The sequence below is a fragment of the Panthera leo genome, chromosome D2 (genome assembly GCF_018350215.1).
Source record: "Panthera leo isolate Ple1 chromosome D2, P.leo_Ple1_pat1.1, whole genome shotgun sequence".
Lineage (NCBI taxonomy): Eukaryota > Metazoa > Chordata > Mammalia > Carnivora > Felidae > Panthera > Panthera leo.
Window position 1 is genome coordinate 75,336,595 of NC_056689.1, and position 60,948 is coordinate 75,397,542.

At 48.5% G+C, this 60,948-nt stretch overlaps 1 protein-coding gene across 2 annotated transcripts; it reads left to right on the forward strand.

The window, feature by feature from the left end:
- The first annotated feature begins 30,177 nt into the window (after positions 1–30,177).
- Positions 30,178–54,502, forward strand: BAG3 (BAG cochaperone 3). 2 transcript variants are annotated; one of them, XM_042908475.1, is made up of 4 exons: positions 30,178–30,717; positions 47,063–47,392; positions 48,736–49,140; positions 53,135–54,502. In XM_042908475.1, exons 1-4 carry the CDS (start codon positions 30,532–30,534, stop codon positions 53,948–53,950), a joined length of 1,737 nt encoding a protein of 578 aa, XP_042764409.1. In that variant the 5' UTR covers positions 30,178–30,531; the 3' UTR covers positions 53,951–54,502. The 2 variants fall into 2 exon arrangements, with proteins under 2 accessions (XP_042764409.1, XP_042764408.1); XM_042908474.1 differs by having other exon boundaries at positions 30,179–30,717; positions 53,132–54,502.
- Positions 54,503–60,948: the final 6,446 nt, after the last annotated feature.

Sequence of the window (60,948 nt, forward strand, 5' to 3'; positions counted from 1 at the left end):
TTGAAGTTGGTGTCACTGTTCAAACATCCGGAAGGCTCCAGCTGGTGAGCCAGCAGAGGGAGCTCTGTCCCTAAGGACCCAGCCAGCTGCCCACAGACCCAGCAGGGAAGATGGGGGACATCCCTGTCGCAGTCACAAGGTTTGAAGGAGCACCTCACCATAGGAGGCTATAGGCTCCTTGAGGGGAAGGGACGAGAAGCAATGTGTCAGTTATGAAGCCCCAAGAACTGTGTCGATGTAAATTCTACAGTATTAAACTGGGGCTGCCAGAGGACTGTCCTCCAGGAGAAGGAGTTCAGGGTCCTTCCTGTTCTCGCTCCTGTGCCTGATTCCACACCAGAGTTCAGGGGACTTTCTCTGGGGGTGGCTGCATTTGCCAGTGACAGAGTAACTGAGTGAAAGGGACTTCGTCCTGGTCCCCATGTGACTCTTTCTTAAGTCTCTTCCTGCAAAATAACAGGAGTAAACAAAGGACAGGACTGCTCCCTCCCGGGAGCCTCTGCCTGTCCAGTCTCTCCTCCCTGCTCCCTCCTCTCCAGACCTGCACCAGCTCTGTGCTTGACTCTGGGGGTCTCCTCGCTCTCGCTCTCTGGGAATGTTCTCCCTGATGGCGATGCGTCCTTTGAACAGGCCTTTCCTCCTATCACAGTGGCAAAATCTGTGACTCACGTCTGAGCTCTGGGGTAATAAATTCTAGACCCCAAAACCTGTAAGCAGGCCTCACAGCCCAACCAACCTGGGAAAAGGGGGCAGCACTGGGCCAGCCCAGCTTACCTCCTCTCCCCGCACCGAGGTCTGCAGTGAGCAATGACTGAGTCCTTGGCCTCCCAGCTACCTGTCATTGCCTCTTGTTTTGGAACCAGGTCTAGGTAGAACAGGGTATTCTTGGCTTCCCCTAGACAAAATGTCATTTAAAAACATGATGTCACATGTAACACCTAGTAAGGAAATTTATCTTCTCACAATGCTGGAAGCTAGAAGTCTGAGACCAAGGTATCAGCAGAATTGGTTTCTTCTGAACCTCACTCCTTGGCTTGCAGATAGCTTCTCCCTGTGTTTTCACATGGTCTTTCCCTGTGTGTACATGTGTCCTAATCTCCTCTCTCATAAGGATATCACAACCCACCCTAACGACCCCATTGAACTTAATCACTTCTTTAAAGGTCCTATCCCCAAATCCAGTCACATTCTAAGGCACTGGGGCTGAGGATTTCTTCAATACATGTGCTTTGTGGGAGGCATGCAATTCAGCTCTTAACAAGAGGAATAACAGGATCTACCAGGTATGACAAATAAAAAGAAGTCAACATCCCAACACAATATCGGGAAATTGCGGAATGTCAAAGACAAGGAGAAGGTCTCAAAAGCAACCAGAGAGAAAAGCCACACCTTGCTACACTGGAGGATGGCTCCCCATCGGGCATCCTCAGATCCAGCTTCCAAAAGCTGTTAAAGCTCAGCCACTGGCCTGTCTCTCAAGTGGTCTTGCCCTCCTGAGATTTGCCTTCTCTGAACTTCCGTAGCATTCCACGTCTGTAATAAGGCTGTCCTGTTCACCCACAGCAGAGGGGTGCTGGCAAGGCCACCTGCTAGAACGAAACCTTAAATCTGTCTCCCACACAGTCCAAAACATAAAAATCTATTTGGGTGGGGTACCTGGGTGGCTCAGTCGGTTAAGTGTTTGACGTCGGCTCAGGTCATGATCTCCCGGTCCGTGAATTTGAGCCCCGAGTTGGGCTCTGTGCTGACAGCTCAGAGCCTGGAGCCTGCTTCTGATTCTGTGTCTCCCTCTCTCTCTGCCCCTCCCCCACTCATGCTCTGCCTCTTTCAAAAATAAGTATATAAAAAGTAAAATAACAAAAATCCATTTGCGTCATAGGACTGCCTTAAAATCAGGTGGGTGTAGGAGTAGCTAGAGTTGGCACATGGGGTCTGGATAATTGTCAGTGTGGGGGATGGGGTCAGTTGGTATCCCTGGTTGGAAAAAAGGAAGGCGGGGGGGAGGGGGTGCCTGGGTGGCTCAGTTTGTTAAGTGTCGACTATGGCTCAGGTCACGATCTCAGGGTTCATGGATTCAAGCCCCGTGTAGGGCTCTGTGCTGACAGCTCAGAACCTGGAGCCTGCTTCGAATTCTGTGTCTCCTTCTCTCTCTGCCCCTCCCCTGCTCACTTGCGTGCGTGCACGCAAGCATGCACTCTTGCTCTCAAAAATAAACATTAAAACAATTTAAAAAAAAAATTAAAAAAAAAAAGAAAAAGAAAAGGAGGCATCATAGACAGTATATAGTTCACATTTTTGCCAAAGATCCCCCTATGGCACGGGCGAAATGTTCCCTGGTGCCCCTGACCCTAGTGCTCATGGTCACCAGTGTCTGAGGCCTGGCATCTTACGATGTAGTTTGTCTTGGGGGTTTTTGGTCTTCCCAGTGAGGCAGTGTCAGCCTTAACCCCTCTATTGCACCAATCATTTGTCTTCATGGTAGGCAAGTGCATCGGAGATGGTTGATGAGCTGGCTGATGGGAACCCCTGGAGAATCTTGGTCTCCCAGAGCCTACAGCGGACTCTGACCTACCGGAGGGGATTGAGAACGAAGCCATCCACCTACTGCTGTGGCCGCTGCCTCCGCCACTATCCCCTCTTGAGTGGCAAAAAGCCTCTGCCTTCTCCACTGGCCTCCTTGATTCTCCACATAGCAGGCAAACAATCTTTTTGAAAAGATAGAAATCAGACTACGTCACTGTTTTGCTTAAAATCTTCTGTGGCCTCTCATGGCACCAAGAATGAAATCTAAGCTCTTTGCTGTGGTCTATGTGATCCTGCAAGATAATGGGCCCCCGATGGTATAGTTTCTTCTCTTTCTCCTCTTATGATCCAGCCATCTGGACTTTCCTCAGTTCATCAAACATAGCCAACTCTTTCCCACCCCAGGGCCTTTGCCTTCTTTCTTCCTTTTGCTGCGAATGGTCTTTCTCAGCTCTTCCTGGTGCCATGCCCTTGTCATCTATCAAATCCTAGCTCATATATCCCCTCCCTCACCTCCTATGGGAAATGGATTCCCCCAGTTACTCTCTATTTCATCCCTGTTTCTTTCCTTCTTCGTGCCAGTAATAAGCTCTATTTATTTTGTTTGCTTCCTTATTTTTTTTTAATGTTCCTTTATTTTTGAGAGACAGAGCATGAGTAGGGGAGGGACAGACAGTGACAGAGACACAGAATCTGAAGTAGGCTCCAGGCTCTGAGTTGTCAGCACAGAGCCCGGCATGGGGCTTGAACCCACAAACTATGAGATCATGACCTGAACTGAAGTCGGACACTCAACCGACTGAGCCACCTAGCCGCCCCTGCTTCCTTATTTTTTTTTTTTAAGTGTGTTATTTTGGGAGAGAGAGCAAGAGCATGAAAGAGAAAGAGAGAGAGAGAGAGCACAAGCAAGGGAGGGACAGACAGAGAGAGAGAGAAAGTGAGAGAATCCCAAGCAGGTTCTGAGCCATCAGCACAGAGCCCAACACGGGCTCCATCTCACCAACCATGAGATCATGACCTCAGCCGAAATCAAGAGTTGGAAGCTCAACTGACTAAGCCACCCAGGCAGACCTGCTCGCTTATTTTATATCTGTCTCCTTATCTGGAATCTGATGGGACAAGGGCCATCTCACCAGCACAGGGCTGGTGCATTCAATAGACTTCACATGCTAGGTGCTGTCCAGCTGGGGTCCCTGGACCCTTGTAGCAGAATTCTTACACTCCAAGGTAACCCAAAGCCCAGCAGAATGCCCAGAGCTGCACCTTGGTCCGGTCCAGCTCTCTTCCCAACCATCAGGTCTACTCTTAAAATTTAGATCGGCCCCAGGAGCCAAAAGTAATTGAAACGCAGAGCCAGCAACAGTTTACCTCCATAAATTCGACTCCCTGTTGCTCATGGTATTAACTCTTGTTTCAGGCACTTCCACTTCAATTAAGACTTGGCACACTTCAAAATACCTCTGAACAGCAGGACACTGATTGAATTTGAGGTGCCAGGAAGCCAAATGAAAAAATAATAGTAAAACCACTGGTCCTTTCACATTGTAGTTTAAAGCTGGAACACACAACTATCACACCTCCCTTAATGTTCTGTTCTGTTCCAAATTGATCTGGAATAAGTACAGTAACTTGCACTGTTTTTAACCTGCCCCACCAGGCTTGACCACTCTGGTCCACGCTGCCCTCACTGTGGGGCTCCATTCTGTCGTTCGGCAACGCTGTTGGCATGCAATGTGGGTCAAGTTTCTAAGATGTGTAAATGTTGAAAAGAGCGTTTACTTATTCCAATGACTTTTTGCACGTATTGCCAAATAAAACTTCTAAACAGATATGTAATTATGTAATTTAAATGTTTCTCCTTTGGTCATATACATAATGGTACATCCATTCAATGACTTACTGCCCAGTTATTTAAAAAGAATGTGGGAAATCAGTAGGCATGAAAATGGAAGCATGCCCAAGATTATTAAGTGAAAACAGCAAGTTGCAGAGCAATAAACGTAACATCTCTCTGTGTGCATGAATATGTAAATATATTTTCTTGTAAGCATAGGATAATTCCAGAAAGAGACCCTAAGTCATCTCTGGAAGTAGAATGGGGATAGTGATAATCGTTAGCATATGACAGGTGCTTGCTCTACGCCCGACGTTGCACGAAGCATTTTCCAAATCCCTACATTAATCTCCTCTACAGTGACCCTAAGGGGAAGAAACTACTATTATCTCTCATTTACAGATGAAGAAGCTGGGCCAGAAGGAAAGTAACTTCAGCGTCCTATATTATTTGAGGTTGTGGTTTGTTTTTTTAACCTTCAATATGCATTATTACTTTTCCATCATAAAAAACAAACTCATTAATAATTTAAAATCTTTCCCTTTTGGATTCTGAAACTGGGGGGGACAGTGAAAACGCTCAGTTCTCCACGAGTTCTATAATGACAGCAAATGAAAACCCAGATCGCGTCATTCCTGGCCGGGTGCCCTTGTAGGGAGAAGGTGACGAGAAGCCGCTGGAGTCATAGGCAGGGCTCTGCAGAAGCAGGAGCGCAGAGATGAGGAAAGGCAGGCAGAGACCCTTTGGGAACAACCCACTCTGGTTTCCTAAGCGTGTGATTATGGAAGAGCTCATCTCACTGCTCACCATGGTGTCATTAAGGGAGGCCTCCAGACTGAAGGGTAGCACTGTCCCCCAAGTAGCCTAAACAATTCAAGATTAGCCACTAGCTGCAACCTTCTATCCAGCGGCACCTGGATAAAACCCATCATTGTTAAACACCCGTTGTGATGCCAGACCTCACACGAACACTTCATCTGACACCCACGACAACCCAGAGCTCTGTTATCCCCACTTTAACAGCAAAGAATCTGGCACTTTGTGAAACTCAAAATTTCAGTCCCACATTAAACCGCAAGGTCAAGACTTGAATGCGGGTCTGTCTGACTCCTTGTTAACTCCCGCACTGGGGTTCCCACGGGAGAGCTGATGGCGGGCAGGTCTCATACGTCCAGTCCTCCCTTACCAAGCATTTTCACCCAATCATGTAGGATACAAAGCAATAAAGAAGCGCAAGGCTCCTGCCTCGTGAGCCAGTCTGTCTGCTCCCAGGTCTCCCACACTGGAGGCCCGTGGATAAAACAGCATCTGCTCTCAGATTGTCCTGTTGCCACCTGCCTGACAACCTCCAAAACTTCCCTGTTCTGCCACCCACCAAACCCTAATTCCAATCAATACTCAGCCCCACCGCATTCTGAAGATGGTGTCCGAAACCTCCAGGGCTTGGTCTCTGCTGAGAGAAGACCCATCATGCTCTGCATCTCACGTTCTAGAAATCTGATGTCTTGAAGGCAAGATCGTGGGGCGGGTCTTAAAGGAGTCTCTAATGCTAAAAATCACGGTGACGGGCAAAGGTGCACCCGGCCGTCTCCTGCCACTCCCTCGCTTGCGCCTGAACGCTGGGCTGCCTGGAGTCACATGCACACGCACGCACGCACACGCACACACGCGCATGCACACACACTCACGCGCACGCACACGCACGCACGCGCGCACACGCCTTGTTTCAGACCTGCGGGTCTTGGCTCTTCGATCTGTCTGCAATGCCCTTACCACCTTCCTTCACACGACTGACTGGAGACTCAGGTTGGATATCGTAGCCTCAACCCCAAGCTGGGCTGATGCTCCCACACCACCAGGGTTTGCCGCCCGTCACAGGTTCCTAGCCTATTACACTGAACTGTGGCTCCCCCTTTGGACTGCAAGTCTAAAGACGGGGCCCCGATCACTCAGGGTCTTAGATGACATCTGGCATGAGACGGGCGCTCAGAGCAGGTATGTCGCTCTGTCCACTGGTTGCGCTCTCAGCCTCCAGGTGGCCTCTTTGTTGTGGCATGGCAAGGTTCCCATGGTGCCGCCTCCTTACATAACGCCAGGGCTTGTAAGTTTGCTGCTTATCTGAGGTTCATCTGCAAGAAGCTGTAATTGAAATAGCTTCCAGGATGGAAAAAAATCACTTCTAGAATTTAATTTCCAAGCTTGTGGCCTGGATCGTTCAAGCTGATTACAGGAGACGGTTGGAGCACTAAATGCTCCCTGTGCTGAATCCAGATGGGCGTGTTTCCTAGGCTGAGAAATGTTAATCCTGTCTTTGGCCCCAGAAATGTCTGGCATTCACTTTGGAGGAGAATAGGAAAATAGGGTAGTGCAGCCAGCTAGCCTCCATTATATTTCTCTGAAAGAATGTTTATCGAAAACAAAGTCGGGGGGTCGGGGATGGTCTGCCAGTTCGAACCCAGAGCTGCTGGGGACCTTTGCCATTCGGAAGATGGTGTGTAACTCTCGTTGATTTTAAAAGTTCAGAAGAAAGAGTTCTGAATAGTTGTTCTTGAGCTCCGTTGAAAGCCTGGCAGGTGTCAAGAGGGCTGAACGTTGACAGATGGAGCACACCAGGAGAAAGGGGCAGAGATGTGAATCTGCTGTCCACCGAGGGCTGTAGGTAAGACTGTGCATGTGGTCCGATGCCAAGATGAATACTAATCTACATTTACTGAACCCTTGGCTTTTTGCCAAGGATTATGCTAAAAACTTCATTCTTTTTTTTTAAAGTTTTAAAAAGTTTATTTATTTATTTTGAGAGAGAGAACACGCGCGCGCAATCACGAGTGGGGGAGGCTCAGAGAGAAGGAGAGAGAGAATCCCAAGCAGACTGTGTACCACTGGTGCAGAGCCCCATGCAGGGCTTGAACTCCTGAAGCTCCCGATCGTGACCTGAGCCGAGATCAAGAGTTGGACGCTTAACTGACTGCGCCACCCAGGCCCTCCTGAAATCTTCACATTTTTATGTCAGTTCATCCAATAACTCTTTGAGACAGACATCGATGTTATTATCCCCATCCACAGGTGGGGAAACTGAGTTTCAGAAGGTGACGGGTCCAAATGGTTCTTTGCAAACACTTTTACAACAATTGTTAAACTAGTTGCAGCGCAACTAGCCGTGCCTCTGGTGGCCGCCCCTGTCTTTTGTAGTGGCAATTCTGGTTCCTGCAGCTGGAGGCTCAGCAGGTGTTCCCCAGGCAGTGGAACAGCAGGTGCCCTGTTGCCCCTAGCCAACATTCTTCCACACAGCACTCAAGACGATGAAGAGGACAGATTCATTAACTAAATGAGTTACCGGCCACCTGCCTGCCCAGTCCAAGCCCTCTGCGAGTCTGTCTTGGGTTACAAGTGCAGAGAGCAACCAGGGAGAGGAGTAGAGCTTTGTGACGCCCTGTGGGTCACCCAGGCGTGGGGGCATTTCTGGGCCTCCCAAGCATCTTCCCATTAACGCTTAGGGAGACAGCAAGAGAGGGAGGAGTCCCTCTGTGTCAGTCAGCAATGCCTCCTGATGCTGGCGCCAGAGAGAGCACTGAACCCCCCCCTCCGGCCCCAGAGCTCAGCCCTGTGACTCATCCCCACGGCCCCTGCCTTGCATAGGCTGTTTGTGGAGTGCTGTAATTAGTTAATGAACTAACTGAATGATATTCCTCTAGTCATTCAACCGGCCCCATCCTCAGGGTGCTAATTGTATTTGAGGTTATTTAAAAACATTATTGTATCCAAATAGAGTTTACATCAGCCGACAGCGTGATTAGTAATCCTGCTATCCCTGGTGTATCTAAATTGTGCTATAAACTGCCTGGTGAGTCGTGCAAACACGGCTGCCCCAAGGAGTTCCTCTCTCCCATCCCGGTGGGGCTCCTGTGCCAGAAACAACCCACCGACTAAGAGGGGAAGTGTAGCAACCTGTGGCCAGAATCCAATCGCCCTTGGTGTAGAACAGACTATTTTCAGAGGCGGTTCTCCCCTAATATGATCCTTGTCTTTAGACGTGAACCAATTCTTCCTTATCTTTACAAGAAAATATTCTGACACTAATCTTGGTCTGCCTTCCTTTACCACCTTTTTGGGAAATATTTGAGGGATACAGTTAAAAGCATGGGCGTGGCTTGCTAAGCATCTCTAAGCCTCCATTTCTTTGTCTGTAAAATGGGGATCATCACAGTAATGAGAGGTGATGTTTTAGTGCTTATCTCCCAAATGTTTTGCCTGAATTATTTCATATGATCCTCAGGATAACTCTGTGAGACATTATTAGGCTCTGTAACTAGGTACTATTATTATCCTCACTTTTCATGGCAGGAAACTGAGTCACTGAGAGGGTCACTAACTTCGCCTAGATCACTTCAACTAATGGCGCCGGGATCCAAATGGCAGAAGACTTATTCTAGAACCTATGGTGTAACCACTCTGTGCCTCTGCTTTTTTTTTTTTTTTTTTTTTTTTTTAATAATATTGTGAGGATTCAGTGAGATTCGCTAAATAAATATTTACTGTGTGCCAAGTTCTAACTGTGGGAGTTGAGGACAAAGCCCTGCCCTCAGGGATGTCACATCCTAGCAGGGAAAGATTATCCATGTAAAGGTTTTAGTGCAACACTCAGGACAAAGCCAGTACTCAGTTCCAGCTATTAGGGCTTCACAAGTTTCTGCATATTTTAGTTATTTATGGACATGTTTTAATGCTCCTACTAGATAATAAATTCTCTGAAGGCAAATTAATTTCTGCTTCTTTTCTATGTCTTCCAACTCCTATTCCTCACACACAGTAGGAAGTCAGGAAACATTTGTTGAATAAGCAAACCTGATCTTCTACATACTTGAGAGAATTGCAAAAAAATGCTTTCTCCATGGATTAATGTGAAAGTTCCCAATATGAAGTCAATGTGGAGCTGTAAGTGTATCTGAGATGTAGAATTACCTATCCATGTCAATTGCTAAGAGGATCAAATGAGATGTGTACGAAAAGCTCTTTGAAAACTGTAACGCACCAAACATAGATAATGTGTTATTGGGATATATAATACAGAGAGGGAGAGAAGGAGAAGGAGAGAGGCAGACAGAGAGAGAGGGGAGAGAGAGAGAGAGAGAGTCTTCTATACTTCCCTTGGAGCAGATGTTCATCTCAGCAGAAATTGCCCCTCGTATGTGGATGGGAACCCACCAACCACACAAGGCAGCAGTGAGTAAATAGCCAGCGTTTACACACAAGCCAACGCAAGGGATTTTCATTGTAAAGAAACAAAAAGGTTTATTAGTTGGCTTTTGTTGCATAACTTATTACCCCCAAATTTAATGGCTCAAACCAACAGCAAATATTTATTATTTCACATGGTTTCTGTGGATTAAAAATTTGGGAACAATTTAGCTGGATGGTGTTGGCTCAGGGTTTCATGCAGTCATTGGAAGGCTTGGCTGGGGCGGATGGAGCCACTTCCCAGGTGACTCACAAGTCGGTGCGAGGTGTTGACGGGAGGCCTCAGCTGCTCCCCATATGGGCCTCTCTACAAGGCTGCTTGTCTTCAAACAATGTCTTCAAACATGGCAAGTGGTTTCCTCCAGAGAGAGTGATTCAAGAGACTAAGGCAGAATGTACAATCTCTTTTTTTTAATGTTTATTTATTTTTGAGAGAGAGGGAGAGGGAGAGGGAGAAAGGGAGAGGGAGAGGAAGAGAGAGATGGAGACGGGAGAATCCCAAGTAGGCTTTACGCTGTCAGCACAGAACCCAGTGCAGGGCTTGAATTCACAAACCGTGAGATCATGACCCAAGCCGAAATCAAGAGTCTGATGCTCAACCGACTGAGCCACCCCCAGGTGCCCCTACAATGTCTTTTACGTTCTATCTTGGGAGTCACACACCCTCTCTTCTGCAGTATCCTATTGGTCTCACAAGTCAGCCTCATGCAATGTGGAAGGGGACTGTGTATGGGAAGTACCAGGAGGTGCTGACCAGGGAGGGTCATCCTGGAGGCTGGCTACCAAAAGGGGATCTGGGGCTCAGGAATCCAGAATAGTGGCCACAGTTGGGCTTCTTAGAAACAGGAGCTGGAGGGTACCCCGGAGCCAAGGCAGTTCTGGGCACTTTAGTGGCAGACATCCCTGTCTTCTTGTTCTCTCCCCTTCATGTCACACCCCTCCTGTCATCCGTCAGTTATTTCCATGTTTCTGCTCTCCATTCCTAAAAGCAGAGCCTGATGGCTCAGTTTATCTTTGACCCAGGTCATCACAGGTTACATGGCAGCCTATGGGTTAAAGTCTGGGGATCTGCTTCTACCCCAGACATTTTGGTGAGGGGGTCAGGGTTCACATGGCCCAAAACATGGACACTTGAGCACAGTGGCCAGGACAGTCTCTCTAAGATGACATAGTGAGGTGGGGGCTGGAGACAGAGGAAGCCCAGTCTGCCCAGCATGACTATTGCCCCACAGACATGGTGCCAGACAGAGGGGCAACAGCTGGGGAGAAGGAAGAAAAACGAGGACAAATACGTTGATCCCTGGCCTCTCTGTTTAAAGAGGAAGATGCCCATAACCAGATTTATAATTTGTTTATGATAAGGCTGTACTAGAAGTACCTGGGGCAGGTGGGGAAGACTTTTTTTTTTTAATTTTTTAATGTTCATTTATTTTTGAGAGAGAGTGAGTGTGTGAGCAAGTGGGGGAGGGGCAGAGAGAGAGGGAGACACAGAGTCCGAAGCAGGCTCCAGGCTCTGAGCTGTCAGCATAGAGCCTGATGCAGGGCATGAACTCATGAAGCGTGATATCATGACCTGAGCCAAGGTCAGACGCTTAACCAATTGAGCCACCCAGTCATCCCAGCTGGGGAAGACTTCTTAAGAAGACTCCTGCCAGGGTCTTGAAGGATGAGATGGAGAGGATCCAGACGAAGAGAAGGGAGGATGGCATTTCCGGCAGGAAAGAACCGCAGAGGTGATTTGGAGGGAATGTGGGACTCTAGGGTGAAATTGGAAGGCAGGGTGGGGTGGGAGAAAAGCAGGCAAGGTGGATGACACCGAGACAGAGTGAGGACTGCAGGTGGCTCAGGGCCCACCCGGCAGCAACCTTAGGAGGAAAGCCAGGTCCAAGGCTTCCTTTGAAGATTTGTTGAAACATGCAAGCATCCTCCCCTTGAAGTTCTAGTTCACCAGGGGCTGTGTATGATTTGAGGAAGGTTGTAGTCTCCATTTAAAAAAGACCTCCATGTTTATGAAGAACTAATGACTTCTCCCCCTAATGACTGGTTCCCTTTAAAGTTTATTTGAGAGAAAAAAAAGAAAAGAAAAAACAAAAACAAAATGACAAGAAAAAAAGTTTATTTGAGAGAGAAAGGGAAGGGCAGAGAGAGAATCCCAAGCAAGTTCTATGCTGTCAGCACAAAACCTGATGTAGGGCTTGAACCCACGAACCATGGGATCATGACCTGAACCCAAACCAAGAGTCAGACACTTAACCAATGGAGCCACCCAGGCGCCCCTAACTGCTTCCCTTTAATAGCAACCCCTCCGAATATAATTCTGCAGGCATCCCAATTAAGCAAGGCTTTATTCAGCACCGAGAAGGCTACATCTGCATAACAAAAAGATTTCATCAGAAGTCCTAGAAAAGTCTCCCTGTAGGCTCCTCATCAAATAACTCCTCATCTTCCTACAAACAACCTCCTTAACAGATTCAGAAAATAATGTCTGGACAAGAAATCCCTTTTAGCAGTTCAGGCCCTGCCAATAAGCAGCTTACAGGGGACTCAAGATTCCTATACCAGTGAGCAAACTCCAGGCATACGAGTTGCAGGTTTTATCATTTAAATGGCCTAGGGTCAATTTTATGTCTCACGGACCACGTTCATAGTGTGACTTAAGAGGCAAAAGCAAGCTCCTGGGCTTTCACTCCGAGGAATGTGTTGCTTTGGTGAAGCCTGGCCTTGGGTCGGGGGACTGTTATGGTGCTGAAATTCCCGGAAGCTGCATGGCTCATGACTAAGAACCTGTCCCTCTGCAGCCAGTCCGCCTGGGCTTGTATCCCAGCTCTGACACTTTCTACTGTGTGACCTTGGCTACGTTGCTTGCACTCTCTGCACCTCTATTTCTCATTTGTGAAGTAAGGATTGTCTTAGTCTGTTCAAGCTGCTGTAACAAAATAACCACACGGGGTTGCTTATAATGAACAGAATTTTACTTCTCACAGTTCTGGAGCCTGCAAATCCAAGACCAAGGTGCCCACGCGGTCTCATTCTGGTAGAAGCCCTCTTTCTGGTTCACAACCAGAACCCTCCAGCCGTGTCCTCATGTCGTGGAAGAGGGCTAGGGAGCTCTCTGGAGTCTCTTATTGGGCAATTCATGAATTGATCACATCCCAAAGGCCCCATCTACTATTACCATCATCTCTGGGGGTTAAGATTTCAATATTATGAATTTTACGGGGACACAAACATTCAGCAGACCATAGCAGGGATGATGACGCTAACAGCTCCTTTTCAGGGTTCTTGTGAGGATTAAGCAAATTAATCCTTATAGAAGATTGTGAGCGCTTGGCACACAGAAAGCTCCACGTGCTTGCTGTTATTAGGATTATTTTAGCGCAAATCAGCTGATCTGCGACTTGTCTCCCATTAAGCTGCACCTATAACAAATTGTCATTTGCAGTCAGCTGTTCCAGCCATAATAAATGGCACCGATCACCCAGCTGTGGTCATGGAAGAAAGCCTCCAGTCACTGAGATCTGCTGCCTCGTACTCCTAAGTACGCTCTCGATCTATCTGCTTTTCTCCAGTATGGATGGTAATCAGCCACAGGCTCTGGACCCAGAGTGAGCAGGTTCAAATACTGGCTCTCAACTCCCCAACTGGGTGACCTCGGGCAAGTTTCTTAACCTCTTTGAGCCTTAGTGCTATCTATAAAATAGTAATAACAATATCTACTCCACAGGTGTTTGTGGGAATTGAATGAAATCACACAGGTGCCTGGTGCTTAGTGATAAATTCCATCAAATCTAATCTTCATTACTATTATGCTTGTTTTAGTCCCAGCTACACCATCTCTCACTTAAATGTCTATTAGCCTCTGAACTAGCCTCCTGGCCTCTAATCTTGCCTTTCTGCAAGGCATTCTCCAATGAGAATGGCGGCAACCAAATGATTTCCTAAAAACACACATCTGATGACCTCACTCCTTTCCTTAAAAAATTCTGCAAATGTGGGGCACCTGGGTGGCTCAGTCCATTGAGCGTCCACCTTCAGCTCAGGTCATGATCTCACAGTTCAGGACTTCAAGCCCCACATCAGGCTCTTTTCGGATCCTCTGTCCTTCTCTCTCTCTCTCTCTGTCTCTCTCTCTCTCTGCTCCTCCCCTGTCATGCCCCACCCCCTCTCAAAAATGAATAAACTTTTTTTTTTTTAATCTGGGGGCAGCTGGGTGGTTCAGTTGTTTAAGCATCTGACTCTTGATTTCGGCTCAGGTCATGCATGACTTTGCGGTTCAAGAGTTCAAGCCCCGAGTCGCGCTCCATGCTGACAGTGCAGAGGCTGCTTGGGATTCTCTCTCTCTCTCTGTCTCTCTCTCTCTGTCTCTCCCTGTCTTTCTGACCCTCACCTCTCTCTCTCTCTCAAAAATAAATGGATAAACTTAAAAAAAATTTTTTTAAATAAAAAAAACATTTGCAAACAATTCCCGTTGCTCTTGGAGTAAGATCCCACAGCCCTAGACAGGCCTCCCTGGCCCTTCATGATCTGGCCCAGCCTCCTCCATCAGCCAGAGCCCTGCTTCACCGTGTTGCTGCAAAACACTGGTCTTGTTTCACTTCCTCAACTTTCCCCAACACAGGCCTCCTCCTCACGCTCTTTCAGCTCAGAGAACTCCTACTCATCCACCCAGGGTCAGCTGGCATGTGACTTCCTCGGAGACGCCTTCGCCAACTTCTGGACCAGGAGGGCTGTTCCTTCTTGGTGTTAACTACTATGATTACAGTCTTACTTGTATATTTTTAATGCCCATGTAGGAACCTGGTCTGGAGTTGGGGCTGTCCACAAAACATCCCCAGAGCTTGATGTTGGGCCCAGCCTGCAGCAGCCACTCAATAAATATTTAAAGAATTGCGAATGAATGAGCGAACAAATGAACAAACGGATGTGGTGTTCCTTCCTCAGGACCTGACCCTCTTCTGCAAATGCTACTCTGCAGAGTCCCGCTTCCCTCTGCCCTCCCTTGCTCTGTGGGGGCAGGGTGGGGGTGATGGAGCATGCCAGTGAGACCCCAGCAGGCTGAGGACAGGCTGTCCTGTCCCCAAATCAGAGCAGGACGGCCCTTTGAGAGGCTGGCCATCTAGTCTCCCACTCTGTTAATACTGCCGGTGACTGGGAGCTTGCTCCTAATTGTTGGCAAGTTCTTCCCCGTTTCAACCTCAATTCTGTTTCCTTAAAAGTTCCCACCCGTTCGTGAGATTCTTGTTTTCTTCTATGACTTCTGTGTTTCCCGACTTTTATAGAGAGTATATAAAGTGCTTTTGTAATTGGAGAGAAAACGGTAAGTTTTTAAAATTCTGACCACAAAATCTAGTTCTGCCCTTTATATTAACAACAAAACTGGGGGCATCTGGGTGGCTCAGTCAGTTAAGCGTCTGACTTCAGCTCAGGTCATGATCTTGTGGTTCATGAGTTTGGGCCCCATGTCAGGCTCTCTGCTGTCAGCAAAGAGCCCACTTTGGATCCTCTGTCCTCTCTCTCTCTGCCCCTCCCATGTTTGTGCACATTCTCCATCTGTCTCTCTCAAAATAAATAAACTTAAAAAAAAAACAAAGAAGAAAACCTACTCGCTGGCCTCCTCTCCCACATTATTAGGTCGGTGACTGAACCCAGCACAAGCAAAGCTTGGCTTCTGTTGTCTTAGGACCCGCTTGCTGTTTGCACCACAGGCTGCCATTAATTAGCAAATGCTTTTCCCAACTTTCCAAGACACCTTTACCAGCCAAGAGCTGTGGGCTGCAATACCGTACAGACTCCCAGGGGGCCCCCCCCGTCCTAGAGGGCACAGTCTTCCCAACCAGCTCACGAGTCCATCTTGCCTTCTTCGGGCCCGTCAACAGTATGGCATAGCTTCATGGACAATCCATAGGATCTGAATAAAATTAACCTGAGACACAGAGGGATTATGGCAAATCAGAACAGGTTTTTCCCAGGTCAAGTGGGTTAACCTCTAACCTATGCCCTATTAGAACTACCCTAAAGAATGCAAAGAAAGGCCAGGTTAAGGCTTATGGGGTGCAATGTTCATTTATACATGAGTTTAAAATTTTAAACTTGTTCGGGGCACCTGGGTGGCTCAGTCAGTTAAGCATCCAACTTTGGCCCCAGCTCAGAGTCTGCAGCTTGCTTTGGATTCTGTGTCTCCCTCTCTCTTTGCCCCTCCCCTGCTCGTGCTTTCTCTCTCTCTCTCTCGCTCTCTCTCTCTCAAAAATAAACATTAAAAAATTGTTTGAAATGTTTAAAAAAATTAAATTAAATTAAAAACATGTTTAAACAAGGATATGTAAATACACATACTTAAAGATTACTAACATTAAGAAAAAAATCAAACATAAAGGGAATGATCCTAATTATTTCTCTCTATTTACCAAGAATAATGCTTCTTTTTGTTAGTGAAAAGTGATAAAAAGTAAACCAGTTTGGCCTGTCAGAGTGAATAGTTACTGCCCAGTAGAAGGATGGAATCTTTAAATGCAAATAACAACCAAAAAAAAAAAAAAAGGAAAACTTCATTAAACTAAGGAAGCCAAGCTTCCAGAGGGATCTAAGGAAGGAAATAAAAGGGCCCTTCCAACTGAACAACTTGTTTTTTAGAAAATGGAAATGGTTTCAGAGAAATGCTCTCAGAGATTTGTTCACCGCAGCCTTGGAAAGGGAAATAAAAACATGTATTCAAGTACAGAAACAACAAAAGAGCTTGTGTCCAGTAGCCAAGAGGTGGCAAAGAAACACTAAAGTGGGGAAAAGCTAGAGAACTTTCTCTAATCAGCTAGACACTCTGAGAAGGCAGGGATACCTGCGTCTGATTACTTTACCTTTGTACTTGAGTCCCTAACACATAATAGTAGGTGGTCAGTTAATCTGAGAGTTCTGGTTCAAAAGCTAGGAAAGATCTGATAAGGTGGCAACAAAAATAAGGTGTCACATTTTACAGTGAACAGTGAGTTAACGTTATTTCCTTCACATCTTGTCTCTGGGCAACAGAACTATAGATGTTCTATTTTCTGTTTTTCTGCGTTGTCTGAATTACGTATGAGTATGTTTTTGTTTTGGTGTTTTTCCATTTATTTAGTTAGTTAGAGAGTGGGCACACACACAAGAGGGAGAGGCAGAGAGAGACAGAGGGAGAGAGAGAGAATCCCAAGCAGGCTCTGTGCTGTCGGTGCTGAGCCTGACGTGGGGCTCGATCTCATGAGCTGTGAGATCATGACCTGAGTGGAAATCAGAAGTCAGGCTCTCAACGGACTGAGCCACCCAGGCGCCCCTATCAGTATGTATTTTGAAATGGAAAGAAACAAAATAATTTCCCCACTTGGGAACAAAGTGATTCTTACAAGAGTCATTGCCATTTCTTGACCCCTTTTGGTACAAGGCAGGGAATTAATTCTGCCTTAGGTTATAATTCAATAGGAGTACAAGGTGATTTCATTCATTCCACAAATCTTTACTCAACATTGGCTTGTGTTAATGGATTTAGGTGGACATGGGGAGACACCAGTTTATGGCCCGAGAGGGAGACAGGCATTAGACTCATACTCCCGCTAACAAGCGCGACCCTTGACAGCCCCATGGAGAAGGCACCCCGTGCTAGAAGCACCTGTGTCTCTGAGGTTGGTCCCCTGCTTGGGTCTAGTTCCACACATTTCCCCTCCCACAAGCCCTTCCTCCTTTTTCTACCTATTCAAACTTGACCTTGCTTTAGAATCCTGCTCAAATAAATCTTCAGTTCTTGTTCAAGGCCTCCCTGATTGCAGGGGCCCTCACTTCCTCCCTCCTTTCAGCATCTCCCCCCACCTGTGTTGAGTCACACACTACCTTGAAGCTAATGCCACTCACTAGTCATTGGATTAGTCACAGTCCTCCTGAGAAATAGCACCAACAGTGTGTGTATGTGAGTGTGTGTGTGTGTGTGTGTGTGTGTGTACGTGCATGTGTGTGTTGAGAGATATATTCCATAATCATATGATTATGGAGGTGCGAGTCCAGAATCTGCAGGGGAGCAGTCTGGGGATGCAGAGAAGAGTTGCAGTCCCAGTCCAAAGGCAATCTGCTGGCAGAACTCCTTCTTGCTCAAGAGGCGTAAGTCTTTGTTTTCTTAAGTCCCTCAGCTGATTGGATAAGGCCCACCCACATTGTAGGGGGGAATCAGCTTTACTCAAAGTCCACTGGTTAAACCTTAATCTCATCCAGAAAACATCCTTACAGACACATCTAGAATAATGTTTGACCAAATGTCTGGGCACCATGGCCAAGTTGACACGTAAAACTAGCCATCACAGTAGTGTTATTTCCCTACTAGCGTCTACCATCTTGGAAGGCACGGGTTAGCTCTTGTATGTCTGAATCCTCCCAGGACCTACTTCAGAGATTATTGTCAGGGAGCATTCAATAAGTCCCCCAAGAGTGGAAGACAGAACAATGAGACTCACTTGAACAAGTGAGACTTGACGTGAGACCTCATGCATCTTCTGAGAACAACAGAGGATGTGTGACCAACATCTGCTTAATCCCCAGAGTGCAAATCACAGGGCAGCAGTCATCCCAAAGCACAGCACTGATCTGTTCTCTGCTCTGAAAATGACTCTTCAGCCAGACTCAGTCACACTTTCCAAGATAATAATAGATGTAGATAGAAGTGTCTGTTCATGGGCGCCTGGGTGGCTCAGTCAGTCAGGCGTCGGACATCGGCTCAGATCACGATCTTGTAGTTCGTAAGTTCTTGTGCTGCGTCGGGCTCTGTGCTGACAGCTCGGAGCCTGGAGCCTGCTTTGGATTCTGTGTCTCCCTCTATCTCTGCCCCTCCCTCACTCGCACTCTGTCTCTCTCTCTCTCTCTCTCTCTCTCTCTCAAAAATAAACATTAAAAAAAAAAAAGAAACGTTTATTCATTTGGATTTGAACTCAGCAGAGCCCCAGCAAGTGAAAGAAAGACAAAAGAACAACACAAAAGCTTATTGTGGCCTAGGAGAAATTTCTGACCCGCATCCTTGACCATCTTTTTATGACCTATATACGTGTTTCAAGCTTCATCTTTCTCTCGACCCTATTACTAATCCTATGCAAAAGTTCCACCTCTTACCTGTTCCCCCAACCCCAAAGCTTAGATCAGCCCCCCTGAGATCAACCAGGTTCAGAAGAAGGCTACTGCTTTCCCAGCCAGTTCATAGTTCAAGCTCAAATGTTCAATTCTAAACCCAGAAACCAGCTCTCAGGCTTCCCATTGGTTCCCAAGCAGGCTGCTGCTTACACTGGAAGAAGGAGGGAGGCCTGGGCCGGAAATCTCAAGCAGCTGGGGAGTGGGTAGGTCCTCAAGCCATTTTTTAATGCCAGCCCCCATCTGTGTATACTTGCAATTATCTGGTTCCCATTTAAAATTCCTTCTGCATGTGTAAAAATCTTTCTCATTCCTCCTCGGTCCCAGTAGAAAAATAGGCAAAATGGGCAAAAGATAGGTACAGACTGTTCAAAGAAAAGAAATTCCAAATGTCTCTTAAACACATGAGAAGATGCTCAATTACACTCACAATAATAGAAATGCAAATTAAAAGTACAAGGAGGATATATCAGACTGGCGAAGATCAGAACATTAGATGATGCAGTCTGGTAAGATCGCGGGGAGACAGACACCGTGGACACTGCTGATACAAGGCTCACCTTCTCTGACCTCCTTGGAGAGCAATTTGGCAAAACATCTCAAATTTTAAAATGCACTGGTCCGATGACCAAGCACTTCCGCTTCCAGGTATTAATAGATAGATGTACTTGTACATTCATGCAAAATGACGTGTGCCCAAGAATATGCATTGCGGCATTGTTTGGAAGAGCAGAAGACCGGGAACTATCTAAAAGTCTACGAATAGAGGACCAGTTAAATAAATTGACTACTATACAGCCACTTAAAGGAATAGGAAGGTCTGTATGGACTGATATGGAAAATTTTGAGTAAGGAGGGTGCCAGTGCACATGGTGTGCTAACATTTGTGAGTGGGAGAGCATATATGCACATGTATGTTGGTAAATGCATGGAGGACCCCTGGAAGAATGTCCAGGAACCTGGAACACAGGCTGCTTCTAGGGCAGGAACCTGGGAGGCATCGGAAGGAAGGAGGTTTGTTTTTGACTCTGTACCTGCTATGGGTTGAATTGTGACCTATAAAATTGATATGTTGAAGTCCGAACCCTCAGTATCTCAAAATGTGACCTTCTTTGGAAATAGGGGCACTGCTGATGAAATGAGTTAAATTGAGGCCGTACAGGAGTAGGGTGGGTCTCTAATCCAATGTGACATGTATCCTTACACAAAGGGGAAATCTGGACACAGACAGGCACACAGGGAGGACACTGTGTGACGACGAAGGCAGAGATCGAAGTGATTCTCAGCAAACCATGAGAAGCGGGAGAGAAGCATGGAACAGGTGTCCCCCTCCTGAGAAGCTACAAGCTCCGCAGATACCTCTGTCTTGGACTTCTAGTTTCCAGAACAGTGAGACAACAAATTTCCATTGTTCTAAACCATCCTGTTTGTAGTACTTTGCTACAGCAGCCTTGCCAAACTGGTACAGCTTCCTTCGGTGCCTTGTGTGTTCTGTATCTTGCACGTGTGTTACCAATTTAAAAAACTTTTTTTTTCCCCATCACATAAATGTTTGTTCCTCCCAGAAACCTTGCCAGATTCACTGGGCTGGGTCAATTGCTCTGTCTTTTGGTCTCTACAAATAGTTTATCTCTGCGACATCATTTACCACATTGTAATGTAATTTAATATTCACAGGGTTCTCACGTCCACAAAAAGAGCCAAGTCTACATTTTATTCATTATTATATTCCTAGAGATTGGTCCTCAAATGTTTACTGGGGTGAATGGCTAAATGGATAACTAGACATTTTCCCCTGCCTCCCTACATTTCCATCACTATTTATTGATTTTTGGCTTGATAAGCTACCTATTCATTTATATTTTGTCAGGGGGACGTGACTGAAACCTGACCCTGAAATTTGGAGGGTTTTGATTGGTAGAAGGAAAACACATCATTTAAAAACACACATAAGCCTCGGGGCGCCTGGGTGGCTCAGTCGGTTGAGGATCTGACTTCAACTTAGGTCATGATCTCACGGTTCATGGGTTCAAACCCCACATCGGGCTCACTGCTGTCAGCCTGTCAGCACAGAGATTGCTTCAGATCATCTGCCCCCTCTCTCTGTCCCTGCCCTGCTTGCACTCTCCCAAAACAGAAATAAATATTAAGAACTAAAAAATAAAAACATATAAGCCTCTGCACAGCAAAGGAAACAATCAACAAAACTAAAAGACAGCCTACAGAAGGGGAGAAGGTATATGCAAATCACATATCCGAGTAAAGGTTAGTATCCAAAATACATAAAGAACTTATACAACTCAACACCAAAAAAATGAATAATCTAATTTTAAAATGTGCAGAAGACATGAACAGATTTTTCTCCAAAAAAGACATCCAGATGGCCAACAGACACATGAAGAGATGCTCAACATCACCCATCATCAGGGAAATGCAAGCCCAAACCACAATGAGATATCACCTCGCACCTGTCAGAATGGCTAAAATAAAAAACACAAGAACAACAAGTGTTGGTGAGGATGTGGAGAAAAAGGAATCCTCGTGCACCGTTGATAGGAATGCAAACTGGCACAGCCACTGTGGAAAACAGTATGGAGCTTCCTCAGAAAATTAAATAGGACTATCATATGGTCCAGTAAGTCTACTACTGGGTATGTACTCAAAGAATGTGAAAAGAAATTTGAAAAGATATATGCACCCCTGTGTTTATTGCAGCATTATTTACAGTAGCCAAATTATAGCAGCAGACCAAGTGTTCATCGATAGATGAACAGATAAAGAAAATGGGGTATATATACACAATGGAATATTACTCAGCCACCCAGCCATACAAAAGAACGAAATCTTGCCATTTGCAACAACATGGATGGATCTAGAGCAGACTATGCTAAGTGAGATAAGTCAGTCAGAGAAAGACAAATACCATATGATTCACTCCTATGTGGAACTTAAGAAACAAAACAAACAAAGCAAAAAAGAGGCAAACTAAAAACAGACTCTTAACTCTAGAGAACAAGCAGATGGTTACCAGCGGTGAGGTGGTGGGAGGGATGGGTGAAATAGGTATAGGGGATTCAGAGCACACTTATGGGGCACCTGGGTGGCTCAGTTGGTTAAGTGTCTAACTCTTGAGCTCAGCTCAGGTCATGATCTCACAGTTTGTGAGTTCGAGCCCCACATCCGGCTCTGTGCTGATGGCCTGGAAACTGCTTGGGAATTCTCTTTCTCCCTCTCTCTGCCCCTCCCCAGCTTGTGCTAAACAAACAAACAAACTTAAAAAAAAAGAGTACACTTATCATGATGAACACTGACTGATATATATACAATTATTGAATCACTACATTGTATACCTGAAACAAATATAATACTGCATGTTAACTATACTGAAATTAAAATTTTAAAATAAATACATAAGTAAATAAAAATAAAACCATATATAAGAAGTTTACTTCCAATGAGTTGCGAGTTTAATACCCTTCTGGGGAGATAGTAGTTCCTCAGACAGGAAGAGGGTTGATTTTTGCTTGGTGGGGAGACGAACAATCGAGAAAGGCTTCCTCCCTGCACCACTGTGCTTGATGAGGGGCAAATGAAACAATTTTTTGGTCACGCTCCAAAGGGTGCTTCTCCAAAGGAAGCTACCTTTGAGTTGGGTGACAAAGACTGATGGTACGGCTGCTGTATGTGTTTTCCAGGTCGGCCTTAACAAAGTACCACAGGGGCGCCTGGGTGGCTCAGTTGGTTAAACGTCCGACTTCAGCTCAGGTCATGATCTCACGGTTTGTGAGTTCGAGCTCAGAGCCTGGGGCTTGCTTCGTTCGGATTCTGTGTCTCCCTCTCTCTCTCTGCCCCTACCCCACTCACACTCTCTCTCTTTCTCTCTCTCTCTCAAAAATAAATAAACATTAAAAAAAATTAAAAAAAATAAAAAACAAAGTACCACCAAGTGGGTGGCTTAAAACAACAGAAATGTATTGTCTCACCACGTTCCAGAGGCTACAAGTTGGAAATTGAGGTTTGGGGAGGGCCATGCTCCCTCCGGAAGACTCTAGGGGAGGACCCTTCCTCTTCCATCTTCTGGTGTTTGCTGGAAGTCCCCGGTTCATAGACACAGCTCTCCAATCTTGACTCCCATCTTTACCAGGCCTTCTCCCCATATGTCTCTGTGTCCAAATTTTCCTCTTATAAGGATACTGGTCATCATATTAGGGCCTGCCTAATCCAGTATGATGTCATCTTGAGTCCACCTACAAACTGTAAGGTCATATTCTGAGGTTCCTGGTGGATATGAATTTTGGGGGGAACACTATCCAACCTAGTACAGCCGTTCAGCTTGGACTCGCCAAGAATGGAGAAGAAGCAAATGGTAAAGGAGGGCTTAACCTTACGGTTATGCACAGGCCTTGGGATCAGACAGACTTGGTTTCAAACCCTGGCTCTCCCTGCTGGTCAGCTGTGTAAATGGGGGCCAGTTAGTCAACATCTCTAAGCCAATTTCTCATCTGTGCAATGGGTTTAATGCCTGTTAGGTTTGCTGGGCAAAATAAATAAGATCAGATCCTGACCTGCTTAGCACAGCACTTGATATGTTAAAAATTCAGCTTTCGGGGTACCTGGCTGGCTTAGTCAGTGGAGCATGTGACTCTTTTTTTTTTTTTTTTTTTTTTTAAGTTTATTTATTTATTTTGAGAGAGACAGAGACAGCACAAGTAGGGGAGGGGCAGAGAGAGAGAGAGGGAGAGAGAGAGAGAATCCCAAGCTCAGGGCTTAAATTCATGAAACTGTGAGACATGACCTGAACTGCAGCCAGAGTCGGAAGTTCAACTGACCGAGCCACGCAAGCGCCCCGATCATGTGACTCTTGATCTTGGAGTTGTAAGTTTCAGCCCCACATTGGGTGTAAAGAGTACTTAAAAAATAAAATCTGGGGCGCCTGGGTGGCTCAGTCGGTTGAGCGTCCGGCTTCGGCTCAGGTCATGAGCTCACAGTTTGTGGGTTCAAGCCCCATATTGGGCTCTGTGCTGACAGCTTAGAGCCTGGAGCCTGCTTCGGATTTTGTGTCTCCCTCTCTCTCTGCTCCTCTCCCGCTCATGCTCTGTCTCCCTCTCTCCTTCAAATATAAATAAAAACATTACAAAAATAAAATAAAATAAAATAAAATAAAATAAAATAAAATAAAATAAAATAAAATCTGGGGGCTCCTGGGTGGCTCAATCGGTTAAGTGTCCGACTTTTGATTTGGGCTCAGGTCATGATCTCACAGTCGTGGGATCGAGCCCCAGCTCTGGCTCCACTCTGCGTGCAGCGTGCTTGGGATTCTTTCTCTCCTTCTGCCCCCCTCCCCCACCCATGTTCTCTCTCTCTCTCTCTCTCTCTCGCAAATAAAATAAATTCAAAAATTTTTAACCTATTTATTTTTTAAAGTTTATTTATTTGAGAAGGAAAGAGAAAAAGAGAGAGAACAAGTGAGAGAGGGGCAGAGAGAGAAGGGGATAGAGGGTCCCAAGCGGGCTCTGTGCTGTCAGCAGAGAGTTCAATGTGGGGCCCGAATTCATGAACTGAGAGCTCATGACCTGAGCTGAAATAGGACATGTAACTGACTGAGCACCCAGGCTTATTTTTTTAAAAATGAAGTCTTTTTTTGTTTGTTAAGTTTATTGATTTATTTTGAGAGAGAGAATGCGTGTGCATGAGTGAGGGAGGGGCAGGGAAAGAGAGGGAGAGAAAGAATCTCAAGCAGGTTCCACATTGTCAGCACAGAGCCTGATGTGGGGCTTGGTCCCACGACCCTGGGATTGTGACCTGAGCCAAAATCAAGAGTCAGATGATTAACTGACTGAGCCACCCAGGCACCCCCAAAATAACATCTTTTAAAAAGTTTAGCTTTTGATGCTCGAGTCCCCATTTCCATGGCTTCTTCAATCCTTTCAGGAGAGTATGAAGATAAAGAGCAGAACAGCATAGTTTATGATGAAAGGCCCAGACCCCTGGTACAGAACGTACTCGCCACAGGAGGTCAGAGGGCACAGGGCAGCTGGACTTGAGCAGGTGGACTTTAACTTTTAATAACAAACAGATGCAAGGTTAGTGCTGAAATTTAAAATTCTCCGGCTAAGCCATACAGTTGGCCCTTGAACAACATGGGAGTTCGGGGTACTGCCCCCGCTCGGTATGTAACTGTGTATGACTTTTGACTCCCCCAAAACGTAGCTATGAATAGCCTACTGTTGACCAGAAGCCTTACTGATAAGCTAAACAGTCGATTAACACGTATTTTTTATGTCGTATGTATTCCATACTATAATTCTTACAATGCAGTGAGCTAGAGAAAAGAAAATGTTAAGAAAATCATAAGGAAGAGAAAATACATATACAATCCTGTACTGTGTCTGCTGAAAAAAATCCGTGTCTAACTAGACCCACACAGTTCAAACCCATGCTGTTCAAGAGCCAACTGTATCCGTTTTTTCCCCTCCCCCTCCGCCCAGGTATATTTTTAGAGCCTGCCATCAAGGCCTTTATAGCATCTTCTATTCCCTCTCTGCTCTAACACCTACTGCCTGTGGCTTCTCTCCCCTGATGCACTTGGCCATCAGGACATTTGAGAGAGGTCACAGCTTCCATCTAGGTGTCCCTGGCTTTCCTCGTCTAGGCTGCCCACAGCAGAAGGGTCACACTGGGAGGGGTTGACTGGTAAAGCTGTGCGTGGCTGCATGAGTTGATTTCTGATAACATCCCAACAGCCAACAAAAATGATCTGGGATGATCAGCACTGCACAGATCAGGGAGAACTGGCTGTTCTCTTATGCCGGCCCATGTGTTCCATTAGAAATGGATTAAATTGTTCAGACACTGAAATCTTCTAGGTGACATTTGCATTTGGAACTCACCCTTATAGCCAGCCGTGAGCCTACCCTCTGTGACCTGTGCCGTGAGCCAGGCAGGCCCGGCCCGGCCCGGCCTGGTCATCCAGGGGCCTGACTTGTGCTCTGCCACAGCAGGCTGGTTGCTGTTCTTGTTTTCTCAGCACTGAGAAAAACTTTGTTTCTGAATTGTAGCTTTTTAAATGTTTTCCTTGGTGACTGGTAGGTCTAAGCCATGATCCACTTATATTTACTGAGTGCCTGGTTAGTAGCGTGAGCTCTAGAATCAACTGCCTGAATTCAAACCCCACCTTTACAAATCATGAGCTTTGTGACACTGAGCAACTTACATAAGCAGCTCTAAACCTTAACTGCTTCATCTGCAAAGGGAGAATCATAATAATACCCTCCCGTAGGGCTATGGAGAGGTCTGTTCCAGGTTTGGTTCCTCTGAAGCAGACTGAGACAGAAGTTAGCGAGCAGGGCTTCTTGAGGGAGTCCTTTTAAGAGCAACCCCTGTAAAAGGGAGAGCAGGAAGCAGGAATGGGCAGAGAGAGCTGAGCTCTGATGCAGTCCCAAGGAAAGTGGCAAGCAACCCAGAGAACACTCTGGAAATGGGAGAGCTTGTTAGCCCTACCCTGAGTTGAACCAAGAAGGGCAGGGCCCTAAGGCCCCTCAGTAGATCAGTCCCTGGATGCAGTTTTCGTCAGCTAAGCCAGTCCCCAGAGGACAAATGAGATCCGTCTTCCTGTAGTATTCTCAGCATCTGGGGGAATACGTTCTTCATTCCTGAAAGGGGACCGCAGCCTCCCCAACAAACGTTAGATGAGATGACCCACACGAAGCTCGTAACGCCACGACCGGCCTGCAGTAAATAGTAAGTGGCAGCCATTACATTTACTGTTGTTTTTGTAACTGTTATTTGCCAGGCACTGTACCAGAGGCTGGGACACAGTGGCTATTAGGATTCTGCTTCTGCCCTCCAGAAACTCAATCCATAGGCAGACCAGACCAGCAAATAGGCATTTGCAGCACAGTGCGCTTGGTAGGGCAGCACAGGACTCGTAGAAGAGCATGTGGAAGAGACAACGTGACCCAGACAGGGAGAGGGAAGGAAGAGTGATGCCAAAGGTGATACCTGGAGACGAAGAGGAGTCAGCCAGGCAGGGGATTTGCAGGTGCTGGGGGTGGGGAAGAAGGTGGAGCAAGCAGCAGGTGCAGATGGGGGAAGCGTGTGCCTGGTACAGTTCAGCTCGGCCAGGGTGGAGTGTGCACCAGGGAGCGGGGGAAGAGAGGTTTGTGTACACCAGGCCAAGGAATGTGGACATGGATACAGACATGGCAATGGGAGCCATGAGATCATGCTAATCAGAGGAACTACATGGTCCATTCGTGCTTGAACAAGATCACCCTGGCTGCCATGTGGGCAAGGGATTGGACCTGGACAAAATGAGAGGTCACCGCCTGGGTCCAGATGAGAGATTAGGGTGACCTGGGCCATACCGGTGGTACTGAGGAAATATTGCACAGAGTCAAGGGATATTGAGGAGGTGGAATCTATAGGTTTGGTGATGACCGGGTGGTAAGAGAGCAAGAGGACCATTGCTTAAGCTTCTGACCTGGGCAATCCACAGAAGCCCTGGTGTCTTAGTCCATTCAGGCTGCTATAACAGAATACCAGAGACTGGGTGGCTTATAACCAACAGAAATTTATTTCTCACCGTTCTGGAGGATGAGAAGTCTAAGATCAAGGTGTCAGCAGAGCTGGTGTCTGGTTCATAGACAGCCACCTTCTCACTCGGTCCTTTTGTGCTGACAGAGGAGCAGGGAGCTCTCTAGGGTCTTTCTCTCTCTCTCTCTCTTTAAAGTTTATTTATTTGTTTTGAGAGAGAGAGAAAGAGAGAGAATCCCAAGCAGGCTCCATACCGTCAGTGCAGAGCCTGATGCGGGGCTCAAACCCACGAACTGTGATATCATAACCTGAGCCAAAGTTGGATGCATAACTGACTGAGCCACCAAGGTGTGCCTCTGGGGTCTCCTTTATAAGTGTACTAACCTACTAACCCCATCTATGAGAGTTTCCCCTTCATGACCTAATCATCTCCCAAAGGTCCACCTTCAAATAGCATCACATTGGGGAATAGGTTTCAACATATGAATTTTGGAGGAACACAAAGATTCAGTCTATAGAAACTGGGGAACTAATGTCCTAACATCTAGGGGAAAAAAAACGCCACCATGGACAAACTCCTTGTTATTTGGAATGATTCGGGAGCTTCTTTCAGCCGGCTCACCAAGACCTATGGCTCCATTTTAGACAAACCCATTTGAAGCCCCTGATGGGGTACAAGTCTCAGAAACAACTAAATTAATCCCAGAGGAAAACTGCTTCCTCTCTGCTTCTTGCTTAACAACAACAACAACAACAACAACAACAACAACAAAGCCAGTAAATAATGCTCTCAGTGTTTAAACTGTCACTGTAATGGAAAGCAAATTGAGCCAAGGAAAAAGAGATACAAACTCACTTTAAATTCACTTTGGATTCAATCTTCAATAAACATCAATATTTATTAAACTCTGAGCCCAGCCCTGTGCTGAAAGCTTCAAATATAAGGATAAAGTAGACACTGACCAGTAAACTTGAGGGTCCAGCTCCTTCAATAGTAATATTTTGTACGGTAAACTGATGCACTGGCATTTGGGTTTATACATTCATCTCTTATGTGTTTGGTGACTTGAGTCAGTCCCTGGGCCTTACTCACTTCGGAGTTTTCACAAAGCTGGGTTTTGGATTTCAAAGCTGCCAACCAGACCCATGCAAGTGGGAATCATTCCAATGGAAATGATCAGGAGGCCTCTCTTGACTTTGTCCCAAAAGGAGTAATTTGAGGCAGGGAGAGAGATTCCAGGATCTTCTCTGAATTCGAGTTGAAAAATTAGGCCCGAAAAAAAAAGAAAAGAAAAGAAAAAGAAAAATTAGGCCCAATATTAGCCCAAAGTGATAAAAAACGAAATTCAACCAAGTAAATTTGAAGAGCTGATTGACTTTATTAAAAGATTCATGAATCAGGCAACATCCCATCTAGCAAATATAGAGATGCTTTGAGGAGTTGTACAAAATGGAAAGTTTTTATAAGAAGGAGGGTGGGGCAAGAAAGAAGCCAAAAAAAAAAAAAAAAGACTATTTCAGACATGATCATCTTCCCATAGGAGGAAGGGCGGGGGGGGGGGGGGGGGTCTTATGATTCAGATGACTTCATCTTTGAGGGACAGAGAAGCCCCAAGTGACAGATTGCTTCATTGTGCTTATCAGAAAATTCCTGATTGACAGGTTTAGGCTTATATTTCTGGGGGAACGTTGAAACTGAAATTAGGTTAGGTATTAAGCCCTGGTTTGGTGACTTGGCCCAAACAATGTCATTTTGCGCCTGTGGTTTTCTTTTTAATGAGAGCAACTTCTCCAAATATTTCTGGGGAGGGGGATGAGTCTGCCTAAGAATCTGAAACGGGGTCGCCTAGGTGGCTCAGTTGGTTGAGTGTCAGACTTCCACTCAGGTCATAGTGCCACGGTTTGTGGGTTCGAGCCCTGGGACCAGCTCTGTGCTGACAGCTAGCTCAGAGCCTGAAGTCTGCTTTGAACTCTGTGTCTACCTCTCTCTCTCTGCCCCTCCCCCGCTTGCGTGAGTGCCCTGTCTCTCTCTCTCTCTCAAAACTAAATAAACATTTAAAAAATTAAAAAAAAAAAAAAAGGATCTGAAACGGAACCTTCCCCAAATTCTCCCTCTGGGAGCACATTCCCTCCCAGGGAATTGCTTGGTTTAGTTCACAAAAGCCGCCAGCACTGAAGCAACCAAACAATTTTTCATGATTGGATTTGGTCCCTACCTCCCAAATGAAAGGTGAAGATTGAAGATAGCAAGAACCAAACTCTACCATAAAAAAGATCCACGCCCAAAACAATGTGATTTTTCTTTAACGTTGTTCATTGCAATGATAGTTTGTACATTTGAGATGCAAGGTTTGGGAGCATAAAACCACAGTTGATGCAATCTTTCTTTAGGCTTCAAAAGAAGCCAGGTGAGTTTCTGTTTGTACTTCTATTTTCTCCCAGGCTTTGTTATGGTGTCAGATCTACATTCCAGAGCTCCTTAAGCCCTTGGAAAAAAAGTGATTAAAACGTAATTGAGAGACGCCAGTGTCCCCGAGTATCAGCATATAAGGGAGCAAAGCAGGGGGTGGGCGAGACTCTGGTTTAAAACAACTTTAAAGGCTCACGATGACTTTGTTTTTATAGGAAGGAGCGGCAGCAGGCACCCAGCAAGGCGAGTCCCAGTCCAGGGAACACCCACTCGGCTCCAGGCTGAGAGAGAGAGTCTGAAAACCGAAACCAGCCCAGCGCACACCGACGACGCCCCTGAGGCTGCCTGCCCCGCCGGCCAGTCTCTGCCCGGGGACACCCGCGCGGGCGGCAGGGCCAGGGTGGAGGAGGAGGAGGAGGGGACGGCGGAGGGAGAGGAAGGGGAGGAGGAGGAAGGAGTGGGGGAGGGGCGGCCGGCAGAGGCCCCGCCCACGCCCCGCCCCGCCCCGATTATAGCCGATGACTCAGGGCGGAGCTCCGCATCCAACCCGCTCGCCGCCAACTTCTCTGGATGGGACCAGAAGTTTCTAGCCGGCCAGTTGCTACCTCCCTTTATCTCCTTCCCCGTTGGCAGCGAGGAGGCTATTTCCAGACACTTCCACCCCTCTCGGGCCACGTCACCCCCTCCTTTAATTCATAAAGGTGCCCGGCGCCGGCTTCCCGGACACGTCGGCGGCGCGCACCGCTCTCGAGCCGGCCGCAGTCAGCGAGCGACTCCGCGCCTGGAGGCTCGGCACCCCACGACCAGGCACCCCCCGCGACCCGGCACCCCGGCGGCCGCCCCTTCGGGCCGACCCCAACCCAACATGAGCGCTGCCACCCACTCGCCCATGGTGCAGATGGCGTCCGGCAGCGGCGCCGGCGACCGCGACCCCCTGCCCCCCGGCTGGGAAATCAAGATCGACCCACAGACCGGCTGGCCCTTCTTCGTGGACCACAACAGCCGCACCACGACGTGGAACGACCCGCGCGTGCCCCCCGAGGGCCCCAAGGTGAGCCGGCCCGCTCGGCGCCCCGGCCGGCGCCCCCCCCTCGACGGCGAGCGGCGGGGACCGCTGCACCCGGCCGGGTTGCGGGGTCCCGGAGCGCACCTGCGGGTGGACGCCCGCGCCCGGGCTCGGCCTGCTGTGCCCCGACGAGCCCCCGCTCCGGCCCGCCCTTGGCCGGCGTCGGGGCGAGAGGGAGGCCCCGGAGGGGAGGAAATGTTTCCCCCCTCCGCCGCGTTTGGTTCCCGGGAAGTGCGACCCGCGCAGTGGCGCCAGGTGCCGTCCACCGGCCGGATCCGAGGGACCGAGGACCGGGTGGCTGGAGCGGGCCCGGGCTCCGGAGGGGCGGCCGGCCTGGTCACCTCTGGAGGCCCGGGCCAGGCCCCGCCGCCGCCTCTGCCGCCGCCCGCTGGGGCGGAGGTCCCGGTTTCCCTGCGGTCCGCGCTGCGGCGGACGCCGGCGAGGGGGCCCACTCGCCAGCTTGGGGGTGGTCTCGCAGGTGTTTTGTCTCCTAAAATTCCTCAACTTGCTCGAGGGGCATCTTAACTGGCTCAGGCACAGAGTGACTCAGGGAACTGATGTAAATATACTCCCCCGTTTTTATATCTGAAATTAAAATTGTTTTCTTCTTTGAAACGATTTTCAATAATATATTTTAGTATGATTTGTTGAAAAACAAGGCGTTCTTCTGCCAGGCAATTTCTGAACTAAAGATGTGAGACTGTCCCATGGTTGACCATTGCCTTAGGACATTGCCTCATGCTGGCGTGAAAGAGAATGGTTTTTGTTTTTGTTTTTTTTTAATGGCATACATTCCCTTCCTTGTTATGGTATTAAAATACTTAGGATTTGTTTCCAGTAGATACACAACAAATACAGAAATACTTTCGTGAATGCAGCATGCCTTATTTACATATATGCAGAAATATAAACTCTTTAGTCCTTAGGAGCATGAAAATTTGGAAATAGAAAGTTGGGATCAATCTGTTAACTTAAAAAATTACAACTAAGTGTGTTACTCTTCCAATTTTCCACAGATTTGTGCTTTTTCAAAATAAAAGTCTTGGCAAAAAGAAATACACTTAAAGAAAGGGTAATGATATACTGTCTGGGCAAAATTTTAAAAAGCCATAAAGAGCTGGTCAGTTGTTTTGAAGATTTAAAAATTCACAAAATTAAAAATGCTTTATAATTATTTTAGAAGAAATATTTGTATCATCCACTTTCATTTCTAAATGACAAACATTGATAAAAATCTGGTGCCCAACAGTGAGACGTAGGGACATTCAGCAACTTCCATTTATAAGAGTTGAATTGTATATTTATATCTGGAAAATTAGTACAAGAGTATGTAATTAGCTGGGATGGGTATAATCATATATACTTTTTTGTATGCCTGCTCAGCCCATTATTGGGTGAAACTAAAGCACATTTCAAACCAGCCCTGTTACTGCAGTCTACATGGATGTCGATCTTTGGTGTGGTGTAAAACTATCAGTTTGAGGCCTCCTTCCTATAGAGACGGGGACTGTCAGAATCTGCCATACCCTTTGTTGTAAGTGAAGGTCAAGTTTGAACATAGCCACTGTTAAGTGCAGTGTAAACCCAGAATGCCAACACTTTGTTTTTAGCATGAGACTCACCCAGCAAGTTGAGATCTTTGTGTACCCATCCGGTGAGTTGGTTAGGCTGTGGTTTCATAAACTCTTTTTAAAGGGGAAAAAACAGGTTAAGTAACTTTCTTTCTTTCTTTTTTTTTAAAGATTTTATTTTTAAGTAACCTATACCCAACATAGGGTTCAAACACACAACCTTGAGATCAAGAGTCACATGCTCTACCGACTGAACCTGCTAGGCACCCCGGAATTACTAGAATTCTTTTTTTTTTTCTTAAGTTTACTTATTTATAAATAAATAAGAGAGACAGAAACAGAGTCTCTGAGACTCTCAGAGAGAGAGGAAGACAGAGAATCCCAAGTGAACCCATGAAACCACGAGATCATGACCTGAGCCGAAACCAAGAGTCAGACGCTTAACCGACTGAGCCACCCAGGCACCCCTATCATTCTTAACAAATACGGCTACTAAATCAGAAGTCTGACCCTGGAAAAGGGGATTTGAAAATTAAGTCAGAATTTTAAAGTCGAAAGGCCCATGAAGATCTCTTAGCTCAATCTCTTTGTTTTACTGACAAAGAAACCCAGACAATTAAAGTGTGTCTCCAAAGGTCACTCAGTACCAATAGCAAAGAGAACTACACCAGAAAGTCCTGATAAGAGGCAGGCTATCTGTTCAGAAGAAGGTAGAAGTGTCTTGAATTTTTATGAAACTGAAGCGTGCAGGCTGGACTACTTCATTGTCTTTGTGTCCTCTAGGCCACCACGTACTGGGTGGCTGACCTCTGTGCTGTGATTACTTGGATGGTGATGACTGGATATGATAACTCAAGAAATGAGTTCTCTTTACCAAATTAACTACTCGAGATTTGTCCGCATGGCACAAAACTTGAGAAAACTGACATTCAGTTTCTTAGCTCCTTGACCTTCATTGTTCTCATACCTGTGCTTTGATAATACACAGAACATCTGGGTGATTAATTCAGATTCTCTTACACGAATGACACTTTTTCTCCAGACTAAATACAACGGAAAATCTTCAGTACTGTTTCATATTAGAAATTGGCTTCTTACTTCGTAGTAAAAAGGGTCCTGGTGTACAACAAAGGGCGTTTTGGGGGGAGATGAGCTAAGAGGACCTTTCAAGCATCCTTATTTTCAGGAGGAGATGCCATCAGTCGATAAAGAGGAAGCCCTCTTTTGGGGACGGCAGCTTCTGGGTGTTTATGGTCTAACCTTGCTGGGAGAGGAGTGGCTTTCATGGAAAGGAAGTGACTACAACTCTGTTTCATTGAGTCTTGTACTCTGTCATTTTAGAGTTGATCCTCCCACATTGCTCTGAAGTAGTGAGAGTGACTGTCCCTAGTTTTACAGAGGAGGCAAGTGAGAGCAAGCGTCTTGCCCTTCATCGAAGAGGCAGGGCAGCTACAGGCTAAGACATTGGGCTTTACCTGACTCCACTCTATGCACCCGGACCTCCCCACCTGCAGTCTTCCTGGATGTCAATTTTCTGCACTCACGGGCTTGCCACTAATCTTCTGGCAAGTTCATTCTGGTCCAGGCCCCTTCCCTGGCAGAGAGGTTGGTGCTCACTCTGGAGTCTGAGGGTGCACAGCCGCCCCTTGCCTGCTCTCCCCTGATTAAACAGAGACCAGATGCTTTGGAGTACTGTGCTGTGCTACTCTGTCACAAACCTTCCTGGGACAAGGGGGGAGACCCTTCTCCCTCAGTGAGCAGGGCTTTCTAGCTCTGTAGACCTTAGAGGTCACCGGCACAGAATCCCGAGGCCGGCAGTCTCCTGGGAAGCCTTTTAAGAGCACAGATTACCAGCGGCCTCATCCCTCTATCTGTCCCCTGCCCCCGCCCCCCATGTTTAGTCCACATTGCCCAGAAATCTGTATGTCTGAAAGGTTTCCCTGACCCTTTTGATTTTGCCACACTGGCATTTGGGAGCCCCTGGTGGATGGTGATCCCATTTTGTAGGGGGAGGGGAGCTGTGATTTACTGTACCCTTTCCTGCATATGAGCCCTGGAATCCCTCAAGCTGTGCCTGTCTAACATCTAACTTGCATAGCCTTTGCCTGAGGCCCCATTTTGCTTCTTGGTGAAATTCCCTGGTGCCGACTTGCATGAGTATGAACATGGGGATGGCAGTGCCCTGAGTCAGATCCAGGGCAGTCCCAAGACCCTCCTGTACCCCAGAAAGATGTGAGCCAGAGCATTTCCTTCCTGTTTGGCCCTCCCAGCAGAAGCTCACCAGAATAATCTGACAGATTACATTCAGGCCCTGGAAGAGAGATGTAGAAACATCCTCTCAGAGGAAATTGGAAATGTTTGTAGTTACGACTGAAGTGGAGAGACCCACTTATTCTGCTTCATGTTTAGCAGAGCCTCCTGAATTTTCTTACAGATGAGATCATTTTGCTCTTTGCAGATCGATTAGAAGCTCGTGGGCCTCTTAGCAGAATCAGAGCACAATCAGGAAATGAGTGGTCCTTCTCCCCTTTGTATTTCCAGCAAGTTGCAGTGATGGAGGAGCAAATTCCTTTGCGACTGATGAGCAGGGATTTGTTGGGGGGGAGGATGAAGGACGTGGGCCACATGCCTTAATGCCCAGCTCATCCAGGACCTCCATTTTACCCTCCAGAGAACAGGCTGTGTTTGGCAAGAACTGAACATAATTCGTCCCCCGTTTTGCAGCGTAGCTTTGCCCTTTACGAGGGGAAAGCCGGTACACAGGAACTGTGGCGGCATTTGACATTAGCCAGGGCCGAGGAAGGCTTAGCTCTTTGATGCTGTTGGGGCCGGTTGTGAGTCAGAAAGCTCCATACCACCGGTGAGACTTGATTAGCACTGTCCTCCTGTTCCCATTTCTGGAATGACACACAGTTGCCTTATATAAGGCACTCTACATATCTATTACTTCCTATTGGCATCTATAAACGGTCTGATGCTTATCATCAAAGGTAGGAAACCATGCATAACCCAAACCTACTCTTCCTCCTTTGCATTTTTGCTGTCTTAATGCTGCTCTTAAATATTTAAGACACCTTACGTAGGAAAACTGGGAGCAAAAGACAAAGGCCTTGCTTATTAGGAACCTCTGAGGACCCATTAATGCTGATGAACACTGAAGAAACCTCTAGCGACCTGATTATGGAATTCTTGAGCCCCTCCCTGCTCCCCCTTTCTGGCTCATCAAGTCTTCACTGGGTCTCCTCTTGTGCCTCTGATCTCAGACTCACGGCTTGACTTTTGAAGCTAAGCACTAAATCCCATCCTTTGCAAATATGGACATTGATTCCCACTGCTTGCTTGGCATTGTGTGACTGCGTGAGATATGTGATGTTACTAAGTCATCACTTATTTCTGTGTAGATTTCTTTGGGGGCCTTAGAAGCCAGGCAGCTTGTGACAGCTTCATTAGGGAGAATTTCTTTAGGATAGAATGAATCTAATATTTTTTCGTCTGCCAACATGTTTGTGTAAGTATGTGTATATGCACACACGCGTTTATATTAACATGTCAAACACTGGTTAGGGGCATTACAAACCTTATTTCTTTAAATCCTCAAAACAGGTCTCTAAGATAGAAACTACTAGGTGCTTCTGAGGCCTGTCAGCTGTGATAAAGCGGAAAGACTGTTGTGGCCAGAGGTTTACCCTCACCTTGCCCCCTCTGAGCCTGGCTGCTTCTCAGAACTCCTTTATACTCAGAGCTCACCAGGCACAGCCCCCGTTGATTAGAAACCACTTGTGTCTTGAGTCTGGATCTGACTTAGGAGATGGGCCCAAGTTCTTCATTCATTTGTTCCGTCCGAAATTGACAGAGTGCCTGCTCTCTGAAAGTCACAGTGTTCAATGCCATATGGAGGACAGTTCTGTCTCTTTCCGTAGCTGTCTCTGGGCAGTGTTTCTTACGTGTAGATGTCTCCAGTTGGAAGCAGGCTCTCCCTGCCCTGGACTCCACGTCACTTTGATTCAAATCTTTCTTCCAAAAGGCGGCACTTTTCTGCTTTGCCTTAGGGTCATGTCCCTGTGGGCCGAGAGTTCCAGGGGCAGGCTGTGTCTGTCATCTTTCTGTTTCTCAGTGCCTGGCAGGATCTACAGTCTCAGTAAGTGATTCTGTGCGGGGAAGGGTAAAACACGGGCTGGGTTCCGGAGTGGACAGGCTGGTAAAAGAAAAGCCACCCTTACTGAAGTACAGTCTTAAGCCCAGAGTGAATGTAAGTTGCCGAAAGCTCTATCTGTTCGTTCCAAAGTACTGCAGTGTTGTCCTGGGCTCCCAAATGTCCCCCAGGAGCCAGTTCCTTTTTACTGTATTTCTAAATGGGCTTTTCTCCACAAAGGACTTAAGTATTGATTCCCTGACTTCATCCTTATGAGTCTGGAGAAGCTCTTTTTTGTCCCTACCAGCAACACAGCATCTTGGAACAGACCTGCTGGAGAGGCTGGGAGCTCACAGCAGCCAGACACTGCTGATGCCCAGCTGCACAGAGAGCAGCCTCAGCACTGTCAAAGGAATCTCTCTCTCTCTCTTTTTTTTTCTCCTTGTGGCTGGCAGTAAGACCAGATACTGCACAGTGAAGCTTCTTATTCACTGTCAATTCAGAAAAGCCCAGAATTTCAGATTGCTCACTGCCTACGTCAAGAGCCTGTAAACAGTGTGGCTGCCCAAGAACTCCTAGCACAGAGCTGTGTCCCCAGTGACTAAGGTGAGACTTGCCACTGAAAATTCCCTCGCATCCTGTTGGAGAACAACCGTTTCCTATCTTGAAATAACTTCCTCAGTGTTCCTTAGGGTAGAATTGTAGACTTTTGGTTATTTAATTTAATTTAATTTTTTATTTTATTGTTAAATATTTATTTTTGAGAGAGAGACAGCGTGCGAGCAGGGGAGGGGCAGAGAGAGAGAGGGAGACACAGAATTTGAAGCAGGCTCCAGGCTCTGAGCCATCAGCACAGAGCCCGACTCGGGGCTTGAACTCACAAATGTCAAGACCATGATATCTGAGCTGAAGTTGCACACTTAACCAACTGAGCCGCCCAGGTGCTCCGATTTTTTGTCAGTTATCTTAAAGATTCTTCTTGGACACTGAATGGGTGAAAAAATAATTTAAAAACTCCGGGGGTGCCTGGGTGTCTCAGTCAGTTGAGCGTCTGACTTTGGCTCAGGTCATGATCTCACGGTTGGTGGGTTTGAGCCCCATGTCGGGCTCTGTGCTGACAGTGTACAGTCTGCTTCGGATTCTCTGTCTCCTTACTCAGCCCCTCCCGCACACATTCTCGCTCTCTTTCTCTCTCAAAATAATGAACATTTTAAAAAAACCTTTTTTTTTTTTTTTAATCCAAACATTGGGAGGCTAGGGAAGAATATGTGTGTGCAGAAGACAAGGCAGCTGCATCACTTTTTGATTAGTCCCACGGACCCTGAGTGTCAGAGTGGGACCAGCTCTCCTGCCCAGATGGAGCTGGGTTTTCTCCCTCCGAGGCCCCGTGCTGGATGCGCAGGGCCGGCCGTGGTGACTCAGAACTGAGCGGGGCGCCCTCCCTCTCGCCTGCCGTGCCTCGGCCAGGCAGTGACTCAGCACCAAGCACTGGCTCCCTGGCCCAGAGCACACTTGAACTGAATGTTCCAGGTCTTGAGCCCCAGCCCGGCTCGACTGGGCAAAACGAAATGCTTTCTCCCCTACTGCGTTTTACCCTGGGAAGATGAAGGGTTTGAAGACAGCCACAGTTATTATCAGAGTGCACGGTGTGGCAGGAATAGTGAAAGGGTTAATACATCTCTGGCCTTGATGTCAGACACACCTGGGTTCTAGTGATCTCAGATAGATCACCCACTCTCTCCGAGCCTCAGTCTGCCCTTCTGTAAACTGGGAACACAACATTCCCTGTCCAGCAGGATTGTGACGATTAGGGGGATAGTGCATGGAGAGTGAGGAGTCAGGGCCTGACTGGACACGTGTGTATAACCCGCGGAAATAGTCACAGCCTCCACTAAGAAGTGGGAGAGGACTCACCACATGGCAGACAGATGTGGCCAGACATGGGTCTGTTGGCTCCCAGGTGGGGCTCCAGTCTTGTTTCTCAGAAGCAAAGGCCTCTTATCCCCCTTGTACCACCTCAGCCGACTCTCTTTCGACCAGTGTCTGGATGCCCTCAGTACCCTCCCCAGGGTTCCCATGCCCCTCATAACTCAGGTACACGTCAGGGGAGTCAAATGAAGGCCGCAGGGCCTTCTGGGGCCTCACCCAAACCTACAAACCACAGCCCCAACCAGCTTCACCCCTGATTCATCCCTGATTCCTCAGCCGAGACAGGCCAGGAGGAATTGTGTTTCCTGCACTCTGCTGCATGGGGTGGCGTCTTAACTCTGAGTCTCGACTCCTTAAGGGGAGTGTCTCCCTCTGCATCTCTGCACAGGCCCCAAGACAGTTGCCAGGCAGGAACTAGGTGCCCGGTCAAGTGTTGTGGGGAAACTGAGCCACATTAAAGAGGATCTGGCCATTTCCATTTGCACAGCTGTTCTGGCCCCAGCTCTACGGGGTGGAAATGGCACTGCAGGTGGAAGGAGAGAGGGCAGTTTTCTAATTGCCACCACCCTCTTGGGGGGGAGTGTGACTGTTGGAGGAATGCTTTGAGCAGCTGTTCAGGGCGGGGAGGAGAGTCCCCAGGAATTCCCCTCAAGGAATCATTGAACCAGCTACCCTTGGTTAAAGGGGCCCTTGCCCTAGCTGCTTTGGTGAATTGGAGGCTGGGGTAGGGGACTGTGTTTTGTACAACATGCAGGTCTAGTGAAGCCCTGCACCCTGATACCAACGAACACTTGCATAGTTGGTGTCTAGCAGACCGTAGAGCCAAGTGATCGATCCGTGTTCCACCACAGCATGAGACAAGTCCTCGAGAAACTCATGGAAATGGACCACGAGGGAGTCTCTTTATCTAATTCGGACAGTTTGCTTCCTGTTGTGGAAATTTCAGGTACTTTTCCATCTGTGATTCGTGATTGCAGATTGATTAGAGCAGGTGTTCCTACCCCCTTTGTTTTGGAAGAGGAACTAGTTAGTGCTTTTCATTCCCTGAAGCTGTGAACTTCAGGAGCTGGGCATTCGGTGACTGGGGTTCCTGGCTTGGTAACTGCCCCTGTGACCTTGGGCCACATCTGCTACGTGGAATCCTTGAGGAGGGCTCCAGGGGGTGGGGGAAACGGGAAGGCTGGAGGCTGACGCCAAACTGGCCAGCTGTGGCCCATGGTGCCTGGCCCCCGCCCTGGTGGGGGACACACTGAGACTGTTGGTGTGATACCAGCAGATGAATTCTGCTCCCGGCCAGGTCCTCCTGTCCCAGCCTGGCCTGGTTTTTCTCACTAGGTCTTGGGCGGGAGTGCAAGGAGCCCCAATCAGTGTAAGTTGGGTGTGGATTTGTCCTCAGGGCAGGCCCCCTCAGAGTCACTTGACTAGGGCTTTTTGGGGGTGGGGGGGGCACAGGGGGGTGGTGGTTAGGGCTCAGGCCCCTAGAGTGTTGGGCTGTGATTGCTTCCAGGTTGGAAAACACAGATACAGTTCCCAGCAGAGAAGATGGCACCCTTGCTAATTAGTGTTCTTAAGACGCTCAGATAAAGGAGCTTCTAACTCTTAGCAGGTTTATTACTAACTGGTGAGACCACTGAGGTTTTAGGCTTTGTAAACTATGGGCCCAACCAACTGTTTCTCGGAAAAGCTCATCTACCAATAACTATTTGTGGAATGAAGGAACGTGATTGTGTAGGGCTCGGAGCACTTAGCTTACAAAGACTTTCTTGTGCCTTATTTTACTTCTATCTTGCAAAAATCCCTGGGAGATGTGGGGACTTTTACGGCCTGAGAAACTGAGTCTTGGTAGCAAGGAATCCTGTCTGAGGGCACATAGCTGGTGAGCAGCAGGGTGGGATTAGAGTTCAGGGTGGCAGCTTGGAGCCCAGGGCTCATGCCGGTTCACTCCTGCTTGTTTGGACACAGCCACAAAGAGAAGAGGTGTTAAGTTTCATCCCTATAGAAAGTTTTCCCCAGTGGGAACACATAGGGACACCCAGCTCAGCGATCCCGGGATAAAATAATATGTGCTTTGATAACAGGCAATCAGATAAAGCCTGCAGTCACCTGTGGCTGAGTTGCATCTAGAATTTGTGGTCAGCACAGACTCTTGTCTTACCAGGAGTGCTGTACGGGGATTTCTATGGAGGTGGATTTTGCTTACTGTTCACAATTTACCTGCTATCCATTATGTGCCCCCAACGGGGTTTAGGCGGAGGGAGAGACCCTTTATCACAATCCAGTGGGAACTGGAGGAATTTTGAGTTGGTTGTGGGATATCTTAAATTGGCAGTGATAATTTCTATGACCTGAAATACCAAACAGAAAGTTTTGGAAGAATGTTGAAGCTCAGCTATGTGCTCTAGAAGGAGGTTTTTCTTCTCCGTTTCCTGGCTGCTGGAAGTGAGCCAAGCTACTCAGTTTTGATCCAGGTCCTGCATATATGGGGAGGTCAGGATTCCTGTTTTCCTCCATCTTTTTTTTTCTTTGTTTTAGAAGTTTTGAAGTGTCATTAGTAAAATTCAAACCCTGACCATTGTGAAGGCTCTTCTGGCCTAAAAACCCAGTTAATGGCTCTGTGTCCTACTTAAGACTCCAGGCCTGTCTAGGCGGAAGTGCTGTGGGGCAGCCCTAAGAGTTGCCTTTGTTACTCTTCCCCTTCATTCAGACGTGCTGACGGGAGCTGTAACTTGTAGGTACCGCTAACACTTTGAAGAGGGCTGTGCCGTGGAGTTGAGTTTAGGGGTTTTCAGGGATCAGAGGCCACTCAGTGTACAGGGAACTGACTGTGGATGGGTCAAGGCAAACCCTGCTCCCCGGCTGTCCCCAAAGCAGCTGAGGCCATGAAAGTGCAATGCCCCAGCACAGTGGTTGGCATATGCCTCGTAGGTACCCAAGAATGTTGTTCTTGCCCTGCTTTTAAGGCACAAGACGTCCTTCTTGGGGGTTGGAGGGTCAGCAGCCTCCTCTTCATTTAGGACATGAAACATTAGGGCACTTTGAATCCCAGTGACTTCTGTTATGATTTATGTTTATTCATTTCTTGAGAGAGAGAGAGTCCGAGCAGGGGAGGGACAGAGAGAAAGGGAGACACAGAATCCGAAGCAGGCTCCAGGCTCTAAGCTGTCAGCACAGAGCCCGATGCAGGGCTCGAACCCACAGGTCATGTGAGATCATGACCTGAGCTGAAGTCAGATGCTTCACCGACTGAGCCACCCAGGTGCCCCTGTTATGATTTAAGTGAACACAGTTAAGAGTGGTCATTTTTAGATTTCTGTGACACCAACTTCTCGTTGTTTTTGAGCTTTATGTAGACATTTAGAGGTAGAGGGGACCTTGCAATTAGAGCCATGGAGAATGTCAGGGCTGAAAGGAACTTCACTTAGATCAGTGTTTCTCAATGCAGTCCTGGTTAGCTTCACCACATACCTACTGAATCAGACTTCTTGGAGTTGGGCTTGGGGTCTGCATTTTTGTGCATTTTCTGGGTGCTCCTGATGCCCCCTAGAGTCTGAGAACCACTGCTTTACAGAGCATCTGGGTCTCCCCTTCGATTTTAATAGCTGAGAAAACTAAGGTCCAGAGAGGGGATGTGGGCTGCTTGCATAACGAACATATTTAGGGGCAGATCCAGGATTAGAACCAAGTGCAGTCTCTTTCCACATCTCTTAGCTGCCCCCTTAGCGTACATTGTTATTAAAAACCAGCAAAGTTTAGACGTGCTCTTAAGCAAGCAAGACTTGCGGAAGTCCAAGGGCTCACCCAAGCTCAGAATCTGATCCCAGGCTTCTCTGATAATAATACCTTGTACTTAATAGGGCAAATTTTGGCTCATCTGGGGTAATTTTTCCTGCTTTTTATCCTGGCCATCTCCTGGAGTTGTTTAGTGCCCTGAGATATGCCTCAAGATTTTCCTGCAGTGCAAAGCAAGGGAGAAAAATTAACCAATTCATTTTATAAATGAATGCAGTGCGGTTCCTAATTGGATCTTGTATATAGGGATTCCTGATGTCTTTGCCCAAGATATAGATGGTGAGCAGAGCTACACTGGTCCTTACTCCTTAAGAAGCTACACACACAGGACCTTTGAGGGCAGGACCTGTAGTGGCCTGCCTGGTCACGTGATCACAGCTCTCCCCTCCCTCCCCAGAAGACTAACCCCAAGGCAGGGGCGATCCCTGGTCCCCACTGAGGTCAGAAGGGGGGCAAGTAGCAAGTGCTATGTCGAGGATGCTGGCATAACCAATAGGCTTTTTCTGGACGTGCTTGAACTGTGAAAAGACTTCTTAGGAGACTAAGGAGGCATGTTCTAATATTCTAGGAGGATCATAACTGTTACACATTTGTTTCTTTTACTTTTGTCATTTTAAATTTTTATATTTTGAGGCGCCTGAGTGGCTCATCAGGTTAAGCATCCAACTTCGGCTCAGGTCATGATCTCACGGTTTGTGGGTTCAAACCCTGCATCGGGGTCCGCGCTGACAGTGCAGAGCTTGCTTGGGATTCTCTCTCTTCCTCTGTCTCTCTGCCTCATGCTTTCTTTCTCTCTCAAAATAAGTAAACTTGAAAAATTTTTTAAGTTTTATCTTTTTTTATTACACTCGATGAAAAGCACCATCGAAGTACAGGAAGGGCAATTTAATTCTTTTATGTGGTGCTTTTTTAGTTAGTAAAAACTGAAGCATCTGCTACTGACAAGACTCTAATGATAGAGTAGACATGTGAGAAGATGGGTTGGGCTCAGTATTCCTGGTGTGGACCTTACTCTAGGCAGGAGCCTCATTTTTGGTTTAAATTATGCATTCATGTAGAAGCGTTTAGTTTTCTATTCTGTAAAGCTGGTATGGTTTTTCTGCTTACCTAAACCTAGTGTTTTCCTAAACAAAACCCCAATCAAAGTGGAAGGGGAGCATTCCTTTATTTATTTATTTATTTTTAAAATGTTTATTTATTTTTGAGAGGGAGAATGAGCAGAGGAGGGGCAGAGAGAGAGGAAGAGAGGACCCAAAGTAGGCTCTGCACTGACAGCAGAGAGCCCGATGTGGGGCTTGATCCCACGAACCGTGAGATCACGGATCATAACCTGAGCCGGAATCAAGAGTTGGAGCCTTAACGGCTGAGCCACCCGGGTGCCATGGGGGAGCAGTCTTTTGGATGCGAGGCTCATGAAGAGACATGTGGTTTGTTACCGAATGGCATAGATGGGCCAACTCAGACGGAACCCAGAGTGCAGAACCTCAGGGTCCCCAGGCCACCCTTCCTGTCGCGGCCTTCCTGCTCGAGCCAGCAGGCGCCGACACCTGCCAGGCAGCCCCAGGCTCGGAACGGGAGTCTTGGTAGCGGCCCCTTTCCCCTCGCTCCTACTGTCTTGCCAGCCTTTCCCCGCATTCTCCTGCTCGCCCTTCTGGGTCACCCTTCATTTCCATGCCCTCAGCTCTGCTTTGCCCACACTTCCTTGCTCTCGTCCCTGACTCTTCCCTCATCTCCTGAGGCGTCCTGGTTTTTCCTTCTGGCTCCTCCCGTCTTGCCGAGGCATCTCTCGTCAGCAGCTCTCGGGATGGTCAGGCCTCTGGGCCTCCAGCCTTACCTTCTTCAGCTCAGCACTCACCTTCATGCGCTGTCCCCTTCCCCTCTGCTGCTCGAACGCCGCATCCTGCCTACAGCGACCACAGCTTTCCTTTACCCACCAAACATGGCACTTCTTCCCAGACCCAGGTGGAAGGAATATTGGCTCCAGGAGGTAGTCTCTGCTGTCACCTCCTCTGGGCAGGCAGAAATACTCTTCCTCCCCTCCCTCCTTCCTTTGTCTTCCCTTTTCTCTTTTAGTTGTACAGAAGATATTCAGCAAGATGCATAAAATGCACAGCTCTTGGCAGGCGGCTGCGGTGCCGTCTGGATCCAGGGGCTTCCCCCAGGAGGCGCCAAGCCTCGGCCAGGCCTATCTTAGGTTTCCAGGCCCTGGAAGGGGCTGAGTTGGAGGCACAGCTAACAGCCGGCTCTGTGCGGGCAGTGGGGTTGGCGGCCCTCACCTGTTGAAGCCGGATAGTATGGGTGGAGTGTGACAGGGGATGGGCAGTAGGGCAGGGGGAGGTTCAGGGAAGTGTGTATTTCGATAGATCTGTACATAGGCATATACCTGTTTACCAGCATGCAGAAAAAGAACATTTCCATCCTCATGGAAAGGTTCAAGACCCTCCCAGTTACTCCCGTTTCCTACGGGGCAGTCACTACTCTGAATCTTCTTTTTTTTAAATATTTTTTTTTTTTTAACGTTTATTTATTTTGGAGACAGAGAGAGACAGAGCATGAACGGGGGAGGGTCAGAGAGAAAGGGAGACACAGAATCCGAAACAGGCTCCAGGCTCTGAGCTGTCAGCACAGAGCCCGACGCGGGGCTCGAACTCACGGACCGCGAGATCATGACCTGAGCCGAAGTCAGCCGCTTAACCGACTGAGCCACCCTACTCTGAATCTTCTATCAGTTAACTTTGCTCTTCAGTTTTGATTCCTTTCACACTTTGGGGTCTGTGCATCATGACCGTGTGCCTGTTTGGGGAGTGAACTTGCATGTGTTGCTGCCTTCTGGGCATCCCCCTTGGATGTGCCCTCCCAAAACCTCACAGCAGTCCTGCCAGATAGATGGGTGTCGCTAGCCCCGTTTTCTAGGTACGGGCATCAAAGCTCACAGGCTAAGAGAATTCCCCCAGATCACAGAACTGTTACTAACAGAGGTCAGACCGAACTGGCATCCTAGCTAAGACAGCCCCATCCTAGCTAGAGAAGCCCATCGTTTCCCCCACCCCCTTCCCAGAGCCTCCCAGGCTTTCTCTGTAGTTTTGCTTCCTGTTTGTTTGTGCCGTAAACTGTCTCGAAAGCCCCTAGTCGGCAGGAATGGAGCTTTGCCAGTTTGGTGACCCCCATAGTACCCAGCGCCCGAGTAGCGAGATGGTCACTGGGAGATGGTCACTGGGAGATGGTCGGTGGATGAGGGCTTCCTAACTGCCCTGCTCGAGGATTGTGCAGGCAGCTGAGGCTTGTGTGCATGGCTGGGAGGGAACAGTGAGGCCCCCAGGCAGCCAGCACAGAAAATGCCCAGGACTTGTCCACGCCCCGGCTTCAGGCTGGAAGGAGGGGTGTCCCAGCGAGGGGATAAGATGCTTAGATGGCGCGTTATGAGTCCGCACTGAGTGGCACTGGGTTTCCACGGCGTCTCTTGGTGCCTTGTCTCAGGCAGGGATCGGGTTTTGAATGTGAGGCCTGGACCCACTCCCTGCTCTTGGGTGACCTGAGAGCTAAACAGGCTGAAGTAATGTCGCCACCCTGAGCACGTGGGTATTCTAATCTGAGAGCGCCTGTCTGCTGGCGTCCCCAAGGACACAGCGACACCCTTGTCTCTTCTTGTGTGCAGGAGGCCCTCCCCGGGGCAGGGGCTCAGCAGGAAGGAAGCAGTTGATGGGCCTGAAAGAGTGAAGTTTCAGGGTCCACCGCCACTGACTCTTGTGCAGGAACACAAACACAAGGCAAAAATCACAGTGGTCTATCACTCAGAATGCAAATCAGCCCTCAGCTTTCCTTCCTTGTGACTGGTTTTGCAGCAGTGAGAATTCTACCCTGCAAACTCCTGGACCCTCTGTCTTTGCCTCTGCAGCTCGGCCTTCTTAAGGAAGGGGAGCTCTCCTCCTTAATAGTCAACCTACCCAGAGGTGCGTCAGGGGTGCAGTTCTGTAGCTGCCTTCTCTGTAAAGGCCCTTCTCGTGTTCCAGGAGATGGTCCAGACTGGAAATCCTGGGGGGTCCCTGACTCTGGTTGCCCAGCCTGTGTTTGGTGAGAAAGGACATTGCCCCGTGAGTGACTGACCGGCCTTGTTGTCTGAAACCAGATCTTCCTCTGTGGTACATCTGGAACTTGGCCTTCTCAAAGGGTCCCAAAATAGCCAGGCCGCTGAAGGGACAGCTTCATGAGAGAACATGAGAGGGACCCTGGCCACTCCTCGCCGGAGCAGAGCCGGCTTTGTTGGCCTCCTCAGACCAGCATAATTAATCGTCGGCTTTCGTTCTCCCCCTGTGCTGCCCCCGCACTCCTCATCATCTCCCTTTCTTGCAGCTTGTTCTGAAAACGTCCCCGAGTAGGCAGCCTCGTCCCACAGCCGCTTCTCTGCAGAGGTGTTCAGACTGTGTCCTGTGTTTGGGTCCAGCACAAGTCCGTGTTAGGAAACGCTAGGACCTTTGAGGAAGCGGAGAAGCCGGCTGTGGTGTAGTGAGTTGGACTTGAGTCATCCTCGCACCTTCTGATCTGGGTCTCTGATTTGGGGGACAGTCAGTGGTTCTCCTACGTAACTGCTGCCGCTTGTCACCCATAAAAGGAACCTGTCTGACCAGTTTGGGAAATTGGGACCTCTTGGTGCTCAACGGATACCTTGGCCCAACTGCTTTCTCTTGAGGCCCCTAATTCTTAAACTGCTGGCCATAAGCAGCCGTGTAGGGGACGGGATGTGTGATAGAAACGGGGTGCTGCGAGCTGTCTGTGTTCAGCCGTCTTGGCTGCTGCTGGGGGGCCCAGAATCACCCTGGGAGATGGGGACCCTTAGCACCACGCTTTTGCCACTTCGGGGTGCTTTCTTCCCAGTTCCTAACCACTCTGTTCCTCCTTTTTTGTGTTTTAGGAAACACCGTCTTCTGCCAACGGCCCTTCCCAGGAGGGCTCCAAGCTGCTGCCCTCGAGGGAAGGCCACGCTGTGTACCCCCAGCTCCGACCAGGCTACATTGCCATTCCTGTCCACCACGAGGGTGTGGACATCCGGCAGCCGCGCCCTTTCTTTGTCTGTTCCCAGCCCGGCACACAGCGATTCCGAACCGAGGCGGCCACAGAGGCTCCTCAGAGGTCCCAGTCACCTCTGCGGGGTGTGGTGGAAGCCACCCAGCCAGATAAACAGTGTGGACAGGCGGTGGCAGCAGCTGCTGCGGCCCAGCCCCCAGGCTCCCACAGACCTGAGGTAAGGAGAGCGGGCTGTTGTGTTTTGGGGGCGGGCCCCGGACCCTGGGGCTAAAGTGCAGGGCATCCGGGCCTGGCCTGCAGCGGCAGAGGTCACCCAGCAAAGACAGCACTACGGCCACACGGTGTCCCCCCCGCATTTCACAGCTGTGTTGTTTCAAGTGGGCAGGGGTCACGGCTTCTCTTTGGGGTTAAGGAATTGGGCTTCACAAGGGTAAACAGCTTGGTCCAAATGCATAAAGGTACAAGTGTGGCGTTTCTGGGACCGGAAGCCTGGCCTTCTGGCTCCTAGTCCGGTGCTTCTTACTCCTGCTGGGCTGTCTGCATCAGCACCACAGGGATAGCGATGTGTTCTTTCACTCAGTTCCCTACTTAGGGGTGAGTATTAACTGCTTGGAGCTCTGTTGATGGGAAAACGAGGTGCCATGCCTGCCCTCACCGTGTCCCATGGTTTCAAAGGAAACCGAAAATAAAGAGTCCGGAAGTCAGCTGCTTGATGATAGGGTTTTATTTTTAAGCCTGAGGCCAGTGCTTCAGTGCACTAAACTCGAAAGGGTTCTTAATCTAGTTCTTAGCCAGGGATTTGAGGGCCGGTGGACCCCAGTAAGATTCCTGAGCAGTAAGTAAGCCGTTCTGGGTTTCCTGTCTGCAGATTATCCGGCTGTATCCACTGGCACTGTTTTTGAGCACAAATCCTCCGCTCCGTGTCTGTGCCCAGAGTTGGCATTGCCTCCCTCAGTCCTACTCTTTTCCCTTTTCAGAGTAGTACCTATGTATGTAGTATTTTTGTTGTCAGAATCAAAAGTGACGCATCAGAGAAATCTTACCAAACTTGAGCTGACAGGACCCTTTGGAGCCAGCTGAGGAAATACGCACCTGACTTTCTAGGTGGTCCAGGGGCTGGCCACGTGGGATGTGCTGCTTCCGGTGCTTAGCTCGTTCTCTGTAGATGAGCAGAGAAAGGGTTAAGGAAAGACGTGACCTGCAGTGACCACAGGTGCGGCAGCAGTCAGAACCAGCAGGCTGAGCACCACCGCGTGCAGCCCAGGTGCCGAAGCATAGCCACAGACGGTCTTACCGAATCTTCTAGTCACCTCGGGGAGGGAAGGGGCATCTGCTCCATACTGTAGACGGGGCTCAGAAGGCGATGGAGCTGGTAAGAATTGGAACACTCCAGACTCTAGAGCCCTGAGTCCTAGCACCACAGTTTGGCGATGGAAGGTTTACAGGTGGAAGGTCCTGTTAAACGTGTTACCCTGAGGAGGCACGTGATGGAGACGAGGTTAGAGCACCTGGGTAGAGGGTCACTCATGGAGCCATGCCTCTACCCTTTGTGTCTCGTAGCGATCTCAGTCTCCAGCTGCTTCGGACTGCTCGTCCTCGTCCTCCTCGGCCAGCCTGCCCTCCTCCTCCAGCAGGAGCGGCCTGGGCAGCCACCAGCTCCCCCGGGGCTACATCCCCATCCCCGTGATACACGAGCAGAATGTCACCCGGCCGGCAGCCCAGCCTTCCTTCCACCAAGCCCAGAAGACCCACTACCCAGCTCAGCAGGGTGAATACCAGACCTACCAGCCCACGTACCACAGGGCCCCGGGGGATGACTGGGAGCCGCGGCCCATGCCGGCAGCGTCCCCGTTTCGGTCTCCCGTCCGGGGTGCGTCCAGCCGGGAGGGCTCCCCGGCCAGAAGCGGCACACCGGTGCACTCCCCTTCGCCTCACCGTGTACACACCGTGGTCGACAGGCCTCAGGTATGGAGTTGGTGTCAGCAGACTGACTATGGCAGCCCCTCTCCCGGGGCTGAGGAGCTCTTTGCAGGGGCCCTGGTTCCTCCACTGGTCGTGACCAGTTCACACACGTGTTACTGGGGGAAAGGGAGATCCTGGAAATGGCTGATCACCAGCAGAAGTGCAGGACAAGTGCTGGGAACTCTCAGTACCGTCTGTAGCTTTTGCTCGTTTTTCAGTGCGGCTGCCTTTGGGGCAGAACTTCAGCCACCGTGAAGTGGCTGGACAGCAAGTAGAGTGTCACCCACATACGCTGTCTCAGTGTTTCAGTGCCCACCACGCTTTGTGAAGGCGCTTCATAACCCTTCCGCATCCTAGCCGCAGCCTCGTCTTCAGTGCTCCAGACGGCTTGTCTCCTCCTCACGGGTACCCCTTCTCCCCTCTTTCCATTCTTGTCGCCTCTGTGCCTTTGCTCAGGCTGAACCAGCCCCCTGTGATGCCATTGCGATCCAGGTTTTCCCCATCCTGCAGGGGACAAGCCAGTGTTGCCTCTTCCATGAAGCCTACTCCTCTTTCTCATGGCACCTCATCACAGTCCCTTACAGCTCGGCCCGTGAGCACTCTGTGCATTTCGGAAGTGCTCATCTTACCTGTTTAGCTCAGCTCGGAGCTTGATGACAAGGACACGTCTTCCACCTCTCTCCCTGATGGCAAAGGACCGAGTTGCCTGGCTGATGATGAGCCGGCTGGCTGGCTGGGAAACGTTCCAGTCTGGTGAAGTTGCAGGCACAGACCTGCTCATTCTTCAGGGGCAACTCGTGGGCACGTCCTGGAGGAGGGGGTCGCTGGTGTCAGTAAGCTTGGAGCTTAGCAGAGCCTTGAGCAGCCCTGGGACCCCACCTTGAGCAGCCGAGTTCGTTTCCTGCCACAGTTTTTAAAGGGAAAGCCCCTTGTAGACAAATGCGGGGTGTCTTACTATAAATGGTGACAGCACCGTCGTGTGGTTCTTTTTTTAGCTTCTTTGTATAGGAAAGAATTTCAGCCTTACAGAGGAGTTAACAAGAATCATACAAAGAAACCCAGTCTACCCTTCATCCATATTCACTGTTAACATCTTGCTGTGTTTGCTTTGCCATTTCTTCTCTCTGTATGTATCGTCCACGTGGTTTCTTTGTTGGAGATTTAATTGTAGATATCATGCTCCTTTACCCATGAATAATTCAGCAAATATTGCCCTAAGAAAGACCTTTTCATTCATAACCACAGTACAGTTACCAGAATCGAGACACTTAACCTCCTTACGTTGTTAGCTGATACACAGTCCACTTTCAAATCTCCTTGAGAGCAGTTTCTCCTGCTCCAGGATCTAATCTAGGATCACGAGCGCTGCATTTAGGTATCATTTCTCTTCAGTCTGCTTCAATCTGGAACAGTTCTTCGGCCTTCCTTTGCTTTCATGACCTTGACATTTTCAAAGAGGACAAGCCATAGAGCAGTCCCTCTTAGGAGTTTCTAAAGTCATTTTTCTCAGGGCGCCTGGGTGGCTCGGTCAGGTAAGCGTCTGACTCTTGATCTCAGCTCAGGTCATGATCTCACAGTTTGTGAATTTGAGCCCCGTGTCGGGCTCTGCGCTGACAGTGTGGAGCCTGCTTGGGATTCTGTTTCTTCTTCTCTTTACCCCTCCCCTGCTCTCTCGTTCTCTCAAATTTAAAAAAATAATAAGAGTCATTTTTCATACCCAGCCCTTTTAAGCCCAAAGAGGGGTGTGTGGCTGGTTCCTGAATGATAGGGGCCAGATTTGAGGTCATGTGCATTAGCAAAAGAATCTGATGGAAAAGGATGTTGCTGGCTTTCAGATGGCTAAGTAGCCACCAGATCCTTCCTTGGGCTCAGGAATCCCAGGAAAGAAGTGCCCATCTGCAGTGCTAGAAAAGCTTCCCCTCATGTCTTTCCCATATATTTCCCATAGTCGGTGAAATAATATTTAATCCTGTTTCTGCTTCCCATAACCTTGTTTATGGTGCCCTCCTTTTTAGTGCTTGTTCAGATTTCTTTTTGAACATGTGCAAAGATTTGACCTAACTGAACATTATAGTGGAATTCAGTATTTTAGTATTAGTATCTCTTATTTCCCAGTTCATGGAATTAGGGTGTCAGTTTTTTTTTTTTTTAAGTTTATTTATTTTGAGAGCGAGCCAGTCGGGGATGGGGCAGAGAGAGAGAGAGAGAGAGAGAGAGAGAGAGAGGGAGAGGGAGAATCTCAAGCAGGCTCTGCACTGTCAGTGCAGAGTCCGACATGGGGTTCAAACCCACGAACCGTGAGATCATGACCTGAGCTGAAATCAAGAGTCAGACACTTAACCGACTGAGCCACCCAGACACCCCTAGGGTACGTGAGATTTTTAAAGGGTTTTGGCAAAAAGACTAATTCAAAACAGTATACAACTCTATGTGTGTTGAAACATTATTTACAATGGCCAAGATATGGAAGCAGCCCAAGTATCCATTATGAAGAAAATGTGGCATGCATACACACACACACACACACACACACACACACACACACACACACACACACACTGGACTATTACTCAGCCGTGAAAAGGGATGGAATCTTGCCATTTGTAACAACATGGATGAACTTAGAGGGTATTATGCTAAGTGAAATAAGTCAAATGGAGAAAGGGAAATATCATACGATTTCACTACTGTGTGGAATCTAAAAAACAAAATAAAAGCACAAGCAAAAAGCCAAACGGGCTCTTAAATGCAGAGCACAATCTGATGGTTGTCAGAGGGGAGGTGGATGGGGGGATGGGCAAAATAGGTGAAGGCCATTAAGAGGTATAAACTTCCAGTTATAAGATAAGCTACAGAGATGAAAAGTACAGCGTAGGGAATATTGTGGCAACATGTGGTGACAGCTGGGGAGTGCGCTTACTGTGGTGAGCACCTGTAATGTGTGGAAGTGTCGAATCACTGTGCGGTCCACCAGAAACAGTGTAACACTGTGTGTCAGCGACACACCCATAATAAAGAAGCGGGGTGAGGTATTCACCTAGATGCTAGGAAAGCTAAGATACTTGCTTTAAGCATAGCCCTTTTTCAAAAATACCACTTGTGGTCACATTAAAAAGTATGGGCGGCCAGGAGTCCGTGCAGAGATGCGCAGCTGGGTGTTGGCTCTGGGCATAAATGTGCGCGGCAAAATCCTCAGAGTTAACTATTTTAGGCACCTTGCTTATTCTCAAAAAATAGATCAGTCTGGGCAGAAACTGCTAGGCTGTCATAGCTTTAAAAAAAAAAAAAAAAAAGATTAGGGAAGCCTGGGTGGCTCAGTCGGTTGAGTGTCCGACTTCGGCTCAGGTCATGATCTCGCGGTCCGTGAGTTCAAGCCCCGCGTTGGGCTCTGTGCTGACAGCCCAGAGCCTGGAACCTGCTTCAGATTCTATGTCTTCCTCTCTCTCTGCTTCTCCCCTGCTCATGCTCTCTCTTTCAAAATAATAAATATACATTAAAAAAAAAAAGATTACAACTCTTCTGAAACGGGAGATGAGACTGTCACACCCTGAACAGAACTGTCCACACAGTGTAAGGAAGGGCACATGTGCCAATTATTCCTCCATGGCTCTGCCACCGAGATTCTGAGTCACCCAGGACTTTGCTTTGGGCTAAACTAGCTCAGCAGTCAGCGAGTTTTTTGATATTTTCATTTTGAATACTACATTGGTTTTCTTTTCGTTGCCCTAAGAATACCATCTACAGAAAAATTCAGTGAATGGTGACAGACCCACACAGTCGAAGGTGATGGGTGATGAGTGGAAACAAATGGTTTGGTCACATCACAGGATCAATATGTTTTTATTTTGTGACAGTATTTGGTCGACTTTGAAAATCTCTTTTATACGTTAAAGCCATTCCCCAGTTTTCTTTATGGTCTGTACTCACTACAAACAACTGCCTGTGACTCTCAGCCAGTTATTAAAAATATCTCTGTGTCCTTGCCTCCTCTCAGCAGCCCATGACTCATCGAGAATCTTCACCTGTTCCCCAACCTGAAAACAAACCCGAAAGCAAGCCAGGCCCAGTTGGACCAGATCTCCTTCCTGGACACGTCCCGATTCAGGTGATCCGCAAGGAGGCAGATTCCCAACCTGTTTCCCAGAAGCCCCCACCCGCCTCTGAGAGGGTGGAAGTAAAGGTTCCCGCTGCTCCGGTTCCCCATCCTCCCAGCCCCGCCCCTTCTGCTGTCCCCTCGTCCCCCAAGAATGTGGCTGCAGAAGAGAGGGCAGCCCCCAGCCCCGCCCCTGCAGAGGCTGCACCTCCCAAGTCGGGAGAAGCTGAGGCGCCCCCAAAACATCCAGGCGTGCTGAAAGTGGAAGCCATCCTGCAGAACGTGCAAGGGCTGGAGCAGGCCGTGGACAACTTTGAAGGCAAGAAGACGGACAAAAAGTACCTAATGATCGAAGAGTATTTGACCAAAGAGCTACTGGCCCTGGATTCAGTAGACCCTGAAGGACGAGCTGATGTCCGTCAGGCCAGGAGAGATGGTGTCAGGAAGGTTCAGACCATCCTGGAAAAACTTGAACAGAAAGCGATAGATGTCCCAGGTCAAGTCCAGGTTTACGAACTCCAGCCTAGCTCCCTTGAATCCGATCGGCCACTGCAGGAAATCATGGAGATGGGTGCCATGGCCACAGACAAGAGTAAGAAAAGTGCCGGAAACGGAGAAGATCCCAAAACTGAAACCCAGCAGCCGCCGGAAGCCAAAGAAGCAGCGACGGCAAACCCCGGCAGCACGACAGACACAGCTGGTAACGCAGCGGCACCGTAGTCTCCACTGGACACAGATCAGACCCGGGGACTGGGAGCTGGCGGTGTGCTTTAGGGAATTTTAAGTTGCATGCATTTCAGGGACTTTGAATCCGTTTGTTTTTACTTTTCATAGGCGCTTGGTACGCAGTAACTTGGGTGGAGGCCACACACACTAATTAAAGGGCTAAAAGGAAAATGATGCTCTTCTGTATTCTTACTCTGTACAAATGCAGCAGTTGCTCGTTTCAGAACTTTCACCCCATTGCTTGGTGGCGGGGCCCCATCTGTGCGCGGGCACCACGTGTGAGCCACGCTTGTACTCCGTCTTTGCGCAGCTCTGGACCGAGGGAGGCGTTTGGCTGGTGGATGGGCTGTTGATTTCCCATCACACAAACACGAAACCCATTTTTCGGAATTGTTGCTCTTTTGTTGGGATGATCTTCATCTCCTAGCTAAAATACCTAACCTCAGATAGAATAAAATGTGCAAGGAGCCCAGGAATATCTGTATGCTGGATGACTTTAATGCAACATTTAAGAAAAGTAAAATAAAGTAATAATCAAACTCACAATGTTTTTTGGTGATTTCTGAAGTGTTGAGGAGTGTCAGCATCAAGATTGTGTCTCCCTGGCTTCAGTGACAGCGACAGACACATTTACTAGCCGGCTCTGGGATCCACAACGTGGATCCTGGCCCACGTCGTGAGAATGAGGGTCCACCACTTTTGCGTCCTCAGATGGCAGCTGTTTCCTGGGAAGACTCCGGGCTGTGCACCCAGGTGATGGGACTGGACCGGCCACACCTCTCAGGATTGGCCCAGCCCAGGGATCACTCGGGCAGCATCTCTGCTCACCCGGGCCACCCTCAGGCCTCAGGGAAGGGCTGGGCTGGTTCCAAAGCGCAGGAGAAAATCAGTCCCTGGTGTTGCCGGAGGCTGACCAAAGTATTCTGTGGAGTCCAGGTCACTGGGGGGTGGGGAATGTGTTCTGTGAGAGCCTTGGGGTCATCTTTATCTGACACTTCTCTGAGTCATCTAACCAGCCTGGGTTTATCTTCCCAGATTGGGTTCCTAGAAGCCATTGGGGTTAAGATCAGATTTACTCAAGCCGCTGGATAGAAGATCCCTATTTGTATGCCCGTGTGTTTTGAAAGCTTGGGAAGGACCACAGCCCCTGAATGGGCTAGATTTTGGTGTTTTAATTGCTTGCACATAAACCAAAAATGGAAGAGAAGGATAGTCCTGAGACCTTGGAACTCCCGTCGCATGCTGACTTAGAGCCCCCGTGCCGAATTCCTCACGACCGTATTGAGTTTAATATTGGTGCCTGACGATACTGCACAAAAATACATGCTGGTGTCGTTGCCACTCTTAGCTCGCTGAGAAAGGTTGAAGTCATTCTGATGGGAACCTGCCAGCATCATTCCTGGGTGAACTAGTTTGGGGAGTACAAACTGCTGATGACACACCATTGATTCTAGAAACTTGAAAATGTGCAAATAGGAAAACGGGCCTCTTGGGCTGTTTTTAAAATGAACCAAAGATAAAGAATGGGACCATTTCTTTTTGGTACTTGGGCATCTGTTCTCAGTGGACCTTAACATTAAGTTTCCCTGGGTGATTATGAATTGGACTGATGTTATTTTTACCACTAAACTTACCTGTAGACCTTCACTGTAGTTAGAATATATTTTCAATCATCCAAATTAGATGGTACCTGGGTATCAGGGCAGGAATTATCTGGCATGTGTTGGTCGTCCCTGGGTCCTGGATGGAGGCAACAGGCCCTGTAGAGCTGGCTGCAGGGTTCTTGCCAACATAACTGTCTTGGCCTCTGTAGGAGTCAGGGGACAGATACCCACTAAGTATCTGTTTGATGTCGGGGGGTTTCTGCTTATGCACCCATCCAAGTGCCCTTTAGAGAACATCATTTTCAGAACACAGGCTTGAATCAGAACTCTTGGGTTCGGGGCACCTGGGTGGCTCAGTTGGTTGAGCAGCCGACTCCGGCTCAGGTCACGATCTCATGGTTCGTGAGTTCGAGCCCCGCGTCAGGCTCTGTGCTGACAGCTCAGAGCCTGGAGCCTGCTTCAGATTCTGTGTCCCCCTCTCTCTCCACCCCACTCCTGCTTGTGCTCTGTCTCTCTCTGTGTTTCAAAAATGAATAAACATAAAAAAAAAAGAACTCTTGGGTTCAATTACAGCTTCTTGTAACAGTCCTGGGACAATGGGCAAGTCACATAGCCTTTTCCTTCCTTGCTTTCTCACTTGTAAAATGGGGGAGTGGGGGATGATTAAATTGAATTCAGACATGTGAGGCAGTGGAAGCTGTTCCTGGCATGTAACAACCGTAGGCTATTCTCAACATTCTCACGCGGTGGGTGAGGAGACCAGAAGTGACTTGCCCACAGAGCCAGCATCAGAGGCAGGATTTGAATCCAGTCCCAGCAGACAGGCCACGTTAGTCTCACTACAGTGTGCCGTCTTCTGTAGCACCAAGTGGGCAGTGGTGGCCAAGAGGAGCAGGACTATCTAAGGACCACAGAAATTTGAAAATAACCTCTCGCCTCTTCCTAGGACAGAGCATTTAAAATTACATATGTTGTGTCAAAATACTGTGAAATTATTCTTGTCGCCTGGATGAAGCAAATGACTTAGAAATAGCAAGTAATGGTGTCCACAACAAAAGCCACTTGCAGCCTCAATGCTGGCAGCCCAGGTACCTGGGTTTGGTGTCCAGAGCTTTCTAGAGCACCCCCTATTTCCTCTCGTCTCAGGGTCTGCACCCCTCCAGCCCCTTCCCACCTTTGAGATTGCCCTTGCCTCTTGTCCAGATCTTGCTGGACACCCTTGAGCACCCTTGAGTCCACCATTTTGTGAACCCTTCCCTATTTGGACAGAACTTTCCTTCTCAGACTTTCCTTCCTCCAAACTGCGTGCCTTCTGCCTGTTTGCCAGGGCCCAGTTGTCTTCCAGCTGTTTGAATGCCTCCAGCCGTTTCCTGAGCAAGACTGTAAATCCCCTGAGGCAGTCCATTTTGAAACCTCCTAATTCCCACATTGTTGTCCAGACCTGGGCACGGAGGCACCCTTGATGGGCCCGGAGACCCTGAAAGTCCCTTTGACTTAAGAGCTTATGATTCCAAGGCTAAGCTGACATTTCAAAATAAGCATCAGTATTAGTTGATGAGAGTGTAGGGTCCCCAGATGTGTCAAGTGTGGGCAAGTTTCCTTTCTCCTTTCCTTTCTCTCCCCGTATGAAAGGTGGACATTGACCAGAGCCCCTCGTGGTGACCTGGTTGGTTCTGGTGAGTTTATACTTCTTACTCTCATGGTCTCTATGCTTGTATTTCTGTCTCTGCAGCATGGATCTCCACTTGGGGCTGTGCATTCCTGCAGCTCCTGTGTGAGTGTGGCCACTTTGCCCACTGTTCTGTAACATTATACAAATGTAATCATACGCCAAGGAACAGGATCCAGAGTTGCAGTTATTTTGGGATATGCAGGAGCCTGTGGGAAAATGCTGGAACATATCTGAGTCACTCAGGCAAATACCTTTCTTTTCCGTGTTCCAGCATGTTTTGAACTTCCAGGCGGCACAAAAAAGCAGGCGCACACGCCCCTTGTGTTGGGCCTGCCCTTCCTGACCAGCACTCCCTGTTTCTCGGCTGTGCTATCACATTCTCTGAGCTCTGAAAAGTTAGTGCAGAGGGGTGAGGGGCAGGGCTTGATTAAGCCCTTGGAGGCCTTAAAGGTGGAAAAGACTGTGGTGACTCTCTCCATAAGTGATTCAAAATAGGGACACCCTGGTGGCTCGGTTAAGCGTCCACAACTTGGGCTCAGGTCATGGTCTCACGGTCTGTGGGTTCGAGCCCCGCATCGGACTCTGTGCTGACAGCTCGGAGCCTGGAGCCTGCTTTGGATTCTGTGTCTCCCTCTCTCTCTCTGCCCCTCCCCCACTCGTTCTCTGTCTCTCTCCCTCTCTCAAAAATGAACAAACATTAAAACAAATTTTTAAAAAAGTGATTCAAAATAAAAACAAGCCCCAACGTAAGTATAGGGATGATCTGAATTTGCCATGTTATATACTCCGTTGCTTTTTTAAAAACGGGAGATTAAGTTCTCCCAGTTGTGTGTGTGTGTGTGTGTGTGTGTGTGTGTGCGCGCGCGCGCACGCACGCGTGTGCACGCGCTTGAGTGTGGTCTTGCTTTCCTGGTACTCAGTCTGCCTGCTGTCCAGCACTGCGCACTAGGAACCAGTGCAGATGAGAAGGAGCCGCTTCCATCGCAGGGGAGGGCTCTGGGCAGGGAGAGCAGGGACCCAGAGCAGGGAAAGACAGCAATGCTCCCATCCTGCTTTCAGGGAAAGGGAGAGGAAGCAGCCACAGGTTCTGTAGACGGGTCCTCCCCAACATCAGGAGCCCAGAACAAGGGGGCCAGAGCTCTGGGTGCATGGAAGCCGGCCTCAAGCAGTGCAGGGAGGTCGAGAGGGGGTTGGAAACGCTTTCCAGGTAGAGCTCTCCTCTTCCTGCCCCTGCCTGCTGTAGCCAGAGCTTGCCCTGATGTCCTCGGTTGCCCGCGTGAAGGCTGGGCTTTGCCTACAGCCCTGTTACTGAGGAAGGAGCTCTTCTGTTGTCCAATCAGGAGTCCAACCATCCGTCTCTCCCTGGTTTTCTTCCGCTTCATCTCTCTTTCTCACAACAGGCTCCTTCCTCCGCCTTGGCCTACAAAAAGCACAAACCAGAAGGAAACCTTTCCTCCTTGCTCCTCAGTTTTACCCTCTTTATTATGAAACATCTTGAACGAACCAAAGTCACCACCTGGTCTCCCATACACTGCATTCCCCCCTGCATTCGCCTGCCCCCGCCCCCAGCCACCCTGCAGACCCAGAGCTGCACGCAGTCATTGGAGCCACACCTCCCCATGCTCCTCTGCCAGACTCCCCTTCCTCCCCTCCCCACCCCTCCTGAACAGGGAGGTCTCCCGCACCCCCTTCCTCCACCTGCTCTTATCACTGTGTGATGGCTACCTTGGCGTCAACGAGGCTAGCTGTTAGCACCAAGATACTTAATCAAACGCTAGTCAAAGAGTCACTGTGGAGGAGTTTTGTAGATGTGGTTAATATCTACAGTCAGTTGACTTAAAGGAGATTACCCATGGTAATGGGGGTGGGCCTCATACAATCAGTTGAAGGCCTTAAGAGCAAAAACAGTTTTTGTGGAAACGAAGAATTCTGCCTCCAAACTGCAGCATCAGCTCCTGCCTGGGTTTCCAGGCTGCCTGCCTGCCCCACAGTCGTGTGAGCCAAGTCCTTAAAATAAATCTCTTTAAAACACACACGCACACACACACTGTATTTGCTCTGGACAACCCTGACTGAAATACAGTTTACGCTCTCACTGGGTCACTGGCTTCCACTTTCCAGACCCCAGTCACTTCTGGGTGTAAGTTTCTGATACCCTCTTTGTCCTGTACACCAAGCTTACATGCATAGTCGCCTACAGGATACACAGGCGAGATGAATAGAAGTCAAGTTCCAGGGTTCCCTTAGCACCAAATCAGATCCGTTCCAGCACACACCTTCCTTGGGGTGTGATCTCAAATACTCGCAGAGGTCACCAGGTGGAGGAATGACAGAGCCAGCTGTCACAGTTGGGGGGGGGGGGTGGGGGGTAGACAGAGGCTGCTGCTCAGCCCCAGCCAGTAGTTGTGTAGGAACATGGGTCTGGTGGTGTGAGAGTTTTCCAATGTTCAAGAAAGGCCAGAAATCTGTTCATGTGAAATCTCTCAATTTTAAAATATTTTTAAATGTTTTTTTAAAACCCAGCAGGCCCAACAAACCCATCTGCAGGCCAGATCTGGCCTTTGGGCTGCCAATCAGCAAGTTCCAAGTCCCACTGTGCTGTAAATACTTAATTTTTTATTTATTTAAATTTTTTTTTTTTTTTTTTATTTTAAGTAGGCTCCACACCCAACATGGAGCTTGAACTCACAACCCTGAGATCACGAGTCACATGCTCTACTGACTGAGCCAGCCAGGTGTCCCTGTTAAATACTTAATTCTGTCCCCAGTCCCTTCTGTGCCTCCCTCTTCTTTGAAGTGAGAGAGTGAGGACTGAGGCCCAGGGCCCTTTGACCCCACTGTAGCCCACTTGGGATGAAGTAAGTCAACAGAAGTGGTGGCCAAGGGAGGGGACTTGGTTCCCTGCTCCCTTTCCTCCATCTTGCTGACATCGTTTTCATCCACCGCCCCCCCTCCCCCATCCAAGGCTTTCATCCTGTCATTCAAAGACCGCCAAAGGCACCTTGTTGAGTCTAGTTCAGAGTTGGCCTGCCTTCAAGGTACCCATTCCAGAGAAGTCAGTGGATGCCTCCAGGCCCCCTGTGTAAGCAAAACTGAAACTCATCCCAGTCACTCCCGCTGTCTTACTGGCCTGCACTGGTCACAGGCATATTGAGGGCAGTGGTGTCAGATAGGCCGGGAGTTCCAATCCCAGCTTCTTCACTCAGTACCTCTGCGAATTCAGCAGGCTCCTCGCCTTTTTGAGCCTCAGTTTTTCCCTTAGTTAGTGGTGACAGTGAGAGTGCCAGACTCCACTTGAGTCACACGTTCCATCCTGAGGACAACTCACTCGAGATGGTCAGTGACCGGGCGCACTGTCCCCAGCATTCTTCCCTCCATACCACCCAATGCCAAGGGGAAAGGGGCAGGGACGGGTCCACGATGTTGGTCCTTCTGGTCTCCAATCTCAAGATGGTATTTGAACAGAGTCCAGGAGAGGGGCCATTACACCCCATGCCAGTTTCTTCCCTCCCTCTCCACCTGTGTAACCTCCCAGTTCAAGTGTGGATGACATCTCTACAGTGCATTCCGGGCAGGGAATTTATGGTTGCAAGAAATAGGGAACGGAGACAACCCCCTACCCCCGCGCCAAAGGACCTCAAGCAACAGGGTTTACAGCCAAGATCTCTGAGCCCCGGAACCTAGGAAATACCCAGGCCAGGCCTCGAGAGGAGCAG

Bases quoted from the DNA above. Each gene is read 5' to 3' on its own strand.
- BAG3 (XM_042908474.1), top strand. From the start codon at position 30,532: ATGAGCGCTGCCACCCACTCGCCCATGGTGCAGATGGCGTCCGGCAGC. The intron at 30,718-47,062 runs GTGAGCCGGCCC...TTTGTGTTTTAG, and splicing joins TGCCCCCCGAGGGCCCCAAG to GAAACACCGTCTTCTGCCAA. The intron at 47,393-48,735 runs GTAAGGAGAGCG...TGTGTCTCGTAG, and splicing joins CAGGCTCCCACAGACCTGAG to CGATCTCAGTCTCCAGCTGC.